Raw genomic sequence first — 60,948 nt, forward strand, 5'->3', positions numbered from 1 at the left:
ACGTTATGGATTCTTGAATCTCGAAAGCAAGCTTCAAGGTGGAGGATGGATGATGATGCTCACGGCTCCTTCTTCTTCTTCTTCTCCCTTGCTTGAAACGTTGAATGCACTAGAGGATGGAGAGAAAATGGAAAGGAAATGGAGAGACAAAGAAGATGAGATGGATGAAGGAAGATGATTTGAGAGTGAGAGGAGAAGTGTATTTATAGGGAGGAAAAAGAAGAGTGAAATGATGAGATGAAGAAAAATAATGAAAGTGGAGTATGAGAGTGGTTTGTAAAATATGTAAAATATGAGGTAATGATGAAAGCAAAGCATGAAGGTGAAGAAATGTGGAAGTGATGATGATCTTTTAGAGTAGAAAAATGTATCCAAGGAGAAAGAAATGCTTTCTTCATGTGGGTGGGAAACATGAATATGTGGTGTTGAGCTGTTTTCAAGTCAGTTTCTGCCCCTTTATTCCTTCAATTATTTCTCCAACAAGACTTCATTATATGCCTTCGACTTCTTCATATGAAATTTTCCTCTATGAGTGTAGATTACTGTGGTAAAATTTCAGAATTTCTTGCCATGTGGTTGGGCCGGAAATGCTGCTGGACCTCTTACAGGTCCAGTTTTCCGGTTTTGCTTCTGTAGAGAATTGGGCTGATTGTTTGAAGGTCTTCCACTCATATTTTTCTCTGGCACTCTTCATAAGAAATGATCATTTGGGTGTCTAGAATGGATCTGGAAAGTTTCAACTCATTTGAAGTTCGGATGGTTAGTCTGCCACTCCTCATTTCTTGTCTAGCTCGCTTTCTCAGGCCAAAATACTCATTTTAGGGCCAAACAGCTCATTTCATCATCATCTACTCCAATGTACCTAAAAAATAGAAATTTAGTTAAAAATCGATTCGTTAAGGAATTAACTAAGCAAAATGTGAGGAATTAACTATTAAAATACCGCATTAAAATGCTCATATCACGAGGGCTCCGCTGAACAAAGCCCTGCCAGCGGGACTTCTCCCTTGCTATCCGGCAAGCGGGGTGTCTTTCGCTACACACCTCTGGCGGAACTTTTTTTTGCAAAATACCGCCAGGAACGTCTACCGGACGCTGCTTACAGCTGCATCCCGCGGAGGGATATCCGCCAAACGGAAAATCCCGAGGCCACGCCTCACTCTGACAACGACCGCCACGCGGCGTTACCGTCAGACCGTCCCTACGGGACACGGGGACTAGTCAAACAGTCTACGACGACCCTGATCAGGCACATTGACCCCCGTCACTTGGGTACTAAGATTGGGCTCGCTACCCAACACCCTCTGCTCCGTGCAGCTCCCCCTCATCAAACAATTTACCGACCATCCGGAGGTCTATCTTCGCCGGGGAGTGGGGGACTCCCTGGGGGGCCCAGCAGGGGCCCACTCGAAAGGGTATAAATCGTTTGCTCAGTAAAACCAACGGTTGACAACGCACTGACATTAATTATGCTCTTGCAAAGTCTAGCGGAGGAAAACGCTTCAAATCGCCGAACAACTCCCCAACCAAGATTGCCCTCCTTGACTGGGGACTTGGGGGACTTGTACATACATGTACATTTGCAAGCATAATTAGCTATAATGAGCCATGCTCATTGTACCGCCAAAGGTACTAATTCCAACCAAAGGAATGACATGCAGACACACCGCCAGACAGGTTACAACCTCAGCATCGGACCACCGCCCGATCGCCACCGACGCGCCGCCACGCGCCACGCCAAAATAGCATCAGAAGCTTCTGAAGCTGGGAACTGAAGCAGATCAGTCCCACATCGAAAACAAAGACAAGATCAGTCTCTTCCTCACCTATAAAAGGTTCTCTCCTCTCTCCTCATTAATTACGCATTCAATACTTACCTACTGTTACTTTGTCAACATAAATACATTGATTAACTTAGGCATCGGAGAGTTGAAGACCGCCCAGCGCGGTCTCCCTCTGACGCCTATTGTATTTTATTTGACAGGTAACGGGAATTACAATAACAACACAAGTATCGATCCGCCCACCGGATCAGCGTTAACTAAAGTCTAGCTACCGCTAGACTTTCAGACATTAACAATCAGCTTGAAATTTCAATGACATTGTAAACCCAATATAACCAAAGGTGGACAAATATGAAGCTCTGATCTTCTAGATCTCTATACGAGTGACACGACTAATTTTTCCAGTTGTTTGTTTCAGTATATATGATGCAACATTTACAGTACAATTTGGATCAATAAGTCAAGAAAAATAATTTTCTTTTCATTTTTTCATGAAATACCTCAAACTTCATTAAGTTATTCAGAAGATACGTACAACTGTTGAGAATATATACATCCCACATGGGAAAATTGGGACCTTGCTTATGAGTTTATAAGAGTTTGGGCCACTCCATCCATTGTTAATTGGTTTTGGATGTGAAACTCAGATTACTTTATCATGGTATCAGAGCGGATTACCCATGTGTCATGTGTGCATGCCCAATGGCCACACAGGCTCCATGTCACCCAAAGTTGTCCATATGTATGGCTTGAAAATTCGCCACATGTGCAGTGGCGTGTTGAGAATATATACATCCCACATGGGAAAAATGGGACATTGCTTATGAGTTTATAAGAGTTTGAGCCACTTTATCCATTGCCAATTGGTTTTGGATGGGAAAAATGGGACCTTACTTATGAGTTTATAAGAGTTTGGATCACTCCATCCATTGCCAATTGGTTTTGGATGTGAAACCCAGATTACTTTATCATGGTATCAGAGCGGTTACCCACGTGTGCATGCCTCATGGCCACACGGACTCCAAGGTCACCCAAAGTTGTCCACGTGTATGGCTTGAAAATTCGCCACACATGCGGGGGCGTGTTGAGAATATATACATCCCACATGGGAAAAATGAGACCTTACTTATGAGTTTATAAGAGTTTGGGCCACTCCATCAATTGCCAATTGGTTTTGGATGTGAAACCCAGATGACTTTATCAACAATAAAATTATTAGCCTAGACCTGTGGGTGGTCAAACAAATATTAGGTTGATCCAATCCATTAATGAACCGGCCCGTTTTCTGATACGCTAAAAACAAGCGCGCAATTTAACCCTGTAAAATGTAGTTGTTAGTATAGAATAAATATGGATCGTTTAAGCCGGGGATTGAGGGTACACTTGTAATTGCAAAAAAGAAACAAAGAATTAATATAAGGATAAAATATTATTTACAAAAATAAAACAAAGAAAAGAAATATATACAAGTAACACAAATAAGGGGGTTTTAGGATTATAAAATCGAAAATTAAAATAAAATAAAGATAATGTAAAAACACATATACAAGGGGTGAAATGCAAGGAACAAAGATCAAAACCACATCCATATGAATGAAATCCAATCACAAATCCTATAGTTGATTATCTATGTCATGAGAAAAAAGTTGACCATGTTAAACGTTAATAAGCAAATGATTTCCCATATTTTACTTTTCTTGAATATTTAATCTAAGTAAAAGCACCTAAATTAAACCTATTGAACATGCAATCATAGTATAAAAAGCTAACTACTCAAGAACACATTCAATGCATGAAGAACAAAGAAAGGATGTCAACCAAAGTGCACAACCTAGTATATGAGAAAGCTCATCTATTTGCAATCCTCCTTAATTGATTTCGACTTTTGTCCAAAGCCTTTACTACTTATGATTTAGGGTCACAAAACTATTAGGTGAATTGTTTATCTAAATCTAGCTCCAATTACATGAATATATCCTAAGTTGGCCACCAAAGAACACAAACATGCAAAAGTTTTCTGTAATCCAAAATCAATCAAGCAATCTCACATAAGCAACATACATTACAACCATAGAATTTGAAATTTTTATTCAAACATAAGAATGGGCTTAAACTTTGCCCTAAACGTTTATGTCAACTAGAAATCAAGTTCATACGAAATCAAAACAAAGAAAACCAAAAAATGTTACAAGGAATAAGATGGAATTACACCGTGAAGGATGAATGGTGGAAGGCTTGAGACGTTGGTCTTGGATCTTGAAAGCAAGGCTCCAAAGCTTCACGACACAAGGTGGATGATGGTGGCTAGGAGGCTTCACGGCTTCTTCTTCTCTTCTTCTCTTTGCTTGAAGATGCAGAGACTTGAAACTAGAGGATATAGAGAGAGCTTTTGGACGTTTGGAATTTTTCTGAGGGGAGAGGTGTTTAAAAAACGTCCCAAGGGTGGAGGTATATATAGGGGACATGAACTTGGTCTCCAAGGCTTCATGAATCTTCTTTAATTTCCCAAAAATTATCTAGTCATGCCACACAGCTTCAACCAATCAAATAATGTCACATCAGCTCTACTGCTTCATCCAACCAATCAGAGTCTTCCAAAATTAAGTGAATTAAGTCCAAAATTCTTCAAAAATATATTATTGCTGAATTTTCCAAGATTTTATCTGATTTTTCTCTTAATTTTCGGCCAAAATTCTCTTGAGTGAAAGTAGGAATGAATCTGGACTTGTTTTGGACATTTTCTCCCTTAAATCTCTCCATGGCGTCATTCTCATCTAGTTTCTTCCATATGTGACGCCATCCTCTTGATTCTCTTCCCAATTTTACGGCAAAAAAGGATTTTATTTTTTAAAAATCACTCTTTTCACGTCCAAAGACCCATAAATCAATTGGGCTTCTTCCTTTTGCCGAATTTCTCATTTAATCTAGAAGGATCTTGGGCTTTCTTGAATCTTCTTCAAGCTATGTGGTCTCCTAGTGCCTTCAAGACTCCTCACATTTCGCCATTTTTCTTCATTTTTCTGACAATGCTTCCTAGCTAGTTGCCTCAGGAGTCGTGCTTTGACAAAGTTTCCTATTTTGAACAGGATTTCCTGGTTGAATCAGGCTTGTTGTTCAATGCTAACATACAGTATTCCCTTTCAAAAGTTCTCAGAGAACATTGTTCAAAAAGGAAACAAAATTTATTGTAGGTGAGTTTAGTTACAAAGCACATTTTTCTTGGTAGCATGTAGACATGCAAATTTCTCATCTCCGATTAAATAAGGCAACGGCCTTAGTACATTAGACAAACCAATAAAGTTAAAAGCAATATATTATGGAACTTTCAACTAACTGCTAATCTAAGTATAACAAAAGTCAAGAGTTACCAGTTCGATGTTTACAAGCCATTAAGAGTCATTTCCAGTGTTTCCATGGAATGGAACTCTGGGTCACGTCCACTCTTTAACTTCTCTTTCATACCTCAAAAAGATCAAGTCATTAAGATAATAGTCTCCCATGCCAAAGTATAATGTGGAAAAACTAGCAAGCGAATAATCAAGCCCCACAAAGATTACCAAGGTCGATTGATGAGAATCTACTTGAGATAAGTGAAGAGAAAGTACTTAGCTTTGGTAAAACCTCATCAATCCATCAATGGGTGCAGAGTTTTCTTGACGATGCATTCTCATTGTTTGATAATCCTCTGATATAAAATGCTTTTCCCAGTTGTTTGTTTCAATATACATGATGCAACATTTCCAGTACAACTTGGATCACTAAATGAAGAAAAATCTCTCTTTTCATTTTTTCATGAAATACCTCAAACTTTATTAAGTTATTCAGAAGATGTACAACATACATAATCAGCCTGGACCTGTGGGTGGTCAAGGAAATCAATCAGGATGCTCTTCATCTACATCACAAAATCATCTATTTACAAAGCATTTGAAGACCTAATTAGCAAATAATTAATGGTTGACAGGCTGAACCAACGCAGAAATCTTCTGCTTTGATTAATTCCACAGCAAACTACAGACTATGAGATGAGACATAGCCAACAAATTTGTCTAATTGAGTGATAGCTAGGTTCAGAATTTCACTCTCTAGGAACACAATAGAAGCCTCAAGAGAACAGATCAGTTTACTCAAAAAGGAGTCTGGCACAACAACTTTGGTTTTTCTGCAGTTTGAGGTTTACCACCATACTAGAGTGAGATTGGCATAAATAGAATTCCCAAACGAAGATGTAGCTTTGCTTTCCAATTTAGTTTCACCGCTACTCATGTGTTATGCAATTGATGAATAGGTTTCCAGCACCACTACAAAGGACAGATTTCAAAAATGAACTCAGTGTCTTGCTTAGAAAAGCAGGATAGTTTTTCAATGTCAACATATTCCCTTTCAAAAGTTTCTCGAGCAAAAGAAATTGAGAACAAAATGTTCAAAGAGGAAAACCAAAAATTACTGTTGGTAAGTTTATTGCAAATTTCTCATCTCCTATTAAACAAGGCAAAAGTTCTACAAGTTCGGTCAAGACTTACCAAGTGAACTTGGGGGATAGAAGGGCGGAAGAGGATCCGGCAAGGACAGAGAAATAAACTACAGAAAGAACTGCTTGCAAATGTCTGCGACACTGCAGTCTCAGTCAACTGATTTACTAGCAAGTGCTGACACTGCAATGTAGAACAACAAAAACATCAGTGACAGTGTAATAGGTGCAACCAAGAAGCTACATAACATACTCTTCCTGTTAAATATTAAGCAATTTTGACTGCCAAAAGAAATGGAAGTATTGTTCTAGCTGGATTTATTAGGATGGACTCCGACAGATTTGACATTATTACAAAAATGAGACCATCTGTTCTTACTTTTTAGCAGGATGGGATGTCGACAGAACAGTCTAGCGTACAAGCCAGAAGCAATATCCACATGATGAATGATGTTACTATTAATTTCACTACCCACTGATCGCCTTAAGTAGATTATAACATTCCTACAAAAAGAGATAAAATAAAGAAAGATATAGCTATATAAACAATGAAGACAGAAGTTGAACAGACAAAAGCACAACCTAGGTACAACCAAAGAAAAAATCTGGTGTTGAATTTCCTTGCACGAGAGCACATGGTCACAAGAGATTTGGAAAAAGAGGCCCAACTGTTTGACATAATTGTAAATGAAAAATTACACCAGCTGAAGTAAAAAATTGAAAGCCATTACAACTTTGAGGCATTACATATATTAAGGAGTACCTGAGGATGGGGGCATTCGGTCTTAGGGAATCCAGCCATTACAACCTGGAGGTTCGACCCTCCCAATCCCTGCAAAGAGGTGTGCTTTCAATCTCAATGCAAATTTTTGTAACAAAAACATAAAAGCATGCAAGTTCAAATGAGAAAAAAAAAATCACAGAATTGTAGATGACCAGTACTGCAATAGAATGAAAGTTAAAGTACAAGAGCAACATTGCACCTACACTAGATCAACATAGTATTTATACATAGGATTAATGAATAAGAGCTTAATTACCTGAATATAAGAGTGGATCATATTGGTAGAAGCTGGCTCCTCACTTAATAGTCAGAGATCATTATCAATTTGGATGTTTGGGATGCAAGAAAGATTTCTAAATTCCTCATTAGTCAGGGCCAGTTGGTATGGCAATGTCATTATCATTGACCTTTATTCAAGGAATTGCAATGTCCCTAAAGGAGGTAGAAGCTCAAGCGACCTCATGTCAAGTATAATGCCCAGGAAGTCCGGCAATTTTTGTTGAGTATAACAGCTAATATTTGTAGGGAAGAAAGGAAAGCTCACAGCCTACAACTTGATTTGTCACGTGCCTGAATTAATAGAAGAGAATCAAGGCCAAACTACGAAAACATATATTTGCAGTTTGATGTGGAAAGTATTGAACATTATAGAGAGTTGCTGAGGGTCACCTTGTCTAGGGAGTTTGAGGCCTGACCTCCCACTTTTATACACATAGGGATGCCTGCAACCTTTTCTAAAATTGTCATGACCATTCAACATCGTTTTCTGCATATCATTGACAAGCAACCAGACTTTAATTATAGCTGGAGAAATAATAAAGGAAACTTGATATACAACTTGGCAGACACCATGAATGCTAATGATCATATTGCATCAACTCTATGAATGAACAACATATCGAATTGCTATTTCTGACTTCCATATATGTACATAATGTCTGAGACATTATTCCATGTGATGCAAACATTGAATTAAGTTTGTAGGATATTTGAATCAGTAGTTGACCTTGTGGACCCTGAGATACATTGAAATATGTATATCTGAATATTTAATTGGGAAATGAGAAATCTTACTAGAAGTCAATTCTTGTTGTATCTGAATATTTAACTGGGACGTGAGAAATCTTGGCCCATTCCACACCGAGAATTCGAGAATCGACGATCATCGTCTGTAGCTGTGTCTTCAAGAAGTTGGGCAGCGTACCAAGTTTCTTGAACACAATTGAATTTCTAAGCTAGATAGGGAGGGCATTATGGTAATTTTATTCTGAAAATCCCCTCCCACTCCTCCCACCCTTCCCACTCACGCATCCGACTGAACTGGAGACTTTTCAATTGGGACACGGAGAAGATGATCAATGACGCCAAATCGCCATGTGGTTGCAACCATTCAGTATTTCTCTATCATTTGGCCCGTCCCTTCTTCTCTCTCCCACTTATTACATTGGAAACATAAGAAATCTAGTACCAGATGAAGGAGATGTTTCTCACTCAAACATGCCTTTACGCCCTCACTCGCATCATCCACAGACTCCAAGTGTGCAATGTAAAGACTCCCTTCAAGTTGGTGCAAGTTTTTCAAATCTTGCAACTTCAACGTTCCTTCTTTGTGTAATGACCTGTGAGACTACCCAAGGCAATGGGTACCAAGTTTCTTTTATGGCGTGATACAACCGCTTGACAATCCATCATGCCTAGATGTCAAGGAGTTGTTCAACAAATAAGCAACCAACATCAGTAAGCGGCGCATTTCAGTACAACACCCAAAATTTATATATCCTTGTATCATGAGTAGTAAAAAGATAAGAAATGACCAGTAAGAAATAGACATTAATATAACATACAAAAGCTTTAAGATTTGATCTGATGAAGAGAGAAAGCAGGATAAGGATCACTAACAGCTAACACCATAGGTCCCTAGCTAGCAATCAGTACTAGTTTTAAACGCATATTAACAAAGAACTTAAAGTTCGTTGTGATATCAAGCTATCCAGCTTACCTATGTAGCACTTAATGATCTCGATAACTCCAATGTCATTCTTGGTCCTTGAAGCTTCAAAGTGGTTTATAAATGTAGCCTGGAGACATTTTTTGCCTCCAGAAAATACATAATTAGAGCATTTCTTTATAAAGTGTATTGCGTAAGCCCCCTTTAGGATCTTTGTGTTTTACTTGAGCAAAATCAGAATAATAGATGAACTGAAAACAGAAACAACACAGCAGATTTTATAGTGGTTCAGCCAAAACTTTAGCCTACGTCCACTTCGTGATCTCTCTTGAGAGATTCACTAGCACTATGAAGAATTTAGGTGTTTACAAGTACTTATTGCAGATCCTTCAAACCCCTCAGACTAGTTCTTATCTCTCTATCACCTTTACTCTCAGTTTTCTGCACTTTCTGTCTTCCTTATTCCAGAAAACTGACTGCAGCCCCTATTTATAGGGCATAGAGGCTGCTGATACAATATACAATTAGGATTCCTAATCCTAATAGACTAAACCTTTAATACAAATCCTAATAGAACTTGAAAGACTAACTTTCCTAGAACTTATAGAAAAGCTGCGCGCACCTCTTTCCTTTCTAGACTTGGATTTGAATTCTGAACCCTAATTTTCAGATTGTATCAATGAGCCAAAAACACAACAATCTCCACCTTGGTGAGTTGATACCAAAACAATTGCTGCAACCTTCAGGATGTCTTGAACTTCTTGAAGTAATCCCGAACAAACCTTCAAGAACCTTCACCTTGGCAAGACTCTTCTTGCCTCAACGCACCTCAAGTGAGGAGGTGCTCCACCACAACTCAGCATGTTGTGACACTGAGCAAGTTCAAGCAATGCTTGAACTTCTCTACAGCAACGGGCTTGGTAAGACAATCTGCAGCATTGTCATTTGTGTGAACCTTCTCCACAATAATATTTCCAGATTCTACCCAATCTCTGATCCTGTGATAGCGAACATCAATGTGTTTCGTCCTTGCATGAAACACTTGATTCTTTGCCAAGTGAATGGCACTTTGACTGTCACACTTCACTACCACGCCTTCTTGGTGAATTCCAAATTCACTTGCTAGCCCATTCAACCAAATAGCTTCCTTTGAAGCTTCTGTTAATGCCATATATTCTGCCTCAGTAGTAGATAGAGCTGTGACTGCTTGAAGAGTTGATTTCCAACTCACAGGTCCTCCTCCACAAGTAAAAACATAACCTGTTGTGGACCTCCTTTTATCTAAGTCTCCTGCATAATCTGCATCCACAAAACCAGCCACACATGCTACTTCTTGTTTCCTCTCAAACATGATTCCAAGCTGCCTAGACCCTTTTAAATACCTCAAAATCCACTTCACTGCTTCCCAATGGGGCTTACCCGGATTTGACATGTACTTAGAGACAACGCTCAATGCTTGAGCTAAATCTGGTCTTGTGCAGATCATCGCATACATGAGACACCCTACTGCACTTGCATATGGAACATCCTTCATCACATCAATCTCTTTTTGACTTGATGGCCTTTGCTTTGCACTTAACTGATAATGTGCAGCTAATGGGATAGAAACAACCTTAGCTCCATCCATGTTGAAGCGTTCAAGTACCCTCAGAATGTACTTTTCTTGTGACAGCCAAATTTTACCAGCTTTTCTATCCCGCCTTATTTCAATTCCAAGGATCTTTTGTGCAGCTCCTAGATCCTTCATGTCGAATTCAGCTCCCAATTTCTTCTTAAGCTCTTGAATTTTCGACATATCCTTGCATGCAATTAGCATGTCATCTACATACAAAAGTAGTAGAATAATCTCCCCATCTTCGAATACATGGTAGTAAACGCAGCAGTCATATAGACACCTTGTGTAGCCTATTTTCAGCATGTATGTGTCGAAACGCTTGTACCACTGCCTTGGTGATTGTTTAAGTCCATATAGGGACTTCCTTAACCGACAAACCAGATCCTCTTTTCCTGTTTCAACAAAACCCTCCGGCTGCGACATATAAATGTCTTCTTCGAGGTCCCCATGAAGAAACGCAGTTTTCACATCCATCTGCTCAATCTCCATATCATACTGAGCTGCTATAGACAACAATAACCGAATTGAAGTGTGTTTGACGACTGGAGAGAAAATCTCGTCATAATCCACTCCCTCTTTCTGCGAATACCCTTTTGCCACCAAACGTGCTTTGTACTTTATGGCATCAGCATCATGTACTCCTTCTTTCTTCCTAAACACCCACTTGCAGCCAACAAGTTTTCTTTCTTTGGGTTTAGGAACCAACTCCCACACGGAATTCTTATGCAAAGATTCCATCTCTTCTGTCATAGCACCAATCCAACCTGCCCGTTCTTCACTTTCTATGGCATCTTGATAAGTAGTTGGATCTCCTTGACTTATACTCAGAGCATGACTCACATCTTCTTCCGGTTCGAACCCAAACCTTTGTATCTTTCTTGGATTCCTCTTAGGTTTGTCAAGTGCTATGCTTCTTTTAAATGTCTCAGGTGCTTGTGGGATAGGGGAATTTCGACCCCTCTGTGGGGATTGCTCCACCTGAGCCCTAACTGGTGACTGTTGTTGCTGCTCTGTTTCTTCAATAGCTCCTTGATCATTCCCTACTCGCTCAATTTGCTCCACCTGAACTTGGGAATCTTCATCCGATGGTCTAGCTAATGAAATCTTGATTGCTTCTTCTTCAACAACAGCCATCTTCTCCTTCTTGCTATTAACCTCCTCATTCAATGGCATAGTCTTCTCATCAAAAATTACATCCCTGCTGATCACCCTTTTGTCATTGACTATATCCCACAACTTATAACCTTTCACCCCTTTCTCAAAGCCGATGAACAAGCACTCATGGGACTTAGGTTTCAGTTTGGTTCTTTCATCGCTGGGAATATGTGCATAAGCACTGCAACCAAACACTCTCAAGTTGGAATAATCAACGGGCTTTCCAGACCATACCTCCTCTGCACACTTGAAGTTAATAGCCCTAGAAGGTGATCGATTAATCAAATAACATGCATGATTAACCGCTTCTGCCCAAAAAGTTTCAGGCAACCCTGCATGAAGTCTCATGCTTCTTTCTCTCTCCATGAGAGTTCTGTTCATCCTTTCTGCAACACCATTTTGTTGAGGAGTCTTCTTAACAGTAAAGTGTCTTGTGATGCCTGCATCCTTGCACAGCTGTAAGAACTGATTATCTCTATATTCACCTCCATTGTCGCTTCTCAAACACTTGATTTTTCTGCCTGTTTGGTTTTCAACCTCAGCTTTCCACTCCTTGAACTTAGTGAAAACCTGGTCTTTAGTTTTCATAAAATATACCCAAACCTTCCTTGAAAAATCGTCTATGAAAGAGACAAAGTATTTGGCTCCACCCTTTGATTTTGTTGGTGTAGGCCCCCAAACATCTGTGTGAATATAGTCCAATACTCCTTTGGATTTGTTCTCACTGCTGCCCACATTGAACGTCACCTTGGTCTGCTTTCCGAGTGTGCAATACTTGCAAAATTCAAGTTTGCAGCTCATTACACCTTCCAGCTGATCCCTTTTGTGTAATTCTTGCAACCCTCTCTGACTCATGTGCCCTAGCCGTTTATGCCAAAGCTCAGTCTTGTCTTCCTCCGTACAAACTGCAGCTCCACCTACCACCGTAGAACCTGTAAGTTTATACATGTTATCTGGTTGCATCACACTCCTCATGTAGACCATTTGCCCCTTTCCTACCTTGAGCTGTCCTCTTTCAGATTTATACCAAAATCCAGCCCTATCCAAAGTGCTCAATGAAATCAGATTTCTGCTCAATTTTGGGACATGTCTGACGTTTCCCAGCGTTCGGACAATTCCATCATGCATCTTGATCTTTACTGTTCCGATTCCCATGATTCTACAAGGTGAATCATCTCCCATCAACACTTCCCCGGTGTTCTCCTCTTCATATGTGTCGTACCAATCTCTGTGTGCACACATATGAAATGTGCAGGCTGTATCCAAGGTCCAATATTTAAGCGCGCTGGAGCTGGTTGTTACTGCGAGAAGTTCTCCATCGTCACTATAATTTCCAGCAACAACATTGGCTGACTTGGAACTTTCTCCTAACATCTGCGCTTTTCTCTCCTTCCATTGTTTGCAATTCCTTTTCCAGTGGTCAAGTGAACCACATTCGAAGCAACCATTCTTCTTTTCTTTGCCTTTCCCCTTGGATTTTGACTTGCCTCTTTCTTCAAATCCACCACCTCTATTCCTGGACCTTCCTCTCTCCTTGCCTCTGACATGAAGTCCCCGTGCTTGAGAACTTTCTTCTTCTTTGTCCATTTTGACATATGATTCCAGGTTCTCACACACTTTAGAAAGTGTGATACTATCTTTGAATATCATGGTGGTTTTGAAGTGCTTGAATGAAGGTGGAAGCGAATGAAGTAACATGACAGCCGTGTCTTCGTCATCCATCTTTGCTCCAACCTTCTCCAAGTTTGATATGCAATTCTGAAAATTGCATATGTGATCATTAAGATCATCCCCTTCCTCCATCTTGAGGCTAAAGAGCTGCTCCTTCAAGAGTAGCTTGCTGCTGATAGTTTTACCCCTGTAGACGCTTTCAAGCTTCTCCCATGCTTCCTTTGCAGTCATATTCTCACCAATATGAAGCAAGACATTATCAGCAAGATGCAGCTCGATGGAGCTCTTTGCTTTCTTATTCTTCTTCGTATAATCTGCTTCAGTCATTGTTGCAGGCTTATCTACAATTGCCTCATCAACCTCTTGCTGAACCAGAACGTTCTTCATCTTCCTTTGCCAAAGCGTGAAGTTGTCCTTGCCATTAAAGGGCTTAATGGACGGTTTCACATCTCCTGCTTCGACAATGATTTTGCCGTTCACCATTGCAAAACACCTTGAACCTGGCTCTGATACCACTTATTGCGTAAGCCCCCTTTAGGATCTTTGTGTTTTACTTGAGCAAAATCAGAATAATAGATGAACTGAAAACAGAAACAACACAGCAGATTTTATAGTGGTTCAGCCAAAACTTTAGCCTACGTCCACTTCGTGATCTCTCTTGAGAGATTCACTAGCACTATGAAGAATTTAGGTGTTTACAAGTACTTATTGCAGATCCTTCAAACCCCTCAGACTAGTTCTTATCTCTCTATCACCTTTACTCTCAGTTTTCTGCACTTTCTGTCTTCCTTATTCCAGAAAACTGACTGCAGCCCCTATTTATAGGGCATAGAGGCTGCTGATACAATATACAATTAGGATTCCTAATCCTAATAGACTAAACCTTTAATACAAATCCTAATAGAACTTGAAAGACTAACTTTCCTAGAACTTATAGAAAAGCTGCGCGCACCTCTTTCCTTTCTAGACTTGGATTTGAATTCTGAACCCTAATTTTCAGATTGTATCAATGAGCCAAAAACACAACAAAGTGAATTGAAAGTAATGAATTCCATACTACGTATTCAAAATTTGTATTTGGAGATGGGGCCTACCTATGTTTTTAAGCCTGCAAGTTTTGCAAGCATAAAGCCTACTGGGGGATCATCATTAGGTCTTGGAGGTCTAAACTTCCAAAACATTGCCTCTGAAATTTCCTTTATGGTGTGTACCACCACTTGACAATCCTCATCCTGTTATGCAATTAGTAAGGAATATTGGTGATGGAAGGCCATGACTAACTAATCTCAGAATTTTGGATGATTGAGTAATTGGAAATTTAACATACAGGGGTTGAAGAGAAAAGTGTGGGACTGCATTGTGATGTGCAGAATTTTTTGTTACTTGAGTACCAGAAAACAATATCAAAGTATCAAACAGACTAGGCAGCAACAACGTACTAAAAGGAATGAAACAACTTACCACTCAATAGCATCCTGTAGCTCCTATTAATGAACCACCATTTAACTTCAACTGATTTTGTATCTTCATATCCCTTGTCCTAGTAATTCACTTATCAAGCTTCAGACCCTAAACCTTTTAACATTTGTAACTAAAATATATAAAAGAAGCAGTACACATGCGTATATTTTGCAATATTTAGGGGAGAGAGTATATGCGGGTGTAGCCTAACACAATGGATCTAGACTATTATGGAATTACCTTTCCTGATGGTAAGGTGGAATGGTTTCATAGTGACTACAGAGGATGTCCACTGAGTACAGCTACAGAAACATCATTTCTCCAGCTCCGTGTTTTTTGTTAGGATGCAGATTGTATGAAAAGCTTCCAATCAGCATTCATGTCCATTCCAAAAAAAGCCTCAGCCTGAGAGAAGAAAACCCATATATGCCGTGGAAATTAGTTGTCAAACATAATAAAAATTAGATAATTTGATAACTAGAAAGTGCTTAAATTGAAGCCTTTAAAGTATGGCATTGGATCAATGAACAATGCTGATCGATAACATGTACCTAGTTTAGCTAAGGGCCACTTCAATCAGTTCAATGCATTCCAAATTTCCTTTATGGTGAATGAACCTGTCATGCATAATCCTGCATAGAACATTCATCAAAATCAGATTTATTTCTCCAGCTGGAGGTAAATAGATCTTTTGACAGTTCAACAAATTGACAACCAGGGACTATAAGCATTGGATTGCAGTGAGAAGACATAGTGACTAAGTAATAGTGTTCTTATTGCAGATAATGCAAAGTAATAAATACCTAGCCTGAATGTAAATATATATCCTTTTACTGAGAACAAACTAGAAAGAGACAACAAGGGTAGGAAATAGACATGAATTGGGGACTACGATATAAACTGAAACTAAGAGACATCAATCCAGACCAAGTACGCAGCGGCATTAAAATTCTTAACAAATCTTTCCAGAACTGCTGTTATTCTTTTCTAGAGTTTTTACTTGATGGTGCATATGTTATCATTGCTCGATAATACTCTGTAATAGAATGTTGTTTCCAGATGGGTTTAATTTCTCTAGAGTCGAATCATCTTATGATGACAGCACCTGAAATCGATTGGATTGCGATCACTAGATGCAATGACTTCACTTTGACATGGATACATATAATAATTGAGAGTTTAAGACACAGGTTGGTATAACACAGTTCAAACTACCAATATTTGCAAGTACAAAATATGAAATGTGTATTTTTTTCTTCACCGTCATACTATGCCTATAGCTATAGTATTTGAAAGTCAACAATCTGTATACCCGCTGTTTAAACAAGAATATATAAATGCTCTTATCTAGAATGGTGGAAGTCTGAAAGATATTCGATTAAACAAACAAACTTGAATACATCTTCAAAAAATACGCGCTTGCAATTTCAAATTTAACTCACAAAATCTACTTCCATGTGATGATCAAAATTTTAAACCAAATAACTTAAAGTTATGATTAGATCTGTGTAGCTTACCACATATATCAACCCATCAGCTTGAAATTCCAATAACATATAAATGCTTTTAGCTTGATGTGAGAGCCAATGAAATTTCCTGTACATAATTGGATACATTGTCAGTAAAATGAAAAGGGTCAGTTCCAAACAATCCAAGGGTACTGGAAATTCTGTATCTATAAATTCTGCACGAGATAAAGAGTACCTGAGGGTTGGGATCATCTTCTCTATCGACTCCAATCATCAGAACTTTAAAGATCCCTGTAATTTACTCCACAGAAGAATGCTTGCAATCGATCCTTTCTGCTATTTCCATAACCAATATTATCATCTCCATCGCTACTTCTTTCAAGAACCTAATTTTGTTTATAGCTCCAGAGAGTTGAAAGAAACATTAGACCACTGCAGACTTGCTTCTCTTTACTAATCATATAAGTTCCTTTCTGAGTTTCAAGTATTTCAAGTTTGAAACTTTGAACGCATAAATGCTTTAGATTTTGGAAGAGGTACTATAGTTGTCAATTCAATTCTGTGTTCTTATCATCACACTGCTCTATACTTACCTGCATTTGAAGAAATCAAGCCAACTGATTAAAGACACGCGCACTTGAAAGGAAGTTGGGTTTCAGCATCAGAGGATATCTCTAACCCTGCAGTAACCGCATGGATTATTCTGTCAATTCTGTGAAAACAGGACTCAGTCTGAAGCCATGAAAGAAATCACTTCTTTATGAATTATGAGCATATATGCATCCCTAGAATTTAGTAACTAATTAGCTACACAAATAAAGTTCCATATCTTGTAATTTGAAAAGTACATCAGACGCTCCTCTGCATTAAGCTCATCAAGTTACAATAAGAGTTGTACAACAATAAGCTGTCCACTAGGGCTAATCTCTGTTTGTTCCAAAAGATTTGCAAAAAGAGGCCCACAGATTGACATATATAATTGTACATGAAAAATTACACATCCAGATGAAGCGATAATTGAAAGCAAATACCTTTAAATATTCATATAAGATTTCAAAGGTGATAAATAATACAGAAGTTGTAGGTCGCTTGCCTTGCAACTTGCAGGTCACCACTTGGATTGCTTCTTTGGTAACATCACCCCTAGCTAGTAGTGACAGTAAAATCAGTTTCCCCTTAGATAGAGGATATGAATAAGAGATAACCAGATCAATCAACAGACTACATGATAAACAAGAGCTCAACTATTACAGATGTATGTAGCTTACCAGAGTGAATCTCGTCAGCTTCAAAAATTTCAATTCCATTTGAAATGCTTTAAGCTGTACATGTAGCATGTTGTGATTTTGCATCCTGAAGTAAAAGAAGATAATCAATTCCACACTACCGAAGATTTATTGGGAATATTGTATCAGAAAATTCTGCCTACATTTAGGAGTACCTGAGGTGGAAACATTCAGTCTTGGGGAGTCCAGCTATTACAACTTTGAGACTTGAGTCACTTGACCTTCCCAATCCCTGCAAAGAGGTTTGCTTTCAATGTCAACGCAAAATTTTATAATAAAAACATAAAAGCAAGTTAAAATGAAAAAAAAAAAAAAATCACAGCATTGGAGATGACCATCAGTGCTAGTTAATGTATGAGTAATAAAGTAACATGCTGAGAGATGCACATTATAGATCTATTTTCATCTCTATAGCTTATAGCTCTGCACTGACCTGCATTTTGATGTGCTGAATGTAGACGGCTAGCTGTCAGGGGGTTGAGTTCAATGCCTGAGGATACATGATATCAAGTACCAATCAGAAAAGTCATGGCTCATGCAAACTTTGAAACATTTGTATGTGAATATGGTAAATATTTGGGATATCAGAAATCTTACTAGAAGAGAAGAGAAGTGGCTGAAATCGGCAGAGCTTGTCATCAGATGTCAGCAAACTTCATGTCAATCTTACAACGTTGGATGTGTGGGGAGTGAGAAATCTTGGCCCACTCCTCACTTGTTTTGGGCGTCAGAAATGGAGAATGCTCGACGGTCACACTCTGTAGTGGTGTCTTGTGCAGGAAGTCGGGCAGCGTACCAAGTTTCGAGCACCGATAAAAACGTAAGCGAGACAGCGAGGGCATTATGGTAATATTATTCTGAAAATACCCTCCCACTCCTTCCCACTGTTCCCACCTGGGCATTTCAGCGAACTCGAGGTTTTTCAATTTTGGAAATAAAGTGAGACAAGACGAGGAGGAGGAGTCAAGTCCCAAAAACTCGACTCCCACCTTTTTCACTTTGCCCATCCCCCCAACTGCAAATGATTCAAGTGACGGCAATCTCCCAAATGGACCCGAAAGCAGCTCACAATTACGGAAGTACTGAAGCTCAAGCCTTGTCAACTTATGTAAAGACAAGATCCAATTGGGACACAAACAACTGAAACAAGTAGCCAGACCGCTGATGATGCTCAATGATTCCAAATCTCCATGTGGTTGCAATGCATTTAGTATTTCCCTATCATTATGTCCCGTCCCTTTTCTCTCTGGCACATGCCATCCATCGAAACATGCGAAATCTAGTTTCAGATGATGAAGGAGATGTTTCTCACTCAAACATGCCTTTACACCCTCACTCGCATCTTCCACAGATTCCAAGTGTGCAATGGAAAGACTCCCTTCAAGTTGGTTCAAGTTTTTCAAATCTTGCAACTTCAACGTCCCTTCTTTGTCGGCACCTTTATAACCATTTAGATGAAATACATCTAGCTTTTGCAGACCAGTTAAACTCCGTATTCCTTTTGATTTGACATGAGGGGAACCCTCGACATAAAGATGCTTTAACTTAGTTAGCTTTCTCATTGCCTCTTCATCAGGAAATTTGACGAGTTCACAGCACTTGACAAGTCGCAAGGTTTGCAGATTGTATAAATCACATAAACTGTCAGGCAATTCCTTCAATTCACGGTTATGAGACAAATCCAGATATCTCAAATGTATCAATCCACCAATCTCCTTTGGAACTTCTAGAATCGAGTTTTTACTCAGATTCAAAGTTCTAAGGCTTTTTGATTGAGAAATTAATTCATTGGTGTAGCTAGTAAGTTCTGATTCAAAAGTTGTGAGAGTGCGTAAACTCTTACAGTTGAGAAAAGAAACAGGAAATGGACCCTTGGGTGCAAACATTAAAGACAAATGACGGACCTCATCACCCGGTAACTCCATTCTCTCATTAGCACCCTTGACCACCATACTAAAACATTCATCCTTGGTCAAATATTGCAAAAAATCATGCACAATGTCATGCATTTTACAACTTCTAATATTCCCCTCTAGATCTTCCTCAATATCTTTAAAGAAAGACTGCATTACTAAGTTCTCAAAACACCATTGACCAACTATTTTCTTTTCTTGGTTTCCTCCTTTCACTTCAAGATAATCTTGTGACATCCACAGCTCAATCAACTCATCTTTCACAATCCTATAATCTTTAGGAAATGTAGCACAATACAAAAGACAACGTTTGGACAGTGGTTTCAAATCATAGTAACTTAGTAACAACGGTTGGAAAACTTGCTGCTCAAACTGCTGTTATTCCCATATTTTACTATTCAAAACATCTACCCATTGCTGCACTGTTTTCTTACACCGCATTAGACTACCCAAAGTCCTAGCAGCAAGAGGCAAACCTTTGCACTTTTTCACGATTTCATTACCAATGTCTTCAAACTTTTTAGACTCCTTTCTTCCACCATCAAAAAATGCAATGTGATAGAACAATGACCGACAATTTTCTTCACCCAACTCCTTCAAATGGATTGTGCGGTCACTAGTTGCTCCCAGTGTACTAGCAACTTGCGCTATTCGTGTTGTAACCAAAATTCTACTCCCTGAGCCACCACACTGTAATGTTGTCAAGAATGGCTCCCACTTTCTATGGTTTGAGTCCCAAACATCATCTAGGACAAGAAGGAACTTCTTGCCCTCAATGGAGTTAGATATATGTTGAAGATAAGTTTCTAACTCATTTGACTTCGGGTCTTTTACTTTAAGACCCTCAAGGATGGCTTTGGCAACTGTGATTTGTACAAAGGGGTCTGAGACACAAACCCATATTCTTGTATGAAAACAATCCTTTACTTTTTCATCATTATAGGCTAGTTGGGCAAGAGTTGTTTTGCCTATCCCCCCATACCTACAACAGATATGGCAAGATGCAATTTTCTTTCTTCACTATTCTCACTCACTAACTGGCTTACCAGTTTATTCCTTTCGTATTCTCTACCAAATGTCCCAGTTTTATCGACAATTGAGAAACTTTTCAATCGTTCAGGTTGCTCAAATTCTGTTTTACTTTGCAAAAACTTATAAAATTTTTGCTGTTTATGAATCAAAGCTAACTTGTTATTCAACACCTTTATCTTCACGGCAATGTCACGACGAGAAATTATCTGAGTGACTTGGCCAGTACAAAAACAACGGAAGTGAATAGAGAAACATACCTTCTTCTTAGGTACAACAACAGCATTTTCACCTTGTTTCTCAATTTGTTGTTTCAGGATTTCAGTGCTCCACTCGTCCACCACATCGTCTATCTCGCACGACACTTGTTTCAGATTGTTGAGCCAGCGTCTCACGCTGTCCTCCTTCACTTGCCTCCTCTCTGCATCCGTGAGCACAGCTAGAATAGCTTCGAGGTTGAGGGTAAGGTTTCGTACTTCTTTTTCGACATTCACAACAAGTCTCACATTTTGTTCCACCTGTTGGAAGATGATGGAACCCAACTGCTCTACAAGGAAGAATACAAGTGCTTCAGCCATTGTGGTGTTCGGAAAGAAAAAAAGAAATGGGAAAATGGACTTTTGCTTCAAGAAGGTTTTTCTGGTGCGGCGATATGGCTACTCCCCTGAACCACCTTTCTAGGATGAGATTTGAAGAAATAGGCCGGCAATCATCTTCAATCACGACTTTATACCGAGTGGGCCCCAACAACTACACTATTCTTATTTGGAATTTTTTGCAAGGATGTACCGAGTGGGCCCCATGTGGGTCCAACGACACGAGGCAACGAAGAAAACCTTTTAAGGTAAGTCGAGCCTCCTCCACAATTTAGAAGAAACTCAAACTGTGAAGCCTCTTCTTTGTTGCTTTGATATTTGAATATTGATATGCTTGTCAATTTGGTGAGCTTCCCCACTTTAATTTTACTGCAAATTGGATTTTGTGTGGAGTTTGATGTTTGTGGGGGGAGAGTGGAATCAACATAGGAAGTCTCATGGATAATTGAAATTCTGATGGTCTGTTCCTCCTCTGAATCTTGCAGGTCTAGTTGTTGATGCCTCCAAGTAATTCCATCGGCATTGGGTGATAGACAGCTTCGTATTCGTTATCCACCCGGTTAGTAACTCAGTTCAGTCAAATTGGATTTCTGTTTTGCTATTTAGTGTTTCCAGATTTCAGGTTTTAATTACTTTGTTTTGCTGGGTTTTTTAGTGTGTGGAGTTTGAGATTGAATGTGGCCATTGGCATTTTTGATTCAAGTATTTTCTCTCACATACTTATTGAATGCGGGCATTTGATAAAACATTAAATTGTGTGAGAGGACCTTCGTCCTTTTTTGTCCAAGTATCACATGTGCTGTTACTATATATGCTGGGTTTCGCAGTTTTAAGTCATCATTCACAACCAACTAATGGAAGTAATGTTCTAGCTAGAATAAACAAGATAGACGCTAGCTAGATGGCAGTACCAATTTCACAACCAACTAATCACCTCAAGTGCCCTCAAAAAGTGATGACTTGTAGACTACTGCAAGTGACTACTAGATGGCAGTACCAATTGCCCTAAAAAAAATCTGATTATTATATTTTTTTAACATAAAATTCAAATATTTCACATTCAACATAACTCATAAAAATTAATTCATACCTATAAAATTATGAAGAACGGCAATCAACCCACAAACTCATGTTTTTTTATTATGTTTTTATACATATATTCTAAATGTCAATTTTATCCTTACATTTAACAGAAAAATTAACAGAAGTACCAAAGTGTCAAACAGAGTCTAACTTCAAGTACCAAACTGTCCCATTTAATACATCAGGTATCAAACTGTCCAAGTAGCAATACCTCAGGTACCATAGGAGGAGACTAGCTAGTTATAACCAAAGAAAAGTCTGGTGTCAATTGTCAAACTTGCTCACATGATAACCATATAGCTTCCTGAAATAAATTTAAGTGCAGACACTTAAAGAGATGTCACGGTTGCTTCACCTTAATACATTCAACAAAAGTTAAAAGCAATAAATATTATGGTGCATTCAACTAACTGTTAATCTACATTGTCTTCATTATGTCCAAAGTTAATTATTCGATGTTGCCATTTAGAATCATACCCAGAGTGTTTCCATGGAATGGAATTCAGGGTCACATCCACTCTTAAATTCTGTCATACCTCGAAGATTAAGTAATTAAAATTAGAGTAGAACTCTTTGGTGCCTCTGCCCTATAACACCCCAAATAATCATTCTCCTCAAGCATGGTACTAGAATTCTCACACACTGTATTACTCACGACGCTTTCACTAATAGAAGGCAAATCAGTCACAAACACTTCAACAAAATCATAATTGTAAAGAACCAAATTCCTAAAAATCATTCTCATATCAATTTCACTCTCTAGAAAACATGAACTAGAATCCAGAGGAATAATGTACCTCAACATGAAATTTCCTTGAATCAAATCTGGAAAACGAGAGCGTATGGAATTGCTTAGGTCAACAAACGACCAATTATGCAACAATGGAACTGTCGTTGCTTCACCAGAATAAATAAACTTGACAACATAGCTAGCTAGTATCCATAACAACTGCACAAGAATAAAACAAATCACTATCCATGTCACTACTAAGAAAATCAACAGAATCAACACAAACAAGTCACTGCCAAAGTAACTGTTAATGCCTGAACAAAATAGCAGTATTAAAAATGTAACTGGCCATGTCACTGATAAAAAAATCACAGTATAGAACAAATATAGTACCGCAATAGCACAAAACATCATCAACAATTCAACATAGAACTGTGTCGATGAAGGAGAAGAACAAAGTAATCCAAAACGAACAATTCAATAATTTAACACAAACAACAAAAATACACTACAAAATCCAAAACGAACAAATTCACAGAGAGAAGGCTTACCGATTAAATCAGAGAAAACCAGAGAGAGGAAGAAATAGAGAGACTGTAACTAAGCACTGAGTCGACGAAGAAGAAGAACACAATAACGTGATCAAGACGAACACCGACGAAGCCAAAGATCCAGAAAAAGAGAAGAGCTGCGGAAGCTCCAAAACCACTCAAAACTGAGATTTCAGATCGTCATAGAGGCACAAAGCTAAATCGGAAGCTTCCGACGGAGAGGGTGGCGAAGAAAGAATCTCGGAAAGAGATCTCCGAACAAATCGAATCGGAAGCTTTCTGATCAAAGGAGAGAGAAAATTTGAGCTCGCAGATTTTAAAATGGAAGGTTATAAAGATTTATTACCTTAGGGGCAGAATCAGAATGATAAAAATTAAAAACTGACATTTTGTAACATGATCTCATTATTCATAAGGACTGAACTAATATTAATAACAATTCACAATGAACCTTTTTATCAAGTGGGAAACTAGGTGACCTTATTATCATTTCACTCTCTAAAGTGACATTTTCCATCATTTCCCTCTTATTTAATATAGAATTTTATAGCCATCAGAATTTTTTTAATCTGTTTTTTTTTTTTTTAATCTCAAAAAGTCATTCTACTCATTAAGCAAGCAGTGCAAAACAAAATACTTTTATAGGGTTGACAGAAAGAATTGTTCCTCAGAGCATCATAACATTCTTCCTTAAAGATAAGAATCCAGCATACCCCAATACACCCACGTTTTAGAAAATCCACATATCATTATTCTGACAAAAATCTAAAGGCAGCTTCTATTCATACCTCCAAAATTGGTATTTAGACCTCTCACTTTTTCCAAGTAATAGTTGACTTTGTCCACTCATGTCAAATTACAAATAAAGACACAAATAAGGAAAAAAAATCTCTTCTTATCTCTACAAACAGTAATAGTCTTCAACTTGGGAAAAATTTTCTCCTCAAATGTAAACCCTAAGATATATATCGCCAAATGTTATTTAACGTTCAAGTCAAAATTTTCTGAATTTGACTGTCTTCCTAAAGTGATAGACTTCCTTGCTCACATAGCCGACAATTTACAAGATCTATCACTGCGCTATAAAAAAAATAAAAAATATAAGGAGAGAAAATGGGAAATACAAAGACACCTCAGTTGATGATGCCCTACTCATGCATTTTGAACGCAATCAAACATGTGAACGAGCGGCCACTAGGCCAAAAAATCAATCAGACAACACATATCAGACGACAGCAAACATTTTAACTATCGTCTGAAATAATCAGATGACAGCAAGAATTTTTCTGTCGTCTGAATTTTTGAATCAGACAACAGTTGTTACATTGCTGTTGTGCAATTGTAATTCAGACAATGGTTATTTTTTCGATGTTGTCTGAATCAATCAATTCAGACAACAGTTATTACATTGGTATTGTCCAAGATTGATTAACACAATGGTTGAGAAAAGATGTTGTCTGATTGTTTTAATCACACAACAGTTATTACTTATCTGTTGTGCAATTACTATTAACACAATGGTTGAAAAAGATGTCGTCTAATTGTTTTAATTCACACAACCGTTTTTAATTGTCTGTTGTGTCACTCTCCTTCAGACAATGTATTTGAATTGATGTTGTCTGAGTTTTAATATATGCTGGCGCCCTTCTTAATTGACTTTAACACTTCGCAAAATTTTCAATTTTTCACTTCCCACCATTCAACCAAAACTCGAGCTCGCGCTTTTCTCTCTCTCAAAATCACTTTTCATCTCCCTGAGCTCACCAACCATCTATCTCTCCCGCTCTCCCTCTCAGCTCTCTCTCTTCCACTCAACAAAAACTACCTCTCTCTTTTCACAGCACCCATCTTTTTCCTTCGCCGAACTGGTTGAACATCTCTATTTCCGATGTAAGTAAATCTCCAAATCCTAGATTTCTGATGTGGGTTTTGTAATTTGGGGGTTTTTAATTGAGAGACCCAGAATTTCATATCGAAGACCAGCTAGAACACGAGCTCGGCTCTCCTCTCTCTCTCTCTCTCTCTCTCTCGCAGCCCCCAAACACCGATCTTTCTCAATTTTAGACTCCGCCTTCTTATTCTCTCTTCTCTCTCTCATAACTCTCGAAAACCCAGACCCCAAACACCGAAATCCGAATTTCAACTCCTTCGTCATCTGGATCCTTCTCAATCCCGCTCCATTCCTTTTTAATCCCTAGCCCAAAACCTCAATACCCAAAACAAAAACCCTAACTCAGCCCCATATATCTCCCATCTTGTATTTCTTTAGAATTTGGCTTTATCAGTTCATGTTCTCTGTTTGTGAATTTGAAGACTTGGTTAATTGAGGTCTGACTCCATTTCATGACAGATTACCGGAGAAGTAGATCAAATCTTGGTTTGCAAATCCCCAATCTGAGCATGATTCTTAACATTCTCGCCACTCTGGTTTGCCTTGTTTTGGACAGGTACTTTTATTTTTGTGTTGTTTACTAGTTGATTTATTATATCTTGGGTTGTTACTTTGTGCATTTGGATTTATATTTGCGATGGATTTCAGGGAAATTGAGCTTAATTTTTGTCAAATTGCAGTTTTCGAAATGTGATTCTGTTAAGGTTTTCGATGGGTGCTAGGTTCAGACAATTTTCAGGTTATCAAAACCCTTTGAGTATATTTGGTTTTGGGTATACTGTATTTTAAGGTAAATTTTTCCCATTCTGTATCAGTATTGACCTTGCAAAATGTTGGGCTGGACGAATTCATGTAGCATTGTAAATGCTTGTAAGTTGCTTTGGATTATGAATTGGAAATCTAGCATGCATGAACCGTAAATGTTGTGTGGTTGCATGCTGAATAACTTGAGCTGGAGATGGGTATTGTGTAAGGTTTGGTTTTTATTGCTTCTGCACTTGAAAATCAATTGTTGTCAATAGGCCTTAAGTTAGGAACTTGGGTTTATTTCGTTACCTTTATTACAGTTTATATGGTTATGCTAATGGTGGCTTTATTATGCTGATAATTTGTCTAATCTCCCGTATAACAGGTATAACATTTTGTTGAAATTTGCTGATCATATTGTTCTTGATGCATGTACAAAATCATTGAATAAAAACTCTATTTTGATGATGGGTTTTCATTTAATTGGTTCCTGGTTTCATTTCCTATTTACTGCAGATTTCAAAATTATCTGGGCTACATTTGATGTGGGAAACCCCAAATGATTAGTTTTGGGCAACAAAGGACCCTCCACTTCTCTGTGTATGTTTCCCCTTCCCTAGTGGTCTATCTCAATGTGAGTGAGGTGAACATCTCATATTATTGCTTTAGCTTCAGCATTCTTTGTTCATACAATATATATCTGCAATTTGAAGCCAATTAACTTCAAGCAAAACCATGATTGCAGTAGATTGGACGTTGGTTTACAATTGGTTTCATCAAATTTTTTTCGAATAACACATGTTAAGACTGCATGTTTTCTTTGTAAATTTTTCTTCGGGTTTTTGTTGGAATAGAACATATTAAGACTACAAGTATTAGGATTAAAAGTGTTTATCTTTGAAAATTGATGGTCAGGAATTCAGAAGCTTATAAGAATTCAAGCTGCAAATAAGGAAAGGATATGTACCTATTCATGTAATTCAAAGCTGAATATGTACCTATTCACTATAGTATCAGTGCTTATTGTCATTTACTGTTCAGTGAGTGGCTAAAGGATAGGATGATATTCAACTTGATTGAATTTACATGAGAAACATAAGATAGGTGCTATTGTGGCAAGTAAGTAACATTATTGCATTTTACTCATTGATTTGATAATGCTGTGTGCTTATAAGTATCAAAGAGCCAAACCCATAATTATGTTGTATATGACACAGAAAGCTAACACTTTTTGGGTTACACAGCGCATGACTGTGCTAGCAGCTTTAAGCTTTTTACAGGTATAAACTTGGTTAATATCTGTCTAAATTTGGTTTAAAAATTTATCTTTGATTAGATAGTTGATATTGAAGGATGGTTTTTCAAGATATACAATACTAGTATTTAACCGATTCACTCATCTCTGCATTATCATATGCAGGTTCTTACCAAGGGTTAACAGAAGGATCGATGTACTTAAAGCTGCTGGTGCATTGTTAGTTTTGTGTGTTTTTTTTTTTGGTATAAGGGCTTAATTGAGTTTGGGTTTCGATGTTTGGAAGTGATGAAAGATGACTTGAAAACTTGTCTGTGATGGTAAATTTTTGTTCTTTTTTCTTGTACAGGTTGAAAAATACAAGGCTGCTAATCAACAGACAATATTTACATTGGAAGAGGTATGTTTAGAGTCTCGCTACATTACCTGTGTATAGATGCCTATCCTTTCCTGCATTCACGTGAATTATGTTTCAATTGAAACAAGCCATTTTGGTTTATGTTGTTGTCTTAGTTGCTGGAATGAGACCATATATAATATTGATTCCTTAGGACAGATGAAGCGCTACATATCCATGTCACTTTCCTTTTTTCGTCTAATAATTGGATGGCTATGACAATTACAATGGTGCTAGAGTGAACTTAGAATATTGGCCCAAGATATGATATGCCAGATCAAAATAATTCAATTCCCTCTCAGGTGATTTCTGCAAAATATAGTGCTCTGTTGTCATTGTTAATCAAATATTGATTCTGTATATGCTTGTACTGGAGGTAGATACTTATGCTTCTAATACAAGTCTGCTTCTTCTTATGTGCCGCCTGAAGTGGCATGCTTTAGTTGGAGGCAACTTACATACTAAAGAATCAATTACTTGGTAGTTTTACATCTGTACATGAGAGGAGGAGGTTGTTGATCAATTGGGAACTAGCAGTTCTTCAAGACTTAGTTGGTTTCAACATTTCAGTAAATGTTGTTAGAGAACTAGTTCTGTTGATGTAATGACTTTGTCGGATATATGGATGAATGTATCGGATTTTTACATAAATGAACGTGTTTCGGATGTGATGTCATTTTGAATGTATATCAGACCATTCAATCCAGCTAAAAACTATTGTGCAATAATTGATCATCACAAAATGCATAACAAAAACTGTTGTATGAGCCATCTAACTACAATGCTATAAAGACTAAAAGAACGAGAAAGTCATTGTCCAGCAAAACAACAAACAACAGTTTTTTGAAGAAATCTATAGTATCAATAATGGATAGACAATGGGATTTGCAAGTAAATATTGTCTAACCAAGTCTTCAGACAACAGCAAGCATATAAGCCCCTGTTGTCTGGCACAACCTTCAGATAATAGTAAGTATATAAGCTGTTGTTGTCTGACCAAGCCTTCAGACAACAACAAGTATATAAGCCGTTGTTGTCTGACCAAGCCTTCAGACAACAGCAAGCATATAAGCCCCTATTGTCTGACCAAGCCTTCAGACAACAGCAAGCATATAAGCCCCTGTTGTCTGGCATAGCCTTCAGACAACAGTAAGTATATAAGCCGCTGTTGTTCTTCTTGGTATTCAGACAACAGATTAGGTAGTAACTGCTGTTGTACTAAATTTTATCAGACGACAGTTTTCTGGTATTGTCTGATTATGTATCAGACGGCATTGAGATAGACAACAACAAACCTTATAATCAGACGACAGTTTTCACTGTCGTCTGATTGAATTTTTGGCCTAGTGGGCTACAAAAAGCAGTACTCCAGCATGTTTATATGGCAAACGCAGCAATGGGTAGTTGTCTACAAAATCTTCCCGCACATCATCAGTGCAGAGCAATTTTATGTGGAATTATTCTATAGATATAATGAAAAATTCGACCATCTGATATAAATCTATGGAGAATGCACTAGACTCATGGTTGATTATTGTAATTTCCTCCATTATCCCATACATATCTAAAACAAAAAGACCATGCATGTTCACTTCAAGCTGCTATGGAAACAAGTAGGAGAGAATCAGTTTAGGGACAATGACACCTAAATGCAATGAAAATAATACTTGGAAAACATATTTATACGAGATGATGAGCAAACATGGTATTGTTGCCTACGCTAACCAAGAGTCGACAATTCATTGAAAAAATGTTAGCACCTCTGTTACTCGTATATGGAGGATGAACTTCCAAAAAAAAAAAATGCTGCAATTCCAAATCTCCAAAAACTGAAGGAGATCCAACTACTAATTTTTGAAAATATGAATAGAATCTAAAAAAAGAAAAAAGGTCTTTTATTAATGGGATTTTGTCCATTTACACCATTTTTAGAGATTTTTTTCCCACTTACCCCATTAAGTTTTTTTAATTCTCTCTTACCCAAAACACTCTAAGGAGGTCTTCCTTAATACCCTATTAAGATTTTTTGTTTGTTTTTTTAATTCTTTTTAATACCATTTTACCCCCTCACCCCTTTGTTACTTAGAGAGAGAGAAAAAATGGAAAAGAGAGAAACCATAGGAGACTTCGCAGGAGCCCGGCCGCTGGAATCCGGTCACCGACAGCCGAAATCCGGTCACCGGCCCCCAGAATTTGCTGAAAATCTTATAGGAAATGTTTTTTTGCCCCAATAGACATCTATTGCTCCCTAATAGAGGAGCAATAAAGGTCTATTGCCCCCCAATAGAAGTCTAATGCTCCAATAGTCTATTACCCCCTAATAGACGTGTGATGCCCTGCAAATTCGTAATTATTTTCCGAGGACTTTCCGGAATCTAATTTGTGGTTATTGGACGATTTCGTGACTCGTGGATGGAGCGGAAGTGTTTCGGATGAATTTTTATTCGGAAAATATGACTTTAGGGGTGGCGCAAAGGTTGACTTTTGATATGTTGAGATTCTCTGAAAACTTCCTTCATGAAAGTCGTAGAGCGCGTAGATACGAGTTCGTGGACATATGGTTCGCATCAATCGGAGTTCGTATGAGAAAGTTATGGCTATTGGAAGAAGTTTCCGTTTTAGTATAAATAGAGAAAATCATAAAAAGGAATTCATTATTTCACTTTCCATTTCCGGAAAGCTATTCCTCTCTCTCTCTTCTCTCTCGACTACACCTTCAGTGTCTGAGTTTTCTGTTTGACCTGACCCGACCCGGCTTTTCCGGAGAACTGTGACAGTCTCTGGCCGTGAAACTTGGTCAGTAGGTTCGCCTCCTCCGTCTGGTCGTCCCTGTGGTGTTCTCTAGCGGCGATATCCACCGTGTGCGGCGTAGCAAGGAGGTGCAGTTGGGTGATTTTGGACCCGACCGAAAAACACAACGCCGGCGACTTCGTGGCTTCATGCTTCCTTGGTTGAGTTCAGAGAAGGCTCCTTGGTCTATCTATGGTGTTTGTTTTGATCGATTTACGTGGAAATCGGGTCAACTTAGTTTGAGCAATAATCCAAACTTTGTGAGGTAGTTTTCGACCTTTTATGCTTGTTTTCTGACTTCGAGCTAGTTATGAAAATTCACAAGCATGCTTAGATGAAGCTTTTTTATGTTGGGAATTTTGTGAAATATTGAGTTTGGGTCGGCGGCGGTGCTCCACCTCCTGTGGCAGCGTTCCGGCAGTGTTCCGGCCACTTAAGAAACTGTTTTTGGTATTATATATGTTCTACTCGTTGATACGAGCGTTTCGATATATAATATGTAAATTTTAGAGTTCATATGGAATTGTTATGATTTTTGCAGTTTCATACCGATCGATTTATTCGATCCGTGAGGATTCGAGAGTCCGATTGACTTGTGGTTTGGTCTCATCGATCGTGGACATATTCCGGAGACTTTGGGAGGTCTCGGATGTGGTTTTGCCTCGATTGGCGCCACTTTGGGGATTTTAGTTCAAAACAGGGGTTTCGAACTTAAATCAAATGTGAATCGTTACTAAGTTGGAACCGTATGTGATTAGGTACTTGACGAAGTACTTTGGACGGTTATTTTGTGGATTGGAGGCTTTGTGCTTTATTGAAGATGCAGTGGGAGTTTCGAGGTGGGTAATCTCACAAGGTTCATTATGAACGGAATTACCATTATCGTTTTGGTGTTAATTAATTAACTGCAAACTATAGTTGGTATTAGTAGGCATTCATGAGCGAATGGCTACGTATATATATTTACATGAAATATATATATCCTTGTGGATGATTGTGATGAATAATAATATGCATGATGGTGTTCATATTATTGTTGAATGTGACTTTTCAGGAAACAATATTGTGGAAAAAGATGTTTTCTATTGTTTGAAAAGTATTGAGCTTGATGTTACATTTTTGAGTTAAGCGTGACTCATTTTAGATGTATTCGTCTTTGTACCAAGGGTCACAGATGGTGAGCAGGGATTAGGAAAGCCGAAACTAGATGTTTGTAACATTTTTAGGTAGGGTGCGACTTACTTAACGTTTGACTTTAAGACCAGACAGGGTCTAAAAAGATTATATGTCATAGATGGTGACAGGTTACAGACGGTGACCTTGATGTTTTATTTCATGACCAGATAGGGTGCGAAGATCATGTGTCACAAATGGTGATAGGGCACAGATGGTGACAGGTCACGGATGGTGATAGGTTGCAGATGGTGACCTCAATGTTGATTCTAAGACCAGATGGGGTCTGAACATCACATGTCACAGATGGTGACAGGTTGCAAATGGTGACCTTAATGTTGATTATGAGACCAGATGGGGTCTGAAAACCACATGTCACAGATGGTGACAGGTAGCAGATGGTGACCAAGGAAGGAAATAGGTAATCACGTCTGTGGCCGAACGAGTGGTTACGATTTCAATACAGCTATAGTCTGTCTGCCATTATAGATTATGGGGGTAACGGTCAAGGTTGCTGGAGACTCATAAGTATGTAGTTGAAGGAGAATTCCTTGAGTATTCTTCTTTTATTGTCTAGATGAGACTTGAATTGCTTCTTGATGGTTAAGTTAGCAAATAGAACATTATCACAGCGGTGATTTATGTTGTCCTTTTGGTGGAAAGGATATGGAATGTTAGAAGGAATCATGGTTGCATGTTTTCCTTATGCTGATTTGTGTGAGTTGTTGATTGATGTTCATGAGTTACTCATACGGGCTTGCAAAAGCTTACCGAGTTTGTTGTGTGGCAACCCGGTGAACCATTCAAACGGTGTAGGGGTTAATCCTGTAGGTCAGGGCAATTATGGCTGAAGTTGAGGTAGCTTGTTGGCAGCAGAACGGGTAGGAAGCAAATTTTGTTGGCTTTGCCAGTGTATGACTTCTGCTATGTAGTAAGCTCTGAGGAGCATTTACGTTTTATTTTGTGATGGCAATTTAATTCATAAGTTATGTAATATATAACTCTGTGGAGTGAGTGTATATTAACTTGTAGGTTTCAGGGCATCAGTATATACTTGATTTAAGGGAAAGATGTTCCAGGTATTTTGTATTGATGGCTGAACGATCGCGCATGTATAATTATGGGATTATATATCGATTTTTATTGTGTAAAATCAGGGGCGTGACAAGACGTCTATTGTCCCCCAATAAACGAGAATCAGCCATGTATTGCCCCCCAATAGACAACTATCAGTCATGTATTGCCCCCCAATAGATGTCTATTGCCCCCCAATAGGACTTTCAGTCACCAAAATGAGAACTAATCTCCCTAAATTTAGACAAATAAAACTTTGATTACAGAAAAAAAACAAGGAGATTACATTAATTCAAAACGTCTATTGCCCCCCAATAGACATCTATTGTGAGCTCCCGAAAATTTTTGTTTAATTTTTGAAGGTAATATTTCGCCAATAAGATTTTCGCAAGGTGATTTAAGTGAAGAAATCAATTTCGGAGATTGTTTTCGTGTCGAGACCACCTATTGGGCCACATGGTTTAAGTTTGGGCCGAGATTCTTTTATTTGGGCCTAGAAGGTTACTGAAGTTTCGTGATGCGACCGTTTGTTAAAGTTTTGAAGACGATAAATTGAGTTGTAACAAAGTTTTGGATTTTGGATTTTTACGAGATCGAGTTTTGGGCCTAGGACGAAGTCGAGAATTAATTTAGGAAGTTTCTGACGAAAAACGAATAAAAGAAAATGTTACGAGCCCAAAACCGAAAGTAGTGAGCTAGGAGAGTTCCATAATTTGTCACAAGGGCAAAATGGAAATTTCACAAACATAAGCATAAATAGGAATTGGAAACCCCAAAAAACCTAGACTCTCTCCTTCTCTCCCTTGCAGCCGCATCACTCTCTTTCCCCGACCTCTCTCCCTCTCATCATCTCTCTGCCATCGCCGAAAAATCCCATCTCCGGCCATTATCTCGCAAAACCGCCATCACCCATCAATGCAGCACCAAAATGTGACCCAAACCCAAGAGAAATCGAAGCCATGCATCGACCCCAACCTCTCTTTTCCGCTCTCCTTCTCTCTGCCACCACCGGAGACTCCAGGTCCAGCCACCATCTCATCACACCGCCTCCACCACTAGATCCAGCACCCAAAACCGACCAAACTCGAGCCTCACCTTTCGACATGCATCGCCCACAGCCACCGTACACGACCACCAAACCTATGACACCACTGCCCTCCTTAATCCTTCGATCTCCAGTCCCTCATTCACACCACCGTTATCAGAAATTGAAGCACCAAGCCTTAAAGAGACCATGCCTTAAATCTCGAAGTCTGAAAACCGCCGTACGAGCTCGCTGGAACTCGTAGCTAGCTCTGCATGTCTTCATTTTCCAGTCTCCAGTCAGAAAAACGAGCCAAACCACCACCATACATGGAGTCGGCACCTCAAGGTCTAGAATAGCCCCTAACCTGGACCTCCGATTTTGACCAGAGCCACCCAGCACCGCCGTGAGAGCCACCGGCTTACCTCTTTCATCTGGTGAGCTTGATTTCGTCACCTTGTTTAGTGTTGAGGCCTCTGTTTGATTTCGGAAAAAAGTGGGTTTCTAACTTAGATTTTTTGGATTGGAGTTTGGAACCTCAAGCTCGGAGGTGAATGGAGGACACAAGAGCTCAATACGGATTCTGGAGGAGTTGTGGATTTCTGCATTTTTTTTTAGAGTGTTGGAGAAGAAAGAGCTGTTGGGTTAATTTCAGTTGAAACTAGGAAGGTAAGGATTCAAGAACTTTGTTTTGGGACGAATTTGGTTACGAGTTGGACTGTTGATCTTATTGTATCTGTAGGGTGTCCAAAACAATTGTTGGAGCTAGATTGCAGGAATGGCGAATTGGCTTCTAGTTTGGGAAAGAAGACTTGGTAAGGGCTTGGGTTAATTGGAAAGTAGTGATGTTCTGTTCGGAATGGTTATCAATGAGTTGAATGAGTTTGAAACTGAAATAGGGTTGTTTTGGTAATCTTATGATTATTGTGTTACATCTATTATAAACTTTGATTGTTGGTGACCTTGGTATGTGCTGAATGTGATGAAATTAGTATGAAGTTACTTTGGTTAACATAACTTTGGAAAGAAAACGATGTTGATGAAATAGTGAAGGGTTTGTTCAAAGCCATATGTTTTAGTAATGCGAGGCATAACTGTTGTCCTGGTTAATCAAGTTGCGGAAATAGTTAAGTTGGTTATTGTTAAAGAAAGTGCAAATGGATTGAGTTAAATTGATTTGTCAAGTACGCCAAATTTGATAAGGTACAATTTAAAATATCCAAATCTGATCATATCCCGGAATGACTTAAAGTGGCGAAGTTATTTGGGAATGGTAATTATCATTTGTTTCCTTAAAGTAGAATTGTTAAACAAATGAAGGTGAATGTGTCAAGTATGGTCACCATATCCCAAATGATTTAAATGCTATATCATTTGGATTATTTGAGAATGGTGGTTGCTATTTAATTGCTTAAGGTTTAAAAGCTAAATAAATTGAGGTCAAATTGGTTGACCGAAATTTTAACATGGAAAGAAGTGTGATCACCATCTCCCGAATGAGCTTACTCCGTTAAGTGAATTGTTCGGGAATGGTTACCATTAAGTATCGATTTAGAATAAATTGGTGACTCAAAGAAATTGAGCAAATGAGTTATGAATTAGTTACTTATCGGATATACTTTTTGTTAAAGGACTCAAGTGTGTGCACATGAAATTGGAAGAAGTATCGAAAGTCGGAAACGAGGCTAAGATTGGGCGAGCACTCCAATTTCAGGTAGGGTGAGCTGTCCCTTCTTTGTTAGAGGCTTTTCTATATGTGGAATGCTCTAGTATATTAATATGTTGCCTGCAAGTACGTTTTTGGTTGTTCATTGGTCGATGCCTCGTGATATCCGTGTTTCCATAACTGATAATTGCTTATTGTGAAAATCGAGGCTAGACTTGCATGTTGAGATACTGTACCCCAAGGTTCTAAAAAACGCTAGGCGCTAGTCGGGCGGTGACCCAGGGACTAGCGCCTAGCCCGCCTAGGCGGGGACTAGGCGGTTTTTTTTAAATAATTTTTAAATTATTTTAATGACATATAATAATATAAATGACAATATTTAAAGTCTAAAAATTAATTATAAATATAAAAATAGTCAAAATATAGAATAAATTAGGGTTTATGACCGCCTAGGCTCCGCCTAGCCCGCCTAGTCCCCGCCTAGCACCGCCTAGCACCGCCTAGTCCCCGCCTAGCACCGCCTAGCACCACCGCCTAGTCCGCCTAGTCCCCGCCTAGCCCGCCGCCTAGAAGCCCAGCGCCTAAGGGAAACGCCTAGGCCAAAATCGGAGCGGTTCCTTGCCGCCTAGCGCCTAGGCGGCCGCCTAGGCAGATTTTTAGAACATTGCTGTACCCACTGTATGTTTGTAGTTGTGACCTGAAAGTGAATGGGACCTAGACGCGTAGATTCCTAGGGATCTCACGGTGTCAATAACCGTGAACCTCCGGAGGGGGCCGTGCTCCTATGTTTGTCCAGAAAGAGTGAGTATAGATAGTGAACCAGTCATAGGAGACTCAGGGCCAGGAAATGGACACTTTCGCTATTTGTAGTCGGAAGTACTACAGAGTAGTTGGCCGGTTCTCGAAGGATGACGAACCAGGTCGGTCACCGATTTGTTTTATTTTAGCCGGCAGGTAAGTATCTCAGAGCTCCAAATTGTGTGAAGCATACTGCATATGCTTATTAAAAGAAATAAATGTTTGTGGTTGCCTATTTTAAAAGTGTTTTCGATAAACGTGCACAATATTATGTAGTAAATATTTTCGATTATTATTATTATTATTTTCAAACCTAGCATGGTTGGGTCGGCCCCTACTGGGCATGCGAGGACGAAAGCTCACCCCTACAATAGTGTGCAAGTTTCGAGCATGTGGTCGGGAAGCGTATAGGGGAGGCACATGGCCCGGCTTGGCGCATTCTTCTTTAATTTTATCAAAAGAAGGTTTTGGTCCTTAATCGGGTCACCACATCTATTGCCCTTAAATAGAACTTTCAATCTCCGAAATGGGAACTAAGGACAACTCCAACCCTAGGCACCATTTGGGGGTGCTATTCTCATTTTAGCACCCCCCTTGTTGCACTATTCATATAGGACTCAATTCTCATCTCCAACCATGAGGTGCTATATGGGGGTGCTATTTTCACTATTCTTGACTAAAATATAATATGAGTATAATTTTGATGAATATTATATTAAAAATATGTTAATTTAATTAAATAAGGTAAAAAAAATAATTTAACATTTTATCATAATATTTAAAAATTATTCTGATTATTTAATGAATTTAAAAAAAATATTTTTTTTTGTCGGCATATACGACAAAAGTGTCGGCACATACGAGTAAGAATCTAACTATTTAGATCATAATATTTAAAAATTATTCTTATTATTTAATGAATTTAATTAAAAAAAAAATTTTGTCGGCATATACAACAAAAGTTTCGGCACATACGACAAAGAATCTAACTATTTAGAAGATATTTTGATGTTTTGTGTCGGCATACATGCCAAACAGTCGAATTTCGATGTGATTTCAGCGCCACGTGTCAATCTCTAATTGGTTGTCCAAATTACGGTTGATTCTTTGTTCGCCACGTGTCATATCTTATCTAATGATCATATGAACTCAAACCGTCCATAAATATGGGGTCATTGTCATCCTCATCTCTCACAAATTCACAAACACTTCTCATACCCAAATCACACAAATCTTTCTTTCTTTTCCGTTTTGATTTTGTCAAACCATTTCTGCAATGAATCGTTTGACGAAATGGTTGCAGAAAGATCAAGAAGAGGCCGTCACGAGAAGTCGTCGACGAGCCTTGATGATGTCTGCCGCTGCCTTGCAAATCCAAACTCTGGAAGATGAGGATTCACAATGGGGTGGTTCTTCAGAAGGTCGTACCTATAAGGCGAGGGATCGAGAGTTGATGGATCTTCGACTCAAAGCTCAATACTTCATGGATCCGTGCAGGTATGAACCAAACATATTTCGTAGGCGATATAGAATGCAACCTTGGGTCTTTGACAGGATGATGCGCGACGTGGCCAACTACGACCCATATTTTGTTCAAACAAGAGATGCTTGTGGGAGGCTAAGCTTATCCACTGAACAAAAGCTGACATGCGCCATGGGAATGCTCGCGTATGGCATCACAGCTGATTTCTGCGATGATTACCTAGATATTGCGAAGACCACTACCATTGAGATTTTTGAGCACTTCACAAAAGCAATCAGGAATGTGTACCATGAGACTTACCTCCGCCGACCAACACCGGCAGACTTGCGAAGGCTGCTTGACAAAGCTGAAGAACGTGGATTCCCGGGGATGGTCGGTAGCCTTGATTTTATGCACTGGCAGTGGAAAAATTGTCCCACCGGATGGGCAGGGCAGTATACTAGCTACAGAGGGAAACCGACAATCATCTTAGAGGCGGTGGCCTCCTACGATACTTGGATTTGGCATGCCTTCTTCGGACTTCCAAGTATTAACGTCCTTGGATGTTTACCGTTGTTCAATGCCCAATGCGTTGGTGAAACCCCTGAAGTGAGCTACCAGGTATGTAATAGGCATTATCGTCAGTGTTATTACCTAGTTGATGGCATATACCCTAAGTGGGGGTCATTTGTACAAGCAATCTGAAACCCGAGGTCGCCGCAGACACAACATTTCACAAGGATGCAGGAAGCATACAGAAAAGATGTGGAGAGAGCATTTGGTATTCTCCAAGCTCGTTGGGCAATCATAAGAGGACCAGCTCGTGGGTGGAGTAAGGAGAACCTTCAATACATCATGATGACGTGCATTATCTTGCACAATATGATTGTTGAAGATGAGCGTGATGAAGATGCAGCACAGCCATTTGATCCGGATGATATCCCAACCAGACCAAGGAAAGCGGAGATATATAAGAGACCAGAAATGGACACCGATGTTCATCGCAATCCGCAACAACTAAATCAATTCTTGCTTCGTTATAGGGAGGTTAGATGTCCAGTGATGAATAAAAACCTCCAAGACGATCTAGTCGATCACCTATGGACCATGAAGTTACAAGCTGATCAGAACCAGCAGTGAGGAGTTTTTTTTTTTGTGCTTTCAATGAGTGGTCATGTTGTCATGATAAGTGGTCATGGCCTACTTTAGTTGTGTGCTTTTAATTTGTGTTGTGTGCTTTTACTTTGTATTGTGTGCTTTTACTTTGTATTGTATGCTTTTAATTTGTGTGGTGTGCTTTATTATGAAAATAAAAGTTCAATGTTTTTTTTCGAAGATGATCTACTCAACAAAATAATTTTTATTATCATAAATTAAAACACAAACCATTCAAAGCAACTAACAATACTAATTACATCCAAGATGTCTCGCCAAGTGGATCATAAGTGGTCAAGCTTGTGTTGTCTCCTTCAGGGGGTGTAGGATCTTGAGATTGTTCCGGGATGCTTGAAGTTTCTGCCTCCTTATCAATTATTTGTTGTTGCTTCCTCTCCCAATAACTCATCTTTCTTGGGGTGAAAATTGATGGATCCACCTACATCGTGCGGGCATCCTCAGCGCGTTGCTCAATTAGTTGACCTTCCTCAAATTGTCTTTGCCTTTGTTGGTACTCACGTTCTGTTTGTTCATAACATTTCTGCATTTGAACTAGTAGGCCATCCGCATCCTGCTTATTGCTTTTTTTCTTAGCTAGCTTCTGTGCTTTCTGTCCTTGAGGACGTGCCTTTCTTGATGACGGAAGCTCATCCTCAGTAGTGGGTGTTCCATCGTCATCCAAGTTGACATGATTAGGAACACTAAAGTAGGTGTTATCCACTGATGGCGTTTTCCCAAACTTTTCCGTACTTTTCAAGTATTGCCAACAATGGTCAAACAAAAAATCACAACCTTCCGAGTCGTAGTACATTGATTTAACATTCATGAGCTACATATAATATTAAGTAAATAAAATATTAAAAAATGGCCTTGGCTTAGTATAAATCGATCAATAAACTAAGCAACTAACAATTTTACTTTTAACAACTACATGAGAAATAAAAATATAATCATTATTAAACATATTTCAATATAATTACCTCGTCCTCCATATTTTCGCCACTTCTTCGTTGAAAGTGTTCGACCTTGTTAAGAGCTTGGTGCCACTTCATACATGCCGGACTTATTTTCTTCCAGCGAGCGTGGCAACTAGAATGTGTTCTATCCATGCAACCGGCCGGTTTGTGAGCATTGTACTCCTCCGCCACACGACTCCACAATAACTCCGACTTTTGATCTTTTCCGACGCAACCATCACCCCCAACGGTGATCCAAGCTTGGCAAAGAATAACTTCTTCATTGTGCCTCCAAGAATCTCCTCTTGGAGCCATTTTTTCCAAGACAAAAAAAAAAGGAAGATATATTTAAGAACAAGAAGATGGGTTAATGAATGAGAAATTGTGAAGGAGATGGAAGATATTTGGTGTGAGAAAATAGAAAAGAATGGGTTGGTATTTATAGAATTTCCTATATTTTACTATTCCAACGGATATTTTTTTTTCCCATAATTTTCTGGTATTTTTTTTAATTTTTTTTGGAACAAAAATGAAATAATAACCTTTCATTTAATAAGAGCCATTGATAAGTTTTTTTCCCTCAAATCTGAGCCATCAGATCAAAATAGATCCGTTCAGTGTAAAAAAAAAAAAAAAAAAAGAGCCAACATCAGACCGTCCATTTTCAAACAAAAGCGATCTCAGCCGTGCATTTAGTGATCGTTGGGACACGCAACGGTCAACAACAAACAACATTAGCCTTGCGGGGCCCACTGGAGTAGATCTTCTGCAGTGATATTTCTCTCTCTAGCGCAAGTGGGCGGGTCTTCCTTCAGGGGAGTTCTCCCTTCTGCGCGTGCTGCCCACCCAATCCTTCCAGCGCGTCACTCCGCTTGTTGGGCTGGGGCATCAGAACATGTGGTCCTGTTTCACTGTTCTGAGTTCTGGTCTTGGTTTTGTCTCAAATTTGAGACTCCAAATGAGCCCAAGTCTCATATTAATAGGACCAGATCCACCAAAAATACAAGGTTGGAGAAGCAAAGTCCTATATTTATTTGGCAAAATTTTGGTTTGGCACCCCATGGTTGGAGTTGCCCTAACCTCCTTAAATTTAGACAAATAAAACTTTGATTAAAGAAAAAAAAAATGAAAAGATTACATCAATTCAAAACGTCTATTGCCCCCCAGTAGACATTCAATTTTTCTTTCTTTCTTTCTGTCCCATTACTTAAAAAAAAAAAAAACTGATTTGGGCACCCAGAAAAAGCTCTGGGCACCAGATCATCGTTCTAGTAAGAAGGAGCCTCCGGGCGTCGCTAAATGGAGCTTCAGATGGTCACCGAAGAGGAAGGCGGCGAAGGCGAGGGCCTGAAGAGCGCCCTGGGAGACTCGGAAGTTGCTGTCCTTGAGAAGATTCGTGCAGCAATCGATGAGCGCAGTGACCTCCGGGCTCTGGTGAAGTGAGGCTCTTCCTGGAAGCTTCGAGAAGCTGGTGGAGGCGTTCCACTCCGGCCATGCGCTTCTTGGTGTCTTTGGAGCATGCGAGTTCAAGCACTTCCTCCATCGGGGCTTGATCTGGTGCTGGCCTGTTCAGATCTTGCGAATTCCGGCGTTGGAGTAAGGGCATGTGATTGGTTGCTGCGGTGAGTCAGAAAGTGAGAGAGACTCTGGTGTGGCTAAATTTACAAAAGGGGATCCTCGTCTCCGAGCCTCAAGCTTAGAGCGGGGCTTGCATCCTGGTTTAGATTTTCAGAGAGAGAGAGAGAGAGATGATCGGAGAGAGATGAGAGAGAGAGAGAGAGGGATAGATGTAATTTATTAAGGGCTAAATACTGGTTACTACCCTGTGGTTTAGGTCCAAAATCAATTCAGTCCATGGACTTCTAATTTCATCAAAAACATCCCTGTACTTTCAATTTTGATGTAATAGGTCCAATACATTAATATTTTGTTATGGGTTCAAGTTATAGTTGGATTATTTGTTGAAAAACTATTTATTTTTAATAGTATGACTCACTCGTAAATTGACTAGAGGTGGCCCGCAGACACCACATCATAAAACATAGGTCATATTTGAGCCACATTAACAAGTTAAATAACTCAATTATCGGAAAACTAACAAATTAGACCTATTAGATCAAAATTGAAAGTGCAGGGGTGTTTTTGATGAAATTAGAAGTACAGGGACTGAATTGATTTTGGACCCAAACTATAGGGTAATAATCTATATTTAGCCCATTTATTAATTAGGTCAAGGGTAAAGTTGTTATTTTACTTTAAATCAGGTAAATGAGAATAAAAATCTATTACTAGGGTAAGTGGGATAATTTTGGCTCATTTTAGTGCTTTTGGTTAATGACCCTTTATTGATTTTATTGGACGATGGACATTATAGGAAAATTAGAGAGGTACGTGTAGATAGTAAATTGGTTATTTGTAAAAGTAAGTTTGAAGTCTATTAAGTAGGGAGGTCCAAATGCCAAATTTGGAGGTATGAATAGAAGCTCCCAAATCTAAAAGCCTCAAAATAGATAAAAATTAAATAGAAAATTACATAATTTATACTAGCCCCTTAACATGTGCTCCGCACATGTCAATTAGCTTTTATTTTTTATCTTTTTTAAATTAAAAAAATTACAGGAATTTCTCTCCTAATTTTATGAAACCTTCTCCTTTTTTCATGGGATATGTATTGCAATTTTTGAAATATGATATAGTTTATTGACTATCTTATCCACATATAGAAATAATTTGTTTATTAATATTTGTATAATACGAGGGCATATATTATACTTCAAAAAATTAACCATTCTCTCAAGAATTGACTTAATTATATAAGATGTAATTTGTTAAATAATTTGAATTTAATTGATTGCTTTTCCCAAAAGTTCATTTAAAGTGTGCGACACCTTTCTACTTTGCCAAGCTTCTTGTGACTTTTTTAGGAGAGTTCGCTGCTAAAGGAAAAGTTTTCAGTTCCAGTTTTTGTTTCATCTGGTTTTGTTTAGCTTATTGCACTGAAACTTGCAAACCAACCTGACAAACTAACATACCAGTAGTCTTTATCAAACGGAACCCTTCGCACGATACAATGCATGCGATTCCAAACCAAGAAATAGAGCTGCTGAATGAGTCCCGACTTGAGAATGACCAACGGGATGAGCTACAACAATCAATCTGAGGACTAATTTCGCTTCAGAGGGCTATGTTTCGACGGAGGGGTCTGTTTGAGTCGCTCATTGAACCCAGTACTACTGAAGTCAGCAAACGAAGCTCAGAGCCAGGCCCGGACTTGAGATTTTGAGGCTTGAGGCGAAAAATAAAAATGAGTCTATATTTTTTATAGAAAAAAAAATATTTACAAAAAAAATTTGAAAAAAAAAAATTATTTATATACACTTATTAAAAAAAAAGAATGCAACTTGCCAACTAAACCAAACTTATTATTTAGTTAAAAACATAACATTTTATTAACTTAATAATTTTTTTAAATACCCCCAGAAAAAAAAATTAGGCCCAATGAGACACTGGGCCTGAGACGGCCGACTCATGAGTCTCATGTCAGGTCCGGCTCTGCTCAGAGCTTCCAGCTTCCAGGTCTCCATAGGACCACAGGGGTGAAATAATTTTCCCTGTTGTTTCTTCTAGTATAATGCGACTTTTCCAGCACAGTTTACATTCCAAAGGTCTATAGATACCGTTCTATGTACAATCCGGTCAGTTTTTTTTTTTTTTTCATGAAATACCTCGAGCTTTATCAAGTTATTCAGAAGATATCAGCATGGACAAGTGGGTCAAGCAAGCCTATTTAGGATGTTCTTCATCCAAATCACTACATAATTGAAATACAGACCACGAGAATCTAAGGAACCTAAATAACATCCAATTCAATACATAAATAATGCTCCATAGGAGGAACCAAAGCTTGTGGGTTTGACTTCACATTGACACAAAAGAAGCTACAATCCACAGGAATGACACAAGACACAGGCAGCAACTCTATCTTAGTGATGGCTGGACATGAGTTCTCTCAAAATAGAAGCCTCAAGAGAACACTAAATCACACAGAGGGCTCGCCCAACATTGACAAACTTCGTCTCCTCAGTTCAGATTCACCGCCGTCTCAGAAGCATTGCCGGAGGCATACCACAGAGAACTTTTTAAGGAATATGCAGATGTTACAGGCTTTGCTTTCCTCTTTTAGTCTCCCTCCTGATCAACTGATCTTTTGTCTGCTGTAATTGACTAATTGACATAGGGGTGTTTGCCCGCTTTGCCGCACCTTCACCATGGAAATGGAAAAGAAAAAAGTGAATGATGTGCCTTGCATAGTAAAACAGGATAGCCGATACATGTTGACATATTCCCTTTCAAATTTTTCTGGAGTACCAAGTGTAAAACTGAGGATAATTGTTCAGAAACCAAAAACATATTATTGCAGGACAGTCTAGTTCCAAAGCACATTTTTGTTGGTACTGTGTAGACATAGAAATTGCTCATTTCCAATTATACAATTCACTCCTGCAGTCAAGACTTACCATTGCCAAATGACCTTGAGGGGCTATAAGAGTGATAGAAGATCCAGCACAGATAGCAAAGTAAACCAAAGGAAGAACAGCTTGTGAAATGTTTGTGAAGACCCTTTGCACTCGTAATCCATTGGTTCACTGGTAAGTAACCAAATGCAGCAAAATGCTTTCCACGTAAAACAACAAAAACATCAGTGACACTTTAACAAGATTTATCAAGTTTGAGTTTATGTGCAACCAAGAGCTTTTATGCTAACTATCACAGGATTTAGGGTGGCTACTGATATATGTGAGATAAAAAATTGGATCACTAAAACATAGAGACAATGCTTCATAGTTCATACTTATGATGCTAGAATAATGATGCCCTGGGAACAGGGCAACAAGCCACAAGCAATCTCTTCAAGAACTTTGCCAAATACAAAATAACCTTCCTACAAAAAAAGAGAGAAAAAAAAGTGATGTATATGTATAAATGATGAAGACTAAAGTTCGAATAAATTGAACAGACAAAAGCACCAACCTGTACATGTAAAACCAAGGAAATAATCAACCAACTTCGTCATATGACAGTTCATGGTCAACCCTCACAGAGCTTCACAGAAATGAAGTCAAGATAGTTGAACTGATATCGGCTTCTTGACTAAACTCTAACCCTGGTGGAACAAGCCAAAAGAGATAAAAGAGATCCATTTTGATTGCTGATCTCCAAGTTTATCATATGTCAAAAGTTAATTACCTGAGTTCAGGGAAGAGCCACATCAACCAGTCAATGGCTGGTGGAAAAAGTTTCCTTGATGATATTATCATTGCCTGACCCTTCTCCTCCAAAAGCTTTTATGCTAAACTATCACAGTTCTGGATTTAGGATGGCTACTGATATATGTGAGATAAAAAAAACTGGATCACCAAAACATAGACACAATGCTTCATACTTATGATGCCAGAATAGTGATGTCCTGGGAACAGGGCAACAAGCCACAAGCAATCTCTTCAAGACCTCTGCCAAATACAAAATAACCTTCCTATAAAAAAAGAGAGAAAAAGAAGTGATGTTTTCTTATTGCGCATTAGGCTACCTAGAGTCTTTGCAGCAAGTGGGAAACCTTTGCATAATTTGACAATATAATTAGCAACAACTTCAAACATTCCAGACTCGTTTCTTTCCCTATCAGTGAATGCAATGTGATAGAACAATGACTGACAATTTTCTTCACTTAAACTCCTTCAAATGGATCATGGGATCGACTGCTCCCATCATGATAGCAACCTCCTCATTTTGTGATGTCACCAATATTATACTGCCTATATCTCCGTTAAATAAAGATCTGCTTAATTGTTTCCACCCAGTAAGATTTGGATTCCACACATGATCTAAAACAAGGAGGAATTTCTTTTCCTCAAACAATTGATGTATGCATTGTAGAAGAGTTTGCAACTCAGTTGAATTTGGGGTACTAGTACTACCAAGACCTTCAATGATGGCTTTGGCAACTTTGATCTCACCAAGAGGGTCTGAGACAGAGACCCGTACTCTCTTGTCAAAATGAGCCTTGACCTTTTCATCATTATAGACTAGTTTGGAAAGAGTTGTCTTTCCAATTCCTCACATCCCTATCATAGGGATCATAAGGGGACCCTAAGTTCATGACAATTGCAGTCAACAACTTATGTAGTAAAATATTCTTTTCGTAATCTCGACCAAATACTATATCAACAGGGGAAGAAAGTTTTGGTTCAAGTTGTTCCAAGTCTCTTTTCAGGTTTTGAAAGCTATAATTTTGTTTTTGACTAGCAATCAAAATGAACTCCTCATTTAGTTCTTTTATCCTGACAGCAATATCCATACGGCGATGAACTACTCGATTGACTTGGCCAAAAGAGAAGCAAGAGGAAGGAATGGAGAAACATACCTTCTTGGCAACAATGCCATCTTCACCTCCATTTTCTTGTTTCTCCATTCGTCTTTTTGAACTTCAGTGTTCTCATCTTACACATCCATCTCATAGCAAAGGTGTGTAAGATCATTCAGCCAAAGCCTCACAGTGTCCTCCTTCAGTTGTCTGCTCTCAACATCCTCAAGCACAGCTTGAACAGCTTCAAGATTGCGGGTGATGTTTGCAGCTTCTGTGTCAACACCGATGACTGGTCTCAGCTCTCTTTCAACATTATCAAGGGTGATGGAAGCCAAACGCTGCAGGGGAATGTCAACTGTATAGAGCTTCAGCCATGTTCTTAATGCAATCAAATTTGATAACAGAATTAGAGTGAGCAGAGAAAAGGGAGAATTGAAGTATGAAATGCAGAATGGGGCTCACTATGGTCTTTGCTGTACCACTTTATATAGTGACTTGATTATCTTAGGCCCTTCAAGTGGGGTATTTGCCTGGTGTATTTTGTCATAATGCACATCTGGCTTGATATATACGTTCAAGGCTTCAACTACCTAACTCCATAATTTGTTTAATAATATAGCTGACCAACAAAAAACAATGCACTTAACCTAACAGATAATTTGTATCATCAAGAATAATGCACCCGTTGAAGTATATATAAATCCGATGAATATGGTTGGCAGCCGGCCAGTGATAATTTATTAAACTCATGCGCGTTTCAGTTTCCCCAGTTAGCACAACCAATCTATATTTTCAACTTTTTTTCTATCATTTTAATTAATGGATAGATGATGAACTCATTACCAACAGGCTTCTCCTGAGCCATCTTTTCTTGGTAGTGTTCATACATGAAAATTGTTAACTTCAATTTAAAAACAAGCAAAAGCGCCTACAGATTTGATCTGACAAGACTTACCCGCACCAAATGAACTTGGGGAGAGGAGCTGTAAGCAGCAGCATCCTTGACAGCAGAATAAAGAAACTAATGCTTCCAGTATTTATCTGTATGACATGCAGAGCTCAGGGAACTTCAAAATGATAGAATAAAGCCACTAGTGTACTTTTTAATAAATATACAACGATCCAGGCCTCATAGATATCAATGTCACAATGTGCATAAACAGGGTCCAGTGGCGGAGTTAGGATTTCATACCAAAAGGGGTGCGAAATCCCTTTTTTTTTTTTTTTCCATTAGTCATAATACTCCTGAAGTTCCCAAATTTTTGAGCTAAACAGCTCAAACCAAGCAAAATCCCAATGACACAATGTTGATAGGAAAATGAAAGCAGAAGCAGAAACAAAATAAAATTAGCATTTTTGTAGAGAAACGTATTATGTTAATTAGACCAGATGAAGCACCAATAGAAACCAGAGAGAGAAGAGAAAGGTATCAAAATCAATTTGATACCGAGAAATAATTAGAAAACCAACAAGAAAGAAAACAGAGCAGTAGAGCTCCTTGTTGCAAAAGTAGAATTAAAGAAAAAACAAAACTGAAGAAGTCAACTGTTAAAACATGATAGACATGTAAAGTAATGAAACAAACTAAAGAGTGAGGGTCTGCAGCTGCGCGTACTCTGCAGCCATACTAGCTCCACCCCTGACTGGGTCGATAACATGATTTACTCCATGCAAATCTAAAATTGGAGGTTGCTAGAAGCAAAGAAAAAGGTTATATTTGCACCTGCATAAGCTGTTTTGAACACCGAACCCAATATAACCAAAGGTGAAAGGCGGACAGATGACGCTCTCATATTCCAGATCTCCATAGGACTACAAGGTTGGAAGAATATCCCGGATGTAACATTTTTTTCCAGTACAATTTGGATCAATAAGTCAAGAAAAAGTGAAAAACCATTGTTTTCATTTTTTCCTGAAATACCTCAAACTTTATAAGTTATTCAGAAGATATGTAAACCAAGCAACTTCAGTAGAAAGTTAAAAGCAATATATTATGGAACTTTAAACTAACTGCTAATCTAAGTTTAACAAAAGTCAAAAGTTGCCAGTTTGATGTTGCAAATTCAAACCCAACAATATTAGAGAGGAAAATAAAGTATATATGATGCAACATTTCCAGTACAACTTGGATCAATAAGTAAAGAAAAAGCCTTTTCATTTTTTCATGAAATACCTCAAACTTTATTAAGTTATTCATAAGATGTACAACAGAAATAATCAGCCTGGACCGGTGGGTGGTCAAGCAAATCAATCAGGATGCTCTTCATCCACATCACAAAATCATCTATTTACAAAGCATTTGATGACCTAAGCAAATAATTAATGGTTCACAGGCTGAACCAACGCAGAAATCTTCTGCTTTGATTAATTCCACAGCAAACTACAGACTATGAGATGAGACGTACCCAGCAACTTTGTCTAATTTTATGTCTAATTGACTGATACCCGGGTTCATAATTTCCTCTGTAGGAACACAACAGATGCCTCAAGAGAAGAGATCAGTTTACTCATAAAGGAGTCTGGCTGAGCAACTTTGGTTTTCTGCAGTTTGAGGTTTACCACCATACAAGAGTGAGATAGGCATAAAAAGAATTCCCAAACGAAGATGTAGCTTTGCTTTCCAATTTAGTTTCACCTCTACTCATGTATTGTGCAATTGCTGTATAGGTTTTCAGCACCACTACAAAGGACAGATTTCAAAGATCAACTCGGTGTCTTGCATAGAAAAGCAGGATAGTTGTTCAATGTTAACATATTCCCTTTCAAAAGTTTCTTGAGCAAAAGAAAATTGAGAACAAATTGTTTTTCGAAAGAAAACCAAAAAATATTATAGGTAAGTTTATTTTCAAAGCATTTTTTTTTCTTGGTAGCCTGTAGAGTGTAGACTTGCAAATTTTTCATCTCCTATTAAACAAGATAAAAGTTTTACACGTTTGGTCAAGACTTACCATCACCAAGTGAACTTTGGGGATAGAAGAGCAGAGGAGGATCCGGTAGGGACAGCAAGATAAATCACAGAAAGAACAGCTTTCAAATGTCTCTGAAGATCATTGTACATTCACTCAGTTCAGTGGAAAGTGCTGGTGCAGAAAATTTACTGTCCATGTAAAACAATAGAACATCAGCGACACAACAATTAGTGGAACCAAGAAGCTTTAACCATTAAGTAGTTCGACTGTCAAAAGAAATGGAAATAATGTTCTAGCTGAATTTATTAGGATGGACTCTGACAGATTTAAGATCATCACAATAATGAGACCATTTGTTCTTACTTTCTAGACGGCATAACAGAACAGTCTTGGGTACTAGCCACAAACAATATCATCACAATCCTGATGATGAATGATGTAAGTATCAATTTCACCACTATTTAGTCGCCTTAAATATTTTCCTTCCTACAAAAGGAGAAAAAGAGAGTGACATAGCCGTACAAGTATACATGATGAGGGCAAGTTGAACCAGTTTAACTGACAAAAGCGCAACCTAGGTACAAATATATAACCAACGAAACAATCTGGTGTCGAACTTCCTCGCGTGACGGCTCATGATCACAAACTCCCATAGCTTCCTGAAATACATTTGATTTAAGTCCAGACACTAGAAGATATGCCTTGTCTGCTTTACTAGGCAACGACCTTAGTACATTCAACGGACCCAGAAAGTTAAAAGCAATATATATGGAGCTTTGAACTAACTGCTAATCTTCAAGTTTTACATATGTCAGGAGTTTACCTTTCAATGTTTACAAGCCATTTAGGGTCATCCCCAGTGTTTCCATGGAATGGAATTCAGGGACACATCCACTCTTAATTAACTTCTCTTTATACCTCGAAAAGATCAAGTCATTAAGATAATAATGTATGTGCCAAAGTTATAATTGCGCAAACTAGCAAGCAATCGAATAATCAAGCCCCTCCAAAAGATTACAAAGGTCCAATAATGAGAATCTACCTGAGATACGTGAAGCAAAATGCCTTGCTCTAGTAAGAACCTCATCAATCCATCAATGTGTGCAGAGTTTTCTTGATGGTGCATTCTCATTGTTAGATAAACCTCGGACTTAAAATGCTGTTTTGCAGGTGGTTCAATTTCTCTAGCTGGACTACAGTTGAATGATCTTATGATGACATCCCTTGAAATTGATTGGATTGTAATAGAAAAATGCAAATGACTTCAGTTTGACATGGATAAGAATATACTAATATTTGCTATTGATCAAGCATGTACAGTTGAAATTACCAATGTTTGCAATTGCAAAATCTTAAATGCTTATCTCTAACTATCTGTTTTTTGTTTCCTCACTGTCTAACAATGCATAGAGTATTCGAAAGTCAACAATCTTAATATAATATAATAAGCGGTTGTTTATATAGAGGAATATGAATGAAGAAATAGACTTGAATACATCTTCAGAAGATAAGTCACTTGCAATTTCAAATTTAACTCGCAAAATGTACTTCCAAACCAATTCTTGCCATAATTACTAACCAAAAAACTAAAGTTATGATCAGTGCAGCTTACCAAAGCATATATCCAGTCGTCAGCTTGAAAATCCCAATGCCATTGTAAATGCTTTTAGATTAAATCTCAGCAGTACACTACGAGATAGTGTGAAGAATTCCTCTGTAGTCTATAAGCTGTATTAAATGAAGACAGTCAGTTCCAAACTACCCAAAGGGGGACTGGAAATTTTATTCAATACAGCACAAAGAGTACTGACGGTTGGGGATCATCTCGTCAGTGGACTCCAATCATCAGAACTAAAAAGACCTGACCTCCCTATTCCCTCCACATAAGAGTTTGCTTGCAAGCCTTCCTTTCTGCATTTCCATAACCAAATATTATCATTTTCTTGCATTTAACTATCAATCTCATCTCAAGCAATCAACTTAATTTGTTAATAGCTTTAAACAAAAGAGAAACTTAACCACTACATACTTGCAAAATTTTACCATTCATAGAACCTCTTTTCTGAATTTCAAGTATTTCAAGTGAATGGATGAAAAAATTAGATGTTGGAAAAGGAACTATATCATTCAATTTCCTATTCTTAGAATCACACTGCCCTCTACTTACCCAAATCTTGAAGAAATAAAGCTACAGAGTACAGACATTTCCACTGGATAGAGGGCTGGGTTCCAGCATCAGAAGAAGCCTTAGATCTTCAACCCTGCTAGATATTGGGGAAAGATCAAGGACTCAGCCTGAAGCTATGTTAAAAAAAAAAAAAAAAAAAAAAAAACCACATGTTTATGATAGAAGATATGCATCCCTAGAATATATAAACTGAAAGTAACTAATTAGCTAGACAAATAAAGTTCCATATTTTGTAATTTGAAAAGTACTTAAAAAGATCTAATTCATTAACTTGTCCCAACGGATAAGCTGTGTCATCAAGAGTAATGCACCCAATGAAATATATATATATATATATATATATATATTTACGATAGAATATGGCTAGCAGGCGTGTTTCAGTTGCCCCAGTTAGCATAATCATGCATTACTCTGCATTTTTAATTGATGGACGAGGGTTCCAACAGTCTTCTCATGAGCTCTATTTTCTTGGTAGTAATTAGTTTCTTGAGCAAAAGAACATTGAGGAAAAACTGTTTTGAATTAAATGGAAAACCAAAGTTCTTGTAGGTGAGTTTAATTTCAAAGCACATATTCCCTGGCAGCATGTAGACGTGCAAATTTCTCATCTCCAATTAAACAAGTCAAAAGTTCTACAAGTTTCGTCAAGACTTACCAAGTGAACTTGGGGGATAGAAGAGAGGAAGAGGATCCGGCAAGGACAGAGAAATAAACCACAGAAAGAACTGATTGTAAGGACCTGATTGTAAACTACTTGATATATCAACCATCAGCTTGAAATTCCAATGCCATTGTAAATGCTTTTAGCTTGCTGTGGGAGCCAAAGTAATTTCCTGTACAATAGATACATTGTCAGCTAATTGAAGATGGTCAGTTCCAAACAAATATAGTTCCATAAGCAGATATGCATCCCTAACATTTAGTAACTAACTAACTAGACAAATATAGTTCCATATTTTGTAATTTGAAAAGTACATAGGAAGCTCCTCTGCATTAAGCTCATCATGTTACAATAAGAGCTGTACAACAATGAGCTGTACACTAGGCCTATTATCTTGGCAAAATCTCTGCTTGTTCCAAGAGATTTGGAAAAAGAGGCCCAACTGTTTGACATAATTGTAAATGAAAAATTACACCAGCTGAAGTAAAAAATCGAAAGTCATTACAACCTTGAGGCATTACATTAAGGAGTACCTGAGGATGGGGGCATTCGGTCTTAGGGAATCCAGCCATTACAACTTGGAGGCTTGACCCTCATAATCCCTGCAAAGAGGTTTGCTTTCAATCTCAATGCAAAATATCAAAGCAAGTTAAATTGAATAAAAAAAAAAAAAGAATCACAGAATTGCAGATGACCATTGCTGCTAGTTAATGTATGATTAAGTCTTTAGTAAGTCCATAGATGCCTAGCAAGTAGCAAAAATACTACCCTCTCACTCCAACAGAACAATTTCATGTTTTCCAGTTTCAATGAATCAGAAATTGGATACCAAATAGTATATGCAAGTAAACAAACAATCCCCTTATTTAACCCCCTGCTTTAGTGATGCAAACATATATTGATGGAATTAAGTTTATAGGATATTTGAATCAATTGCTCATTATACGGTCCAAAGCAGATTCTGAAACTTTGAAATCCAAACCAACTTGAATTCTTTTTTATTCCAAAATGCAGAAATTGCGAAAAATGCAGAAAATTCTACTCAAAACACGATTCAGAAGACTGGGTTGACGACTAATTCGTCAAATAAAAAAATAGGTGATTATGATTATATTATTGGATATCCCTTGAGAAAAAACCATACGATACGATTCATATATATATAAAGTTAATGGAAACATTGAATTGAAATCTTACTTTTAGAAGACAAGACCACTCAACAACTCGCCGCCTGAAATCGCCACAGCTTGCCATCAACCAACCACTTTGATGTCTGGCCTGAAATCAGAATTTCCTCACTCGGATGTCTGGGACGTGAGAAATCTTGGCCCACTCCTCACTTGTTTTGTCCCGGACTTTATCACCCAGAATTGGAGAATCAAAGACGATCACACCCTGTAGTAGTGGTGTCTTGCGCAGGAAGTCGGGCAACGTACCAAGTTTGTCGCAGCAATTAATTTCCAAGCAAGATAGGGAGGGCATTATGGTAATATTATTCTGGGGAGGGACTCCTTCCCATTCTTCCCACTCATCCATCCTAACGAACCGGAGGCTTTTCAATTTGGGGAATAAAATAAGAGAAGACGAGGAGGAGGAGGATGATTGTAATTCTCTTTCTTCAATTCCCAATAACTCCACTCCCACCTTTTTCACTTTCCACATCCCCCCAAATTCAAGTGATTCAAGCGACGGCAATCTCCCAAATGGACCCGAAAGCAGCTCACAATTACCAAATAACCCAAGCACAAGCCTTGTCAGATTATGTAAAGACAAGATCCAATCAGGACACAGAGAAGTAGCCAGCTGGCAGTTCCAGATGCTCAATGATTCCAAATCTCCATGTGGTTGCAGCCCATTCAGTACTTCTCTATCATTTTGGCCCCTCCCTTCTTCTCTCCTGTACTTTCCACATCCATTGCGACATAAGAAATCTAGATCCAGATGAAGGAGATGTTTCTCACTCAAACATGCCTTTACACCCTCACTCGCATCTTCCACAGACTCCAACTGTGCAATGTAAAGACTCCCTTCAAGTTGCTTCAAGTTTTTCAAATCTTGCAACTTCAACGTCCCTTCTTTGTCCTCACCCGTATAACCATTTAGATGAAACACATCTAGCTTTTGCAGACCGGTTAACCTCCCTATCCCTTTTGATTTTAGACGACAGCACCGATCGACATAAAGATGCTTTAACTTGGTTAGCTTTCTCATTGCCTCTTCATCGGGAAATTTGACAAGTTCACTGCAGTCGACAAGCCGCAACGTTTGCAGATTGTATAAATCACCTAAACTGTCGGGCAATTCCTTCAGTTCATGGTTTTGAGACAAGTCCAGATATCTCAAATGTATCAATCCACCAATCTCCTTTGGAACTTCTAAAATCGAGTTTTCACTCAACTTCAAAGTCCTAAGACTTTTTGATTGCGAAATCAACTCTACGCCAATGCTAGTAAGTTTCGATTCAAAAGCTGTGAGAGTGCGCAAACTCTTACAGTTGAGAGAAGAAACAGGAAATGTACCCTCGTGTGCAAACATTAAAGACAAATGACGGACCTCATCACCCGGTAACTCCATTCTCTCATTAGCACCCTTGACCGCCATACTAAAGCATTCATCCTTGGTTAAATATTGCACAAAGTCATGCACGATGTCGTGCATTTTACAACTTTTAATGTTCCCCTCAAAATCTTCCTCAAAATCTTGAAAGAATGACCGCGTTACTAAGTTCTCAAAACACCATTGACCTACTGTTGTCTTTTCTTTATTTCCCCCTTTGACTTCAAGATAATTTTGTGACATCCACAATTCAATCAACTTATCCTTAACAATCACATGATCTTTAGGAAATGTAGCACAATACAAAATGCAACGTTTGGACAATGGTTTCAAATCATAGTAACTTAGTAATAATGGTTGGAAAACTTCATTTTCAACCACTTCTATTTCCCATATCTTACTATTCAAAACATCTACCCATTGTTGCAGTGTCTTCTTACACCGCATTAGACTACCCAAAGTCTTAGCAGCAAGAGGCAAGCCTTTGCACCTCCGTACAATTTGATTACCAATATCTTCAAACTTTTTAGACTCTTTTCTCTCACCATCAAAAAATGCAATGTGATAGAACAATGACCGACAAGTTTTTTCACCTAACTCCTTTATATCGATTGTGTGGTCACTAGTTGTTCCCATTGCACTAGCAACCTGAGCTATTCGCGTGGTAATCAAAATCCTACTCCCTGAGGCACCACACTGTAATGTGGTCAGGAATGGATCCCACTTTGTATGGTTCGAGTCCCAGACATCATCTAGGACAAGGAGGAACTTCTTGCCCTCAATTTCTGACTCTATATGTCGAAAAAAAGTTTCTAACTCATTTGAATTTGGGACATAACTTACATTAAGACCCTCAAGGATGGCTTTGGCAACCGCAATTTGTACAAAGGGTTCTGAGACACAAACCCATATTCTTGTATGAAAACAATTCTTTACATCTACATCATTATAGGCTAGTTTGGCAAGAGTTGTTTTGCCTATCCCCCCCATACCTACAATAGATATGACAAGAGGCTTCTTCCTTTCTTCACTATGCTCACTCACTAACTGGCTTACTAGTTTATTCCTTTCATCGTCTCTGCCAAATGTCTCAGATTCATCGACACCTGAAACACTTTTAATTCGTTCAGGTTGCTCAAATTCAATTTCATTTTGACGAAATTTATATTGTTTTCGCTGTTCATGAATCAAAGCTAACCTCCCATTCAACTCTTTTACCCTCCCAGCAATGTCATGACGAGAAATTATCTGAGCGACTTGGCCAGTACAAAGACAACGGAAGGGAATAGAGAAACATACCTTCTTCTTAGGTACAATAGCACTGTCACCTTGGTTCTCGATTTGTTGTTTCAGGATTTCAGTGCTCCACTCATCCACCACATCGTCTATCTCGTAGGACACTTCTTTCAGATTGCTGAGCCAGCGTCTCACGCTGTTCTCCTTGACTTGCCTCCTCTCTGCATCCGCGAGCACAGCTTGAATAGCTTCGAGGTTGAGGGTAAGAGTTGCTACTTCCTTTTCGACATTCACAACAAGTTTCACATGTTGTTCCACATGTTGGAAGGTGAAGGAACCCAACTGCTCTACAAGGAAGGACACAAGTGCTTCAGCCATTGTGGTGTTTAGAAATGGATTGACAGAGGAAAACGAAAATAGGAAAGGAGAAAATGAACTAGTTCCAAGTAGGAAGGTTTTCTGGTGTATACACAAAAGGGCAAATGACACGATTAGGAAATCAAGATGATGTGGTGGTGGTAATATAGCTACTCCCCAAAACCAGCTTTATATAATGTGCTTTGAAGAATTCTTGGTGAACAATTTAAGCACCATTTTTCTGTACACAAGCGGTTAACCATTAACAAGCAAGGAACTTTTGAATGCTTGGGGAGAACATTATTCTTTGTTTTTAACCTTTTTCTCTTCACTTTATTCCTTACTTGTTAGCAACCAAATGGATATGAAGATTGCTAGATAAACTCCATGCAATCTCCTTCTCAAGAACCCCACTTGGTCATTATGCTTTACTACATCTTAAGCTTCCCCATGGAGTTTCAATTTCGATGTTGGTTTATTCTGTGCATGGTTAGAGCTAAATATAAGATCAGAAGATTATAGGGGAGTGTTTCTCCTACCAATGCCAACGAGTGTAACTTGCCTAAATCGATCAATACAACGGAAAGGAAGAGTTCGTCTGGATTGAATAGACTTGTCCATGCTAAGCATTTAAATCAATTTTTTTTTCCTGGTTTGTAATGTCTTTTGCTTAGCATGAGTTTCAAACACCCGAAAGAGAATTCTTTATTCCATCCAAGAAAAACCCTACTTCCATATAGCAAACAAATCAACAAATTGCGACTCCATCCAAGATCAGGTTTAACTTTATTTCTCAGTAAACCCAGCAACTTCAAGCAGAATATATCAAATGGGCAAATTTGGTTGTTCCAAAAGTCGACACAAATCATTTTATTTACAGAGCACAAAGTTATCTTTTTTTAGGATCGCAGAGGCATACACATTACAAACAATAAGCATGCTCGATCGGGCATTGATCGTGAGCAAAGTTTTTTTTCTTATCTCTAAGTTGGTAGTGGCAGGATTTTAAAATTCCCTCTCAGGGAACAGAATAGGAGCCAAAAGGGACCAGATGTAGAGACCTGCAGTTGCCCAACTAGTCATGACCCTCACCCAGACGGACGGCCACCCCACGTCAATCAACTTCCCACTCTCCCCAACTGAGGTTGACCACCCTGTCAGAAGCATTGCCGAGTACATACTTGCAAGTGAGAAGATGATGTGGAAGAAGGCATATGAATACGACACAGACTTGGATTTCTCATTTTCTTCATGTTCTTCTGGCTTATCCAATGGGAGCAGTGGTTTTCCAGCACCTTCACCAAGCAATTGGTTTTCAACAAAAAAATTAATTAATTCTTTGCACATAAAAAACTTGATATAGCCTTTCACTGTTAGTAAACAAACATCGAGGACACTTGTTCAAAAAATTAAAACCTCAGTTGTAAATCAGTTTTGATGCACACTTTTCTCCTAAAAGTAGAGCAACTTCATAAAAGCCAAGAGTTTTGAAGGTTCTGTCAAAGAATTACCTGCACGAGGTGAACTAGGCGGGGACAGAAGAGTAGTGGAAGATCCAGCACGCACAGCAGAATAAACCACAGATAGAACAGTGGTAAGCAGACCTAAGGTAAGAGTCCCAGTGGAAACAGCTTTAGAATGCTTGTGAAGACCATTGCACTCATAGTCCCTCGGCTCACTAGCAAGTGCACTGTAGCAGAGGTATGTACAGTACACAGATATAACTGACGCGGGTAAAATGCTGCCACTTACCTGCATAACATAAAATAATGACTAAGAAATCCTGAAGGTCATTACATTAACAATGAATTTGCACATCTCTACATACAATAGCCAGGAATGCACTGATTTATCATGATATGAAAATCTGTGTGACCTGTTTACCGGAAAAATAATTTTCTATGCAACCAGAAAGCTAAGCAACATAATACTCTTACAAGTTACAAGTAGTGTTTTGGATTTATGATGGACTCATATCCTGAGATAAAATAAATGATTAAACCAACTCAATGTAAAACTGGTCCATTCATATTGTCTTTGTTTTTTTTTTTTTTGGCCAGCAGTTAGTTTTATGTGATCTAAAGAGCATGACCCACTGTCTTCAAAAAGGAATGCAAATAAATTATATCATTTGGATTTTAACTAATTAAAACTTAAAATGTGAATATTCTAACAAACCAAAACAAAGTCTCCTCCTGATCACTCCATCTATGTTAGCTTTCTTTCTACTCATTCTAGGGACTAAATTTATTGTTTCTGTGTGCCAAAACAAAGTCTCCTCCTGATCACTCCATCTATGTTAGCTTTCTTTCTACTCATTCTAGGGACTAAATTTATTGTTTCTGTGTGTCTATTAACAATGGTTTATCCTTATAAAACATAAAAAGGGCTTCTCTTAATTTAAGTGGGCTAGAAATTAGGAATCTATATTAGTGATTATGATTTACTAAAACAATATAGAAGGTTACAGACACAGTGATAGAAGAAACAATTTGTTGAATAATGACCATATCTATCAACCTTGCTGCAACTTATATTCTCTATCTATTTTTATTTATTTTCCCTAGCGGATCGTTGTATGCCTGTATAGCAAAATTACTTTTCCTTTCTTTATAACTCCTTATCATTGACTACAATATAACATGATTCAGAAACTTACAGTAGGATGCAGTGCCACTATAAGAAACACGAAGACGAATATCAGAGTCATGACAATAAAGAAGGTGTTCAGCCCGCAGTCATGTCCAGATGGCGTGAACAAATGGAAAAGAAGTCCAGAGAAAACGAACGTCGCCAGATAACAAACTAGAGAAACAACAAAAAGAGCAACATACCTATATAAATGATAAAGATAGAATTAAAATCAGTAGATGAAAGTACAAATCTGAAAGTGTATATACACGATACTTATGGAAATAAATAAGCTAACCAGAACTGCTCATCATATCCAACCCATTTGTCATTCCATCCATGGACAAAATCCAACAGAAGCACAACTTGTACGAGAAGAAAGAATCCTGAGCCAAACTTTGCAATTGTCTCTGCAAAAGTGACATAATTGTCAATATTAGCCAAACAATTCAAATAATCAATGTTCAAACAACAAATTGCATGTAAATTCAAGAATTAGGTGCATTGTAAAGACACTTGTCGTCTGTTCAACATATAAGAGCTCATCTGATAAGAGAGGGGGAGGGAAATTGTACAAATCCCAGTGTGCATTGACCCCTTAAACAATGCAATTCATTATGTTTGAAAGAAGAAGATTAAAAAAGGTGATTACCATAGAAACTAATAATCCCATTTGGTATGAAAAACAATGAGAAGATCACCAAAAGAAACCAGCAAGTAACTTTCATCATCCATCCACCATGGTGGATACTATCACGGGGATCCTTTTGACTCTTCACACCGATCATCACAACTGACAGGATGGTGAAGAACAGAAAGTTTCCCAAGCTAACACGAAGCACAGCCTCGGTTTCAAACCACTCCCTGTCAGGTATCTGATGAAAATGATTAATCCCTGCATCAATAATAACCAACACCACCACATCAATTTTCACGTCCGCACACATAAACTTCTTATAAACACAATATCTTCCGAGTTGCTTACAAGGTATCTTTTCCAGTAGAGGCGGCGCGACGTCGCGGAGAATCCATGAAGCAATGAGAGAAAACGCAAAGAGGAAACAGTATGCAATCCTCGCAGAGCGGCGGCTAATACTAGAAACCGCCGACTGGCACAAATTGCAGGCACAGCCGGCACAACACGACGCAAGGCACGAAGCTGCCCACATCTTCTTCTTCTTCTTCTTCTTCCTTCACCCACCGATTTCAAAATACCTAATTATTAAACTGACCACCAATTAAAATTTTATCATATTAAGCAGCAAAAAAATTAAAATTAGAAACCTCATCTTCATCAATTCATCAATCAAACAATTGACATATCCTAGGCTCAAGAATTGACAAAAAAGAATCTATATAGCAAAAAATTGGGTTACATAGAAAGCGACTGATACAAAACCCTAACCTCAAGAAAACCGAGAATTAAATTGATCGAGTACAGATTAAAGCGTTTGTGGATTTGATCGTGAAATTGGAATTACGTAAGGATCAAAGTCGAGGTGCGGTGTTTACCTTATGGAAATTGGAGGAGAGCGAAGAATGAAGAGTCGGCGATGATTGTTAAAGAGTAAAGGCGAGGGGGATAAAGAAGCTACGAAGACTTTCGCTTTTGGGTCGGATTCGGATTTGTCCACCGTCTTAATTGACTGTCTCTCGGGCCGAAGCAAGTATTCGGGTCGGGTTATGAAGGATTTAGCAAGTACTTGAAGGCTAAATTAGTAGACTCCTAATGTGAACAGTAATCGGAATAACACCATCTCCAACATTATGTTGACAATTTTACTCTAGAAGAACTAGTTACTCAAATATTTCATCAGATCATAAAGTGACATGTAGACTCTAGAAGAACTAGTTACTCAAATATTTCATCAGATCATAAAGTGACATGTAGACAAAAAAAGGATGAAGACTTATAACTTTTGTTTTAGGTATTTATGATTAGTTGAGAAAATCTTATATAGGACAGGCGTGTCACGTAACTGGTATGCTCAATCAATCAGTCTCATGCAAGGGGGATAGTGGGGATGTTGGGTGTTTCACTTTAATAAAAGAAGAGTAATTTCGTAATACAATTAATAGATGGAGAAACATGATTAGCTATTCGTACCAACC

General features: G+C 38.4%; 5 protein-coding genes and 2 long non-coding RNA genes across 50 annotated transcripts; 2 read left to right on the forward strand and 5 right to left on the reverse strand.

The window, feature by feature from the left end:
• Window positions 1-2,899: 2,899 nt before the first annotated feature.
• Window positions 2,900-4,224, reverse strand: LOC121051384. The gene is made up of 2 exons (XR_005805543.1): window positions 3,994-4,224; window positions 2,900-3,102 (listed from the first exon to the last, which is right to left on the reverse strand). It is a non-coding gene; the product is annotated as an uncharacterized LOC121051384 (long non-coding RNA).
• A 14,058-nt stretch (window positions 4,225-18,282) lies between these two features.
• Window positions 18,283-21,164, reverse strand: LOC112187714 (putative disease resistance protein RGA3). Its single transcript, XM_040513438.1, has 4 exons — window positions 20,847-21,164; window positions 20,540-20,723; window positions 19,953-20,441; window positions 18,283-19,832 (listed from the first exon to the last, which is right to left on the reverse strand). The coding sequence occupies exons 1-4, from the start codon at window positions 21,162-21,164 to the stop codon at window positions 18,283-18,285; spliced, it is 2,541 nt and encodes an 846-aa protein (XP_040369372.1).
• A 4,303-nt stretch (window positions 21,165-25,467) lies between these two features.
• On the forward strand, window positions 25,468-28,487 carry LOC112187720. Of its 17 annotated transcripts, none has more exons than XR_005806671.1 (6): window positions 25,469-25,993; window positions 26,118-26,227; window positions 26,701-27,303; window positions 27,402-27,464; window positions 27,605-27,684; window positions 27,789-28,487. It is a non-coding gene; the product is annotated as an uncharacterized LOC112187720 (long non-coding RNA). The 17 variants fall into 17 exon arrangements; XR_005806665.1 differs by having other exon boundaries at window positions 25,470-25,993; window positions 27,605-27,658; XR_005806672.1 differs by having other exon boundaries at window positions 25,470-25,993; window positions 27,605-27,651.
• Window positions 28,488-37,712: 9,225 nt separating this feature from the next.
• Window positions 37,713-38,528, forward strand: LOC112184421. The gene has a single exon (XM_024322679.1). It carries the CDS (start codon window positions 37,713-37,715, stop codon window positions 38,526-38,528), a length of 816 nt encoding a protein of 271 aa, XP_024178447.1.
• A 5,122-nt stretch (window positions 38,529-43,650) lies between these two features.
• On the reverse strand, window positions 43,651-47,462 carry LOC112187717. 6 transcript variants are annotated; one of them, XR_002931173.2, is made up of 6 exons: window positions 47,254-47,462; window positions 45,182-46,653; window positions 44,966-45,098; window positions 44,787-44,876; window positions 44,452-44,608; window positions 43,651-44,195 (listed from the first exon to the last, which is right to left on the reverse strand). XR_002931173.2 is itself a non-coding variant. In XM_040515375.1 (3 exons), exons 1-3 carry the CDS (start codon window positions 46,401-46,403, stop codon window positions 44,092-44,094), a joined length of 309 nt encoding a protein of 102 aa, XP_040371309.1. In that variant the 5' UTR covers window positions 46,404-46,814; the 3' UTR covers window positions 43,678-44,091. The 6 variants fall into 6 exon arrangements, 1 of the variants encoding a protein (XP_040371309.1); XR_005807256.1 differs by lacking the exon at window positions 47,254-47,462 and having other exon boundaries at window positions 43,662-44,195; window positions 45,182-45,444; window positions 46,356-46,814; XR_005807255.1 differs by lacking the exon at window positions 47,254-47,462 and having other exon boundaries at window positions 43,662-44,195; window positions 45,182-45,467; window positions 46,356-46,814.
• A 986-nt stretch (window positions 47,463-48,448) lies between these two features.
• LOC112184422 (putative disease resistance protein RGA3) lies at window positions 48,449-56,445 on the reverse strand. 22 transcript variants are annotated; one of them, XM_040514065.1, is made up of 12 exons: window positions 53,254-56,445; window positions 52,590-52,658; window positions 52,051-52,228; window positions 51,375-51,468; window positions 51,074-51,118; window positions 50,820-50,935; window positions 50,250-50,400; window positions 50,031-50,117; window positions 49,782-49,866; window positions 49,571-49,693; window positions 49,247-49,395; window positions 48,449-48,978 (listed from the first exon to the last, which is right to left on the reverse strand). In XM_040514065.1, the coding sequence occupies exon 1, from the start codon at window positions 56,224-56,226 to the stop codon at window positions 53,341-53,343; it is 2,886 nt and encodes a 961-aa protein (XP_040369999.1). In that variant the 5' UTR covers window positions 56,227-56,445; the 3' UTR covers window positions 48,449-48,978; window positions 49,247-49,395; window positions 49,571-49,693; window positions 49,782-49,866; window positions 50,031-50,117; window positions 50,250-50,400; window positions 50,820-50,935; window positions 51,074-51,118; window positions 51,375-51,468; window positions 52,051-52,228; window positions 52,590-52,658; window positions 53,254-53,340. The 22 variants fall into 22 exon arrangements, with proteins under 22 accessions (XP_040369999.1, XP_040369993.1, XP_040369998.1 ...); XM_040514059.1 differs by having other exon boundaries at window positions 50,250-50,430; XM_040514064.1 differs by having other exon boundaries at window positions 51,019-51,118.
• A 570-nt stretch (window positions 56,446-57,015) lies between these two features.
• Window positions 57,016-60,491, reverse strand: LOC112187715 (probable serine incorporator). 2 transcript variants are annotated; one of them, XM_024326610.2, is made up of 7 exons: window positions 60,349-60,491; window positions 59,822-60,051; window positions 59,489-59,731; window positions 59,135-59,246; window positions 58,865-59,039; window positions 57,717-57,957; window positions 57,016-57,500 (listed from the first exon to the last, which is right to left on the reverse strand). In XM_024326610.2, the coding sequence occupies exons 2-7, from the start codon at window positions 60,003-60,005 to the stop codon at window positions 57,211-57,213; spliced, it is 1,245 nt and encodes a 414-aa protein (XP_024182378.1). In that variant the 5' UTR covers window positions 60,006-60,051; window positions 60,349-60,491; the 3' UTR covers window positions 57,016-57,210. The 2 variants fall into 2 exon arrangements, with proteins under 2 accessions (XP_024182378.1, XP_040370012.1); XM_040514078.1 differs by having other exon boundaries at window positions 59,822-60,063; window positions 60,349-60,457.
• Between the last annotated feature and the right edge of the window lie 457 nt (window positions 60,492-60,948).

Source organism: Rosa chinensis, chromosome 2 (assembly GCF_002994745.2).
Source record: "Rosa chinensis cultivar Old Blush chromosome 2, RchiOBHm-V2, whole genome shotgun sequence".
Classification (NCBI taxonomy): Eukaryota; Viridiplantae; Streptophyta; class Magnoliopsida; order Rosales; family Rosaceae; genus Rosa; species Rosa chinensis.

What these genes read in the sequence shown, in the direction of transcription:
- LOC112187714 (XM_040513438.1), bottom strand. Translation starts at nt 21,164, where the DNA reads ATGGCTGAAGCACTTGTATTCTTCCTTGTAGAGCAGTTGGGTTCCATC. An exon ending in TCTTGCCATATCTGTTGTAG is followed by an intron (nt 20,442 to 20,539) that starts GTATGGGGGGAT and finishes TTTGTGTCTCAG; the next exon opens with ACCCCTTTGTACAAATCACA. An exon ending in ATGGGTAGATGTTTTGAATA is followed by an intron (nt 19,833 to 19,952) that starts GTAAAATATGGG and finishes CATTTCCTAAAG; the next exon opens with ATTATAGGATTGTGAAAGAT.
- LOC112184421 (XM_024322679.1), top strand. Translation starts at nt 37,713, where the DNA reads ATGTCTGCCGCTGCCTTGCAAATCCAAACTCTGGAAGATGAGGATTCA.
- LOC112187717 (XM_040515375.1), bottom strand. Translation starts at nt 46,403, where the DNA reads ATGGAGAAACAAGAAAATGGAGGTGAAGATGGCATTGTTGCCAAGAAG. An exon ending in ATGGCATTGTTGCCAAGAAG is followed by an intron (nt 44,609 to 46,355) that starts GTATGTTTCTCC and finishes TTACGTGGAAAG; the next exon opens with CATTTTGCTGCATTTGGTTA. An exon ending in CTCAAGGTCATTTGGCAATG is followed by an intron (nt 44,196 to 44,451) that starts GTAAGTCTTGAC and finishes TCCATGGTGAAG; the next exon opens with GTGCGGCAAAGCGGGCAAAC.
- LOC112184422 (XM_040514069.1), bottom strand. Translation starts at nt 56,226, where the DNA reads ATGGCTGAAGCACTTGTGTCCTTCCTTGTAGAGCAGTTGGGTTCCTTC.
- LOC112187715 (XM_024326610.2), bottom strand. Translation starts at nt 60,005, where the DNA reads ATGTGGGCAGCTTCGTGCCTTGCGTCGTGTTGTGCCGGCTGTGCCTGC. An exon ending in TCTACTGGAAAAGATACCTT is followed by an intron (nt 59,732 to 59,821) that starts GTAAGCAACTCG and finishes TTATTGATGCAG; the next exon opens with GGATTAATCATTTTCATCAG. An exon ending in TGGGATTATTAGTTTCTATG is followed by an intron (nt 59,247 to 59,488) that starts GTAATCACCTTT and finishes TCACTTTTGCAG; the next exon opens with AGACAATTGCAAAGTTTGGC.